Genomic DNA, 59086 nt, shown 5'->3' on the forward strand with positions numbered 1-59086 from the left:
CGGCCTTTTATCATCCCAATTCCCTAACACCATTAAATGTCAGAAAAGAAAAGGAATAACCAAGTAGTTGCAATCAGGTCCTTAATAAAAAAATTGTTGGTGTATGGGAAAAAGGGGAAACAAGAGAAGGAAAACTCAACCGAGGAATAAGAAAAGCGGAGTGAAGAGGCTTCAAGCAGTCAAGTGAGTGAAGAAGAATCTTTTGGGGAAGAGTTAGAAGCAACCATACAAATGGCTGAATGTATATATGATCTAGATGGGCCAGATGATTTGCCCGAGAATCTAGAGTTGGTTGAGTTTTTGTGTGCAAAGCCTGACAAACCGGCCCTAGAAGTACAAGACCCTTTGGAAACCATTAATTTAGGGATTGAGGAGGATCCAAGACTTATATAGATCAGTGGTTTATTGGAAACCAAGGATCGGGCAAGGATTGTCGATCTTCTGTGTGAATATAAAGAATGTTTTACTTGGCATTACACCGAGATGCCAGGTTTAGATTCAACCTTTGTAGAACACAAAATGCCTATTAAGGAGGGATTTAAACCTGTCAAGCAACCACCACAGAGGATGTCAAAAGAAATTGAAGAAAATGTCAAAAAAGAAATCGAAAGGCTGGTGAAGGCCGGATTTATTAGGCCTGCCAAATATGTTGAGTGGTTAGCCAACATTGTACCTTTTTTAAAAGCTTTAACTAAAGCGGTTAAATGTTGTGTTGACTATAGAAACATTAATAGAGCCACGCCTAAAGATGAATACCTCATGCCTATGGCTGACCTATCCATAGATGAGGTTACTAAATACAAAGTTCTATTTTTCATGGATGGGAATGGTGGTTACAATCAGATAAAAATGGCTAAAGAAGATATACATAAAACATATTTTAGATGTCTGGGTCATATAGGAGCATATGAGTAATTGGTATCTTGTCGATTCAATCGATTGGGATCCAAAGAATTAGGATCGGTCTGGGTTTCTTCAGTCGATTTGCTCGGAAAACTGACATAATTATTTTCTTGAATTTCCCAATGCAAGAGCTCATGACGAGTATCAATTTCATCTAGCCACTCGAGAATGTTGGCGAAAGCAGCCTAAATTGCATCAGACTCTATGGCTTTCTTCATCGATGCTCTAGTCATATACACAGAGAAGGGAAGATCAGGAGGGTCGAACGATGGCGTGATACCAATGTTAAAATGTGAAATCCGGTATTTTAAATATTATATATATATGTGTGTGTAAATAGTTATAGAGAGAGAAATATAAGGAGTTAGCTAGGATTTGATACTTCGGGATCAGTATTTAGTTGTCTTGCCAAGGTTCTGATAATCAAGGTGAGTAGTTTATATAATGTGTTTCAAAATATTCTTATTTTCTGATAAATTAAAATCATGAGATTATTGTGAGTTTTGAGCTATTTTCAAATATCTATCTATTTTAAGTCAAACATGTTGGATTTTGTGTAAACATTTTATGATGGGATATATATTGTATGTGAAATTACTTGAGATGTTTATGGAACATGAGAACTTTGGTGTTGCATTAGTTTGAGGGATAAATGTAAACTACACAAGGGGACATTAGGGTAGGAAGGCCATTTGGGGTCACATGTTGAGTTACAATTTATCAAGGATATAATGAACACATAAATGGATGATGTGATATGGAATTATGTGGCTAAGCTTTGATATTACTCTCATATTTTCTAGCGTGTGTAAAACGGCATCGCTTGACTGCCATATTACATATTCTACTCACTGAGTGGCAGTGGTTGTTGCTGACCCCTCACCTTTATATTTTTCAAATGAGTTATTTAGCAAGACAAGTACTAGACGAGTTGAGGTTGTGATTGAGGAGACATTTCAGGATTTTAATTTATTTTGTACACCCTGTAAAGATGTTAGGAGTTTTTTTTTATAAAGAGAAGTTTGTTTTTCATTTTATTTTTATTCTTACTTGTGCTCGAGTGCGAAGTTGAATTTTCCATCGACCCCGGGTCCATGGCATGACATAAAACCCAAGCATTCAACCTTGACTCATGCAAGAGATATTAACAACGGAACTTTCTTATCCACAACTAACTTTTACAATAAAATACATTTCCAGCTATATAGCTAAAATATCTCCTTAAAGTTGATGTCAGTAATTAACAAAACAAATATCACATCTAACAACTTGTTAATTAGTGGGTGACCACTAACAGAATGACACTTGTACAACCCAGTTTCCTAATAGGATAACTCGAGACTGGTTGCAAAGAGTTAAAGGAGATTAATAAAAGGAAAATTGGGATGACTAAGTTACAGGGTTAATTTGTATAATTGAGCAATCAGATCACCACTGCAGAGGTAAAATGTATTGTATGAGACATACAAGTCTGCTTATTATTATAGGAATTAATGGGTTGGACAAATGACGTCAAGTTGCATTGCATTCATGCATTGTTACTGATAACGATTTCATACTTGATTTTATGATGCCATGACACTTAATTAGTATTATCAATTTACGGTGGTAAGGTTATGTCCCTAATAAGCTTTTGAAGCTCACCCCTCATTGGTTATGCAGGTTTATGAATTAAACAATCAAGAGGGTAAGTGGAATGAAATCGGATTAGATATGTGAGGTTAAAAGTGGTGTTTAATTATTTTAGCCTTATAAAAAAAATTCTTGATTATATGTACAAAAGGAATTTATTTCTCATCTCGTTCCAATTTCTATTCTTTTTGTTTATTTTTAATTTTTAGCTCACCTTTCAGATTCGACTTTTTTTACCAACCCTAAGTTGGGTGCATCACAAAGGTAGTCCCTTGCTTCCTTAATTGTAGCAAATAGTGAGTCACAGAATTTGCCCCCTTGATAATCTGACGATCTACTTTCATTGGGAAAATAGAAGTTCGACGCATAGTAGAGAGTTGACCACTAAAGAGTTGGCCACTAAAAAGCTAACCACTAGAGTCGATCACTAGAAAGCTGATCACCTGGAAGAGGTAGTCTGTCACGTACCAAAAGGTTTCTCATTCAACGGTGACCCAATTACTGATCAACTAGTCTTCCAACGAACGGTGATCTAGTTCCTGGTCAAAGAGTCTTTTCTCAAGATAATGACAGTGAGATTTGGTCGAACAAGGATCTGCGTTAACAAAAACAATTTCTCACGAAATGGAGAAGCAGCTAAGCGATATTAGTACATCAAATATCAAAGAGTAGCTACCATATATAATATATTTGTCACTCGAAAGGCTTGAAAGTTGGAAAATTATGGCATTATTCATCAATATGTAACTCGTTACATTCCCCAATCAGGGCCTTTTTTTTTTTTTCTTCCATCAATGTTGTAGTAAACGCAGCCCTTGCATCAAATGTCACATCCCGGCCCGGGTGGGACCACTTCTCTGGCCCGCTCCACCACCGTAGCACGATATTGTCCGCTTTGGGCCCCGACCACGCCCTCACGGTTTTGTTTTTGGGAACTCACGAGCAACTTCCCAGTGGGTCACCCATCATGGGATTGCTCTAGCTCCCTTCTCGCTTAACTTCGGAGTTCCTACGGAACTCGAAGCCAGTGAGCTCCCAAAAGGCCTCGTGCTAGGTAGGATGGGAATATACATTTAAAGATCACTCCCCTGGGCGATGTGGGATGTCACAATCCACCCCCCTTAGGGGCCCGACGTCCTCGTCGGCACACCACGACCAGGGTTAGGCTCTGATACCAAATGTCACATCCCGGCCCGGGTGGGACCACTTCCCAGGCCCGCTCCACTAGGTAGGATGGGAATATACATTTAAAGATCACTCCCCTGGGCGATGTGGGATGTCACAATCCACCCCCCTTAGGGGCCCGACGTCCTCGTCGGCACACCACGACCAGGGTTAGGCTCTAATACCAAATTGTCACATCCCGGCCCGGGGCGAATCACTTCCCGGGCCCGCTCCACCACCGTAGCACGATATTGTCCGCTTTGGGCCCCGACCACGCCCTCACGGTTTTGTTTTTGGGAACTCACGAGCAACTTCCCAATGGGTCACCCATCATGGGATTGCTCTAGCTCCCTTCTCGCTTAACTTCGGAGTTCCTACGGAACTCGAAGCCAGTGAACTCCCAAAAGGCCTCGTGCTAGGTAGGATGGGAATATACATTTAAAGATCACTCCCCTGGGCGATGTGGGATGTCACATCAAAGTTTACCCATGGCGCCCGCGCACTTTTCAAATTACAAAAATATACGAAAACCCAAAACTGACAAAAAAAAAAAAAAAAACAGTGGAAACAATACATATGTGAACTAGAAGCATATAAATAAATGGGGTTTTTGAACTTTAATCCTTGAAGAAGCTTAAAATTTAATAAAAATCTGTTGTTTGATTAAATATTTATTTTAATATTTTAATGTGTACTTAATTCAAATTCATATTATATTTTTGTTTTAATATTTAATAGATATCTAATTTAATGTCATTACATTAAATTTTAAATTTATTATATACATTTTAATTCATTAATTTTATTTGACTTCTTCTAATTAGTGTACCTAAACATCTGTATCATAATATATTTTACTAAATTAGTGTACCAAAATATCCGCACCTAAATATATTGTAGTACCTAAATACATTGTAGTGAATTAGTGGCATATAAGAAAATATGCAAAAACATAAGTGTACTGAAAATTCTGTACCTAAATATACGATACTAAATTTGACACACCCCGACCGAGATCAGGGCATGTTGGCCGCCATGTGAAAGTGACATAACCATGTGCACAGTGCAAAAGCTAAAAAATAATAAAAGTACGAATAAAAACAAACCTAGCTATACACAAAGTAAATAACATACATGTGCAAGCGTAAGTGTGAAAAAAAACAAAGTTCAGAACACGGAAGACCTAGTGCAGTCCGGGAGAAACAACACTAAATAAACACACCCAAAGGCGGTCCTACATTGGTGATAATCTGTCAGATAAGCCGGGAAATCCTCTAGGGAGCCACCAAAAGCGCTAGACAACTAGAACCTGGAGGGGCGCAAAACAGAAAACCTGAGTGGGTAAAAACAAAGTTTTTCAAAAATCATTTCATAAACAAAGTTCTAACCCCTTGCCGTAAAACCTATATACTTCCCAGAAAAATATAATATATACATATATATAAATCATGCTCAGAAATATGCCATGCCAAATGCCTCTAAATAAGATGCAAGTATTCAGGTAATGCCAATCCATGCCATATAATCTGTCAACCGGAGTCATCTAACGTGACCTGTACGGCTGAAACTAGAGCTCAAATCTCCAACTCACTAACTACACCTGCACACGAGTCGGAACCACCTAAAGTGGTCTGTACGACAGGACTGGGTGTAAAATAAGTACGCTCAAGTGCTACGATCACGTGAAGACTAGGCGAATAATCGTTGGTCACCTACGAGTCGAAACCACCTAAAGTGGTCTGTACGATAAGACTGTGCACCTAACTTGGATCCAAGATGAACGTGTGGTAAGGGAGGTGAACATCACGTGAAGGACAGTGCCCAACTCTAGGCGGGAGCACTAACACCGGGGGTGCAGGTTATGAGCTCTATATGCATCTCAAATCACTACTAAACATAAACATAAACCATAACTTACCTGGCACTTACCTGTGCATCCGCAGCACCAAACATATGTATATATGCAACTAATAATGCATAATTAAACGGCAAACATAATGCATGGCATAAAAACGTATAAACGTTTCATTTCACTTTCTGGGAAAAACACAAGTATATAGGTATATACAGAAAACCAAAAGCCCACTCACTAGTATGTAGAAGGGTCGTAACCCCCTTACCTCGAGTGACCGCGCTCGTCCTCGGGATATGTCTCACCTATATGCGAAACAACTATAAAAACGTAAATTTTAAAGCACATAACCAACATTACAAAATAACTTCTCATACAATGCTCAAATAGGGTGTATGAATACACCAACGTGATCTACCCAACCTCACGAACATCCCCATATTTTTAAAATAATTTTCTGACACTACACGCGCCCCCACGCGTCGACCAAGGCACGGCCACACGCACCGCCCACGCGCAGGCACATGCCTGGTACACTAACGACGTCAGTTAACGCCGTTAGGAATATTCCATTAAATCTAACTGATTCCGTTAATGTCGTTAGGAATATTCTGTCCAAACTGACGGAATATTCCATCATCTTCTCTGGCCAACCTCTGGTGCCGGAAAACCGGGAAAAATTCAAAACTTGATATCTCACTCGTTTTTCATCCAAATGTCACAAAATTGGTAACAAAATGAAGCTTACAACAAGAGTAACAAATCTTTACCACTTTCAAGCATTGAAACCAACGAAATCTCGTCGAAAAAACACCACCAACTCTGACCAAACCTGTAACTCACGATCCTGACATCCAAAACCTTTAAACGAACCACCCCGAGCCTCCTAAGGACCTCACCAAGCTTCCTACAAGCTTGAAATTCCCAAAAACACAAGAATTAACGTGTGCATGAACAACGACCAAATCGGGGATCCCGAGTTTGACGTGAAAACAAAGGTATCTTTACCTGAAATGGGTATGGTTGAACTTCTAAGGACCTCATGATCACAAATATGTAGTTTGTTTCCACGATCCATGAAGTTTCCAACTTGTTTTGGTGTTGTCAGTACGTATGGAGATAGGAAAAGGAAAGCAAGAGAGGGACAGGGATACGGGACAGGAAAGGGATGAGAGTGAGTGTGGGGGTGTGTGTGTGGTCCAAAATCAACCAACAAAAACCCCAAAATGACCACACAACGAAACAAACATACTAGGGGCAAAACCGTCATTTCACCCATACGATACGAAAAGTCCGGGACGGGCTGTCACAAAATTAATGTACCGAAAATTCAGTACTGGTTTGGTACTGAGGTGTTTTTGAAAAAAACGAGTATAAAAAAAAGCTAGTAAACTTTCAACTTCAACTTTTTTTCACAATTTTGAGTTAAAAAAAGCCAAAAAACATAAGCAACAAAAGCTAGCTTTGAAAAACCGGCTTTTTTTGCTTCCATAGCTTCTACGCAAACCTAATTTGCAAGAGGCATTAAGTCCCTTAATGAAACTTTCAAATACCCAAAATGGCCTTAAACAATTAAATAAAGTACACATAATACCAACTGGAAGATGTCATCGACTTCAATTGGGAGATCATCCTCGTCGACTCCGCCACAACGCCGTTCACTCTTAACTTCAACAATCACCGTTATTGACCTTGGATTTCATACCCTACGGCATCATTTCTGTCTCTGTCCTTTCACCCATCTCTCGTTTGTCCTTTTTCACTCCCACGCTGATAAAATCGTGCCGAGAAACACCACCATTTTTTCGGCAATAACCAGACTTGAATTCAGATTCAATTTTGGCATCGCGGACTTGCCCAGATATGCCAAATTGCACCGCTTATAGGAGATTGATCTTCGTATTTCTACAAATTAAGAGAGCCCGGATTGCCCAAACAGAGAAAATGAGGAAGAAAAATGCAGTGAGACAGGTGAGAGAGATTGAGGAACAACCCATCAAATATGGCATAGTCACGGCGTTGGCGCCTTTGGAATCCAAGGAGATGAAAAAAAAAAAAAAAAGAAGACGGACAGAGAAAATTGAGGTAGTGGGGGAGACTTCTAGAGAGATTTTTTTGGTTTTTGGAAAAGTCTAGTTGGTGCAGATGGACAAAATAAAGGGGGAAGACTCTAGAGAGAGTATTAATAAATAAAATAATGAATAAAATTATTATTCTTTGTTTTTTATCAAATATAAATAAAATTATTCTTATTTTATATTTAATATCATACTCATTTTTGTCATTTGACATAGTCAGAGCAGCTTTATATAAAAGTTTATCAAACACCCTTACACATAAAAGCATTTTTATAAAATAAAAAAGTTTACCAAGCACTCAACTGCTTTATTTTACAGCTTTTTATTCTTATAGCACAGTAGAAGCAGTTTTTTTAAAAAGCACAACAATACCAAACTAGCTCTGATACTAGTGTCTTCAAGCAGCCACGCTGTGAAGCACAACGGTCTCCACCGTGAGGCCAGGCCCAAATCCGAATAGCACACCCCATTCCAGTCCTTCTCCAGTTGTCTTTAGTCCTTTCTCTGCTGACTTCTTCCTCACCTCGTCCAAAATAAACAAGACACACCCACTCGTCATGTTGCCGTAATCTGACAGCACTTGCCTTGTCGCTTCTAGTTTCTCTGGCTTCAATGCCAACTTGGCCTCTATTTGGTCCAGAATAGCACGGCCACCTGGGTGTGCAATCCAAAAGAGCGAGTTCCAATCCGAAATGCCTATAGGCTTGAAGGCCTCGTTAAGGCTCTTTTCGATGTTCTTCGAAATAAGCTCGGGAACGTCCTTCTGAAGGTGAAATGTGAGCCCTACTTCACGAAGATGTAGGTTCATAGCCCCATCACTGTCGGGGATAATAGTTTGTGCCGCCGAGACCAATTCAAACAAGGGCTTCTCGACTTCAGGCATTGGGTCGGCACCAATAATGACGGCCGCTGCACCGTCACCAAACAAGGCTTGACCCACAAGATTGTCAAAGGCAGTGTCACTAGGCCCGCGAAAGATGATCGCGGTGATCTCAGAGCACACAACAAGAACACGTGCACCCTTGTTGTTTTCGGCCAAGTCCTTGGCCAAACGGAGAACCGTGCCTCCAGCGAAACAACCTTGTTGGTACATCATGAGGCGCTTGACGGAGGGGCATAGACCCAATAGTTTGGTGAGCTGGTAGTCAGCGCCGGGCATGTCAACACCGCTGGTGGTGCAAAAGACCAAGTGGGTGATTTTGGACTTAGGCTGTCCCCATTCATTAATGGCCTTGGTGGCAGCCTCTTTACCAAGCCTTGGGACTTCAACAACCACCATGTCCTGCCGAGCATCAAGTGAGGGCGCCATGTACTCACACACACTTGGGTTCTCCTTTAGAATTTCCTCAGTCAAGTACATGTAACGCTTCTTGATCATAGATTTGTCACCTGAAAATTTAACATATTATTCAAGATTAACTGTTTGAAAAGAAAAAAAAAATCAAGATCCAGTTTTCTAGACTTTTTAGTAAATTTATTGAATGCGTGGAAAATAAATAAAATTATTAGGTTTCCCGGTAAGTTCTTTTGTGTAGGGTTGTATTTTTACTCACCACAGTCACGTGGTGATAAATAAAGTGGTGAGTAAAAATATTTCTTTTTTGCAAGACAGCGTGGAGTTTTGTCCCTGTTTAATTGGTGGTTTCCTTTTCGAGTTACTAGGTTCTTCATGCTGCTACTAATTTCACCAGAAAATACTATTAATTTCATTAAAGAGATTTTAATGAACAGTAATATAAGCATAACTTTTGAAAAAAAATAAATAATTAAAGAGACTTAACTACCAACGAATACAATATCTAAACTACTTATTAACAAAATATTATTTGTCAATTAAAATATGATGAAAATACAATTTGGTTTTATATTACAAAATAAAATCGTGGCCACTAATGTAAATTTTCCCTAACCAAATTTTACTATTTTTTTTTCTTCATTCACCCGCATGTTATTAGAACATATCTCTAATTTTTAATTTAAAATAAAATATTGAAACATCTTCCCCATTTTCTCTCACCCTCTCTCTTTCATATTTCTCTCAAACTTCTCTCTTTCATATATTGTTTTACTTTTTAAATTTTTTATATTTACATACACCCAGTGTGTGGTACTTCATCTAATAACAATTAAAATTTAAAATTTAAGCCAACTGAGATTGCAAATATTAAGTTTTCTAAGGAAGAAAAAAAAAATTCTTTCAAAATATTGTAAAAATTTTCTGTTTAAGAAAATTCATGTATTGTGTTTTGTACTTTTTTTTTTTTTAATGAGTAATGATATTCCTACTATGTTCTTATGCCACATTTTTATATCACCTTAGGTGGCATCTGATATGGACAGCCACATCATTTGAAAAATTTGTAAAACCCAAGAAAAGGAAGGAGAAAGACTCCTCGTATACTACAATCATCATTTAATTAACTAGTTTTTCTTAATTATTAGTTTATTAAATAATGAACTAAATTTAAAAATTTGATTAATTCAAATGATGTGATTATCCCTATCAAATACCACCTAAGATGATATGAAAATATGATAAAAAACATAATATGAATAGCATTACTCATATCAAGACAGTGTTTCGTGCTTATATTAACACAGTTGGCCACCCTTTAGATAGAAGTAGTTTACAGTGACAGAAAAGCCCTGAGCATTATTTTCAAATTTTTTTTTCTGTGTGGCTATATTCGTGGTTCTTCATTATTTACAAATACGATGATGTCATGAATAAACGTTAAGCTATATCCTATGCAAGATAAAGAGAGAATGTTTATCAAACACCTTCCAAAAATACATAGCGAAAGCATATATAGCAGATATGCAAAATTCATGCGTGGCTAGGCGCTAAGCGGTGAAAGATGATGAACAAATCAAATAATTATCAATATTCTAAAAATTGATCTAGGTGGCGCCTAGGCGCTAAGTGGTGAAGGCTTGCCTCGATTTTGGGCAAATCATTTCGAAAAATTGGTCTAGAATTAGACGGCCGTCTAGGCGGTCCTACGAGGTATTTTTTTAATATTTTTTTATTAATTGTGTGTTTTTTTCTTTTTTGGTTTCATGGTTGTATACTTATGGAAATGATGTACCTAATTTGCAAATGATGGATATACTACAAGTTCATCCAATAGTGAAATGAATTGGAGCACTTTTGAAGGGATACATACAAGTTGTATCATACAACAAAGTTAAATAATTTATTCTATGTCCAATCCAATGCAAGGATCATAAACAAGAAGAATTTAGTCTATCATCCAATTCTTCCTCATTATGATTATATGCTTACTGTTTTTAAAATATTGAATTTTTTGGGTGTAATAATTTGTATTCTTCTACTTCTATTTTTGCATTTTGTCATTCTTTTATTATCTATACAATTATGGCTTTTTTAAGTGTAAATAGGCACTTATTTACAAGATATATGATAAATTTACATAAATCCACCTAGTAGCCTAGACGTTAGGCCCCTGCCTGCCGTTCGACTAGCGTCTAGCGATTTTTAAAACCTTGATAATTATTCGAAGAGAAATAAGAACAAAAAAAAAATATATGGTACATACACATGCGCTGGAATTTTTCTTTGAGTTCGGCTTTGTGCTCACTCTTGGTGATACGAAAGTAATAATCAGGGTATGTGGCTTGATCCACACAATTGAGAGGAGTTGCTGTCCCAATGGCGAATACCGTGGCCGGACCCTCAGCCCGTTGAGCCTTACGAACTTCCTCGACGGTCACCATATTTATCAGGTCGTCAAGAAAGATAAAGAGAGACTAAGGAGCTAGTTGTGATGAGGAGTTACAGATGTTGCAAATTGCAATGGTAAGTAAGATAGCGGGAAAGGTGTGACAAAATGTGAAGAGAAGCTGTTAAATATATAACACCGAAAAGAGGAGAGGGCAGTGGAGGATCACGTGCCTGATCAATTCCTTGTCGGCAGTGGGCTTGCTGGCATGTGCATTTTGTGTGGTGTGCATTGCCTACGGACGTATCATGATTTGGAAGGTTTTTTAGTTAAAAGGATGTTTCACATTTGCATAATTTTTCATTTTGATTTTTGAGATTTGAAATCAATGAAAATGGTCCTTGAATTTGTCTACTATTAATTATTTTGGTCATTTCTTAAAAAATCTCTATTAAATAAAAATAAAATAATAAAAACACCCTCAATTTTTGTCAAATCATTTTGGTTTATTGTTTATTAAGTTGAGGATGTTTTTATCATTTGGTCCTTCATTTTTTAAGAAATGATCAAAATGATTGATAATGGATAAACTCAGGAATCACTTTTATTGATTTCAAATATCAAATATCAAAATGATTAATTATACAAATCTCAAAAATCATTTTGGTTAACAGATTTGGAATGTGTCTGTTCTCTCATCTTACCTACCGGACCAAGAGCAGGAAAAAATTCACATATTTCCTTTGAAATTTAATTTTGTGTACCTTCAGGTATCGTTTGGTATGCAGACGGGACGGGACATGACGGGACAGGACGGAACGGAACGGAACAAAGCGGGAGCAAAGATGCCCTCGGATGGAAACAAGGAGGAAGAAGAAGGAGACGGAGAGGTTATAATTTTGTGTTCCACGGATGTGGAACGACTCGTTCCAGGGGGTGAGGTGGAACGAAAATTCACCCAAAACTCGTCCCGTGGAATAGCTCGTTCCACCCATTTTAGGCGCACCAAACATAGGATGGAACGCCTTATCCCATTCTATTCCGTCCCGTCCCATATACCAAACGGTACCTCAATGAAGGGCAGTGATAAATGGGTGTTGCGCATGCATGCTGGAAACTCAACACTTACTGATTGTATTTTTTCTCTTGCGTTGTTTTTCTATCGTACGGATATCGTTTTGACAAAAGAGTGTCACCAATAATTTGGAAGTGGGAAATGTACGTAATAACAATTTTGGGGCGGTACCCTACGTGGTGGGCAGAGTGACACAGAATAGCTGATTAGTTGGATGACTCAAGTTAGAAGGATAAAAATATTTATGGTTATTAAAAATTAAATCCTGAAGATCACATTAATTCTTTACTAAAACTGAGCGGATTTGTACTGTTCATAAACAGTGCGTGAATTATGCCCTTTCTTATTTCTGGTGCCGCGTGTTGGCCATCTTGACGATTTGACATCATCTAAAACTCAGCAGAAAAAGCATTATTCATCTTGAAAGCGGACACTGTTCATCAACATGCCCAGCCTGCCTTCTCCATCAACTGGGGTTCTTTGGGACGCTGTTCATCGACATCTACTAAAACTCAGCAGAAAAACCACCATTCATCTTGAAAGCGGACACTGTTCATCAACATGCGCAGCCTGCCTTCTCCATCAACTGTGGTTCTTTGGGACACTGTTCATCGACATCTACCAAAACTCAGCAGAAAAACCACCATTCATCTTGAAAGCGGACACTGTTCATCAACATGCGCAGCCTGCCTTCTCCATCAACTGTGGTTCTTTGGTTTTCAAAACTCAACCACATTTTTTAATCATTTTTTCCCTAAAAAAACTTTTTTTATAACTTTTTTATCTTTTTTGGCGCCACAAACCATGTGGCTGGGGTTCTTCAATAAAAAAAAAAAAAAAAACCATGTGGCTGGGTTTAACTTCTGACAACTTGATTGTTTTTTTTTTTTGTCCTGTCGAAAAACCAAAGTCTTTATCCACGGGGCAAAACATTTGGTGATTGTTTTGTTTATTATATATGATTGTTTTTCTCATGAACTGTGTCTGGCTATTGCAACTTCTCGGATTTGGATCTTTCCGGATCCCTTTTTTGGGGATTCCGGGAATCAAGACATAAGGACCATTCATCAAAGATCGTATGGTCATAATTAAATATTTTTTACACAAAAAGAGATTGCTTTATTTTTAAAAATATAAAAAGTATTTAATTATGACCGTACGATCTTTGATGAACGGTCATTGTGCCTTGATCCCCGAGATCCCAAGGGAGGGGATCCAGAGAGGATCCAAATCCCAACTTCTCTATCTGAAAGTGGTTTTCTTTCCTTTGTATCTTATTATTTTATTAGGTAAAGTACAAAAAACTACCTCAACTATTGGTGTCACGACACTTTCATACCTCATCTTAAGAATTTGTGTCAATGTTATACCTTCCGTTAGCTTGGCCGTTTATTTCTCAGTTAAATACTGATGTGTCTTGATCTGGGATCCATTTTTTATTAAAAAATTATTAAAAACTAAAAAAAATCATTTAATATTTTTTAAATATTAAAATAATAAAGAAAAGTTATTTAAAAAAAAAAAAAACCAACATCACAACATCAGTTCGTCCCCTTCCCCCTTCTCTCTCTTCTCCCCATCTTCATCTTCTTCCCCCTTTCTGCAACTGCAACCCAGAAAAAAAAAAAAAAAAAAAACAATTTGTTTTCCCTGCTCCCCACCCTCTCTTCTCCCCGTACCCACTCTCTGCACCCAACCTCCCCACCTCCGCACCCACCCTCTGCACCCAACCTCACACCCATTACCTGCAACCCAAAAAAAAAAAAAAAATCCAGATCCCATTAAGGTGGAATCGGGAAACCTTCGCCAGGCCGATTTCGAAGATTGAGAACCTGGGCGCTGAAAATGGGGGGGGGGGGGGAATGGGTGTGGAGGGAAGAGGGTGGGTGCGGGGAAAGGACAGATAAACTGGGTTTTTTTTTTCCTTCCTTCTCTCTTCTTCTTCTTGTTTTTTTTTTAGTATTTTTTCCTTCTTCTTCTTCTTCTTCTTCCTCTTCTTCTTCCAGCTTCGAGTTGGGTTGGGGTTGGTTTTTTTTTTTTATTTTTTTTTTACTTCTTCTTCCTCTTCCTTCTTTCTAGGTTACAGGGGGTTGGGTTTGTGGTGGGGGGAGGGGGGACAAACTGGGTTTGGTTTGGGGTTTTTTTTTTCTTTTTTTTTTCTCTTCTTCTTCTTCCTCTTCTTCCTCTTCTTCCTCTTCTTCTTACTCCTTCTTTTTCTTTCTGGGTTGCAAGAAGATGGGGAAGAGAGAGAGGAGGGAGGGACGAAAGGAGAGGTTTATTTTTTATTTTTTATGTACTTTTTTTATTATTTTAATATTTAAATAATATTAAATGATTTTTTTTATTTTTAATAATATTTTATTAATTTTTTTTAATAAAAAATGGGTCCCGGATCAAACCACGTCAGCATTTAACTTAGAAATAAACGGCCAAACTAACAGAAGGTATAACATTGACACAATTTCTAAAGATGAGGTATGACATTGTCAATTTTAAAAATGAGGTATGAAAGTGTCGTGACACCAATAGTTAAGGTAATTTTTTGTGCTTTACCCTATTTTATTTCTCTCTCCCTGGATCTTTATATCTATGGAATTAATAAAAAATCATTTGAAAATTTTGAGTTCTATCGATAAAAATAAAATAAATAGTATCAGAATTAACTTTTTAGTATAAAAATATGGTTTTTCATTAAAATGAACAGTACCGAGAGTTTTTCGTTAAAGTCCCCTTATATATACCTATTTGGGTTAATATTTGAATATTGGGCTGCAAATGTGTGGAAGCCCAAAGATACCAATTAAAGGGAGACTTGCTCAAAACCCAGAATCAAGCTCAGAGACAAATTGGCACCTTCTCATTAATGCATAGGTCATGTGCCTATGATTTAAATGTCAAGTAATGGGGACTAACTCACAATTAGCCAAAAAGCATTTTTTTAGTGGCAATACAAGTAAAAAAAATGATGACTCACTACCCTCCAAGTGTTTTCGAGCAAGAGCAAAGGCACTGCAGTCGAGTTAATCTGCCTATAAAAGGAGGAAGAGGCCCCAGAGACAAGAACATTCAACCAATCAAACAAACAAATAAACATACAAACTCTGCTCTCAAGCCAAATTTACATCTAAAAGCTGTAATCAGCCTAAATCTCAGTCCTTTTCAGGATATCTCCCTCACAAAAGCTATCTTTTGTCTTGTTTAGAAGCTCTGTTGTCACCCCTAGTGGCATAGTATTGATTCCCTTATGTAAACTGGTTTACCATCCATCCCTTTTTAGCATAGAAACCTCTATAAACTCAAAGAGAAATGATTGCAAGAAGTTCAACCTTACCCGACGAGGTGAAATCTTGCTCAAAGTTTTTTGACAAGAAGTTCAACCTTACCCGACAAGGTGAAATCTACTGCTTAATGTATTCTCCAGAATGTATTCAAGTCATATCCATCTGTTTTCCTACTTTAAGAGTCTCATTTGCATCTGGATTTGGTCAGCTTAATGGATGTGCTTTCATTTAAAACCAATCAAGAACCAAACAAATGATTTAAGGGATCTGGACTCCCCTCATTCGAATATACAAGACTATGAACTGAAAGTCCTTGGTCACAAGGCAAGAAAAAGAATTTAGTGTGGACTTAACTCATCCAAGAGAATCCTTTGATAACATTGATGACATCGTGGACTATAGAAACATTAATAGAGCCACACCTAAAGATGAATATCTCATGCCCGTGGCTGACTTATCCATAGATGCAGTTGCCAAACACAAAGTCCTATCTTTCATGGATTGGAATGCCGGTTATAATCAAATAAAAATGGCTAATGAAGATATACATAAAACAGCTTTTAGGTGTCCAGACCATGTGGGAGCATATGAATACTTAGTCATGCCATTCGGGCTCAAAAATGCTGGTGCAACCTATCAAAGAGCAATGAATGCCATTTTTCATGACTTGATCGACCATAGCGTGGAAGTATACATTAATGCATTGTGGTGAAGTCTAAAACTGAAGAACAGCACTTGGTAGACCTCAGACAAGCTTTAACAAGAATGAGAATCCATAAGCTGAAAATTAATCCAAAGAAATGTGCTTTCGGGGTAAGGTCAGACAACTTTTTGGGATTCCTTGTTCATCGAAAAGGTGTAGAGGTTGACAAAAACAAAGCTTCGGGAATATTGGAATCACCTCATTCCACAAATAAAGTATAATTGTAGAAGCTACTAAGAAAGATCAACTTCTTGAGGAGATTCATTGCTAAATATCTTACCAAAGGCGATTCCACTGCTGCTCAATATCTTCAACAAATTGAGGCAATTGTTGATGCCCTAGCCAATGCTGGCTCTCTGGTTGAAGACTCTGATCTGATCTCCGTCACTCTTCATGGTCTTCACCCTAATTATGATTCGTTTGTTGATGTCATTCAATTTCGCCTTGGATCTACCACCATTGATGAGCTACATTGTATGCTTCTCAGCAAAGAGATACAGTTAGCTAATCGCAAGAAAAGCACCACTGAATCATTATCTTTTCAGGCACTCAACACTTCTATCAGCATTCTTCCGCTCCATGCACCAAACCCTAACTCTTAGGTGTTTGTTGCTCAGTCTCCTTCTACTTTTACCAATCAAGGTCGTGGAATAGATCGAACTTACAACCATGGCAATCTTAATTGAGGTAATTACAGATCCTATCATAATTCGAGATCAAGCAATTACAATTGCCAAAACACCAACAATCAGCGTGATAATTGTAGAGGTCGAAATAATTTTGCTTCATACAACAAGAAGAATTCTTGCCATATCTGTCATCAGTTTGATCATAAGGCTTGTGATTGCCTTCATCACATGAATCCGGCATATGGTGGAAAATCCTCTGATTCAACAATGGTTGTTAACACTTTATCCTTAACTTGTACTTGGATTGTTGACTCTAGAGCAACATCACACATGACCAACTCCTATGCCACTTTGCAAAATCCTGAGGTGTACACTGGTTCAAAACAAGTATACAACGGTGATGGCAAAGGTTTGCCCATCACTCACTCTGGTTCTACTATTTTGAATACTTCTACTAGTGATTTTAAACTCAATAAAGTACTGTATGTGTCTGCCTTGAAGCATAATCTTCTCTCTGCAAATCAATTTCTTATTGATAATCAATGTTCTCTGCATCTTTATCCCTCTTACTTCACTGTGAAGAATTTTTCTTCGAGGATGATGCATTTTAAAAGACCTGTTCAGCAAGGCTTCTATCCTTTTTATTTCTCTTCTGCAAATGGTCATCATAAGGCACTCACTGCATCTGTCAAGGCTTCAAATGATGTCTAGCACCACCAAATGGGTCAACCTTCTATCAAGATTCTAAATAAACTTGCATCTCAATTTTGTATTTCAATTCTAGCTCATACAAATAAATCTTTTTGCTCAAATTGTGCATTAGGAAAAAGTTCTAAGCTTTCTTTTGTATCTGCAACTTGTACAATTAGCAAGCCTCTAGAGCTTATTCACACAGATGTTTGGGGACCATTAGCTATAGCTTCTTCTTAAGGTTTCAGGTATTATGTCATCTTTGTAGATGATCGTACTCGAGATTGCTGGTTTCATCCTTTGAAATGCAAGTCTGATGTATTGTCAACTTTTATGCAATACAAGTCTTTGGTTGAAAACTCTCTGTGTACAAAGATTATTGCTTTTAATGTCTGATTCTGGTGGAGAATACTTGAGTACTCAGTTTTCAACTTTCTTGGCAACAAATGGTATTCAACATAAACTTACTTGCCCTCACACCCCTGAGCAAAATGGGTGTGTAGAGCACAAGCATCACCATTTAGTTGAAACTGCTCAACACTCTTTTAGCAGCTTCTAAAGTACCTCACATCTATTAGGTTGAAGCTTTTCAAACAATAATCTATCTTATTAACAGATTGCCCACTGCATCAAGACCATCTCCTTGAGAATCTCTGTATCTTCAAGCACCAAATTACAATTTTTTGAAAGTCTTTGGTTGTGCCTGTTTCCCATGGTTAAAGCCTTATACGTCATCCAAGTTGGATCCCAAAAGTAAGGCATGTGTCTTTCGTAGATACAGTTTGAATCATAAGGGTTACAAGGGCCTTAATCCTGCCACCAACCGCATGTATATTTCAAGGAACGTTTTATTCAATGAATCCAGTTTCCCCTTTCACTCTATATCAGCTTCCTCACCATCACCTACATACTAGCTCCGGATCCACTATTCCATCAACCCTTACCTTTACATTCCCTATTCATACCATTTCCCCTTCACCTAATTTGTCTTCCTCACTTCAACCTACCATTTCCCAAATCAACCATCCTACTCCACCCTCAAATTCTACTATGACAACTCCAAAACCTACTCCCACCAATCCCATACAACCTATGAACATTCATCCTATGCAAACAAGGTCTAAATTTGGCATCTTTAAACCTAAAACCCTCACTGCCACTAAACACCCTTTACCATTTCATCTCTTAATGGACTATATACCCAAAACATACCTTCAAGCCTTAAAGTTTCCTCATAGGCGCCAAGGAATGCAAGAAGAAGTAAATGCCCTTATCAACATAAGCATATGGTCTCTTGTCCCTAAGTCTTCATCACAAAATATTGTAGGCTGCAAGTAGGTTTTCTAAATCAAGAGAAAGCCCGATGGCACTATAAACATGTACAAAGTCCAGCTTGTTGAAAATGGTTTCAATCACCATGAAGGTTTAGATTACACTGAAACCTTCAGTCCCGCAGCTAAATCGGTTACTATTAGACTTCTACACACTCTTGCAACTCAATATGTTTGGTTTTTAAACCAACTCGATGTTAGCAATGCCTTCTTACATAAGACTCTCACTAAATCGATTTTCATGCAACAGCCACCAAGGTTTGAAGATTCCACCAAGCTCTCTCATGTTTCGTCACTTGCACAAATCCTTGTATGGTCTAAAACATGCTCTGAGAGCTTGGTATGAAAAGCTTCATGGTGTTGTCCAATCTCTTGGTTTTGTAGGTTCTAATAGTGATCATTCTCTGTTAATCAAAAAGGTTCCAAATGTGGTTCTCATCTTAATCTATGTTGATGACATTTTGGTTATGGTCCAAACTTTGCAGCTTGTCGAAATGTAATTCATCAACTTAGCTTCATGTTTCTAATCAAGGATCTTGGCCCTCTACATTATTTTCTTGGCCTTGAAGTTAAGAGATCCTCATCAGGCATATTCATATCTCAGACCAAATACATCTTGGATCTGTTATCCAAAGCCAACATGACTGGTGCCAAACCTTGCAGTACACCACTCAGCACATCTAAACATGATCATGACTCTCCAGTGTTTGAAAATGTCTTTGAGTATCGTTCATTAGTTGGTGCTCTCCAATACCTTATATGGACAAGACCAGATCTCAGTTTTGCAGTCAATCTTGTCTGTCAATACATGCATAATCCCAGAATTTCCCACTTTTAGGCAGTTAAGATAATCCTAAGGTATCTTAAGGGTTATATCGATCTTGGTTTGTGGTTTTCAAAGTGCTCCACCACTCCCACCATCACTGCCTTCTCAAATGCCGATTGGGCTGGATGTGCTATAGATCGAAGATCAGTTGGAGGCTAATGTGTTTTTCTGGGCAATTTATTGCTTAGTTGAAGTGCTAAGAAGCAACCAACTATTGCACGATCTTCCACAGAGGCAGAGGACATATCTCTTGCCAACACTGCCTCTAAGATCACTTGGATATGCCAACTATTGGTTGATATTGGTTATTGCTTGCCTTGTTCTCCCCAACTCTGGTGTGACAACATTTCTGCCATTTCTCTTGCCAAGAACCCTATTTTTCATGCTTGGACAAAGCATGTAGAAATAGACTATCATTACATTCAGAAGAAAGTCTTAGCAAAACAAATTTATGTGCATTTTGTTTATAATCAAGATCAGGTGGCTGATATTTGCACAAAGTCTCTGTCCAAGTCCAAATTTCTGTTTCTTTGTGACGAAGTTCTGTTTCTTTGTGACAAACTCAACTTCGAATTCCTCAGTTTCATTTGAGAGGGGATATAAAGGGCAATATTGTAACTATACCATCTAGAGATATTACTTAGTGGTTAAGAAATCTGTTAGTTTGTTTGTTAGTCTGTTGTATTTGCTTCCCTTAGTGGGTCTAACATACTTGTATATATATACTAAAGGTGTAACATTATTGAGGTATGAAATGAAGTCATTTTTACCAAATAGGTTTACTTTGATGCTACTAGGCCGGATCACCGGGTGAAATTTTCATTTCGAGATGTATATATATGATCCCGACCATTTTATACGTAGGCAGAAATTTGAGTTTAAGCATTACAACTTAATGTCCATGGACAAATGATACAGATGGGACACGAATGTCAACTTTAAAAATGGCATGAGTTAAGGTTCAATTATACAGTCAAATGTTTTCTTTGGTAATTGTTTGTATTTTTTTCTTAAACTTAGTTGTTAAGAAAATTTGATGAGGACAGGAAGCGCTGAGAGCTTTATGGTACGCCACATTTCCTGGACAAGAGCTTAATGGTTTATATCTGATCGATGGAAAGAGATGGGATGGCAAGGAAGAGATCCGTATACCGATTTCAGGTTTTGTTTACATTTATTTGTCTATTGTTCCGCAACTTTCGGGTTAATTTCTTCTGTCAATTTGTGTTGTCATTCTCTTACTTGCTTAGCTAGAAAGTTTGAAACATCAAGAAATAGGTTTCGCATACTCTCCCAACATAACAAAAAACTACGGAGCTTGATATGCATGTGTTTTGTATGTATATTGGAGGGCTAATGCACTCCACTGGTATAAACTTAATGTTCCAACCATTTTAACTTATGCTGTCTAAATATGTTTATTTATGTTGTTGCAGGCATCTTTACAGTGTCTATTGAAAAAGCAGAGAGGAAAGCGAGCTGCTTGGGAATATCCTTTCGCTGTTGCTGGTGTCAACATCACGTTTATGATCATGCAAATGCTTGACCTTGAAGCCAGTAAGTGTCAAAGGAGCTCCTTTTGTTCCAAGTTTCGAACTTAGGATATAAAATGTTGTCAGTTTTTCAAATGACAGGTTTTCAATTTCTCTAGCACAAGCTTTGGACAGATAACTCATGCTTGTTTATGTGGCAGGAAAACCCAGGACTTTCATAAGAACAGTTTCCTTACAAATGTTGTTAGGTAAGATAACATCCGAGTTTAAATCTTACTGCACAACAGCACCACAAAAAGGTTGATGGTTGCCTAACAGAGACCTTGTCATTCTCTAATGTTACTGCAGAAAATGAATGGACCTTCGACTTGCTGTACTGCGTTGTGTTCATGGTTATGGACAAACAGTGACTCGAGAGAAATGCTACATACATGGAGTTCAATGTGAGAATATCCTTGATCTGCATACCATTCATACTCCCCAAGATTATACATATACGTACCACGCAGGGCTACATATGTTGGAGTTCAAACTTCATAGGGTTTTGATTCAATTTGAATGTGTTGCAGGATGTTTTGAAATCGACGCGAGCTCAACCGGAGAGGGAGCTGCTAATGGATGATGTGTTGCGGATTGAAGACATGCCTTCTTACAGCCTTCTTTGTTGATGGGAACCAACCTAGAAGCTCCGCAAGCGCATACTCTTTCGTTCCTTTTAAAATCCATGACTAACCGAAAAATTGTACAATTTCTACCTCCCTCACTCGGAGCAAGCAACATCAATAGGGACAGTTGCGACAGTTTCACTGCATACTTGCTCGTATACAAAATTGTATGTCGACTGAAATTATTTTGTCTTGAAGGGTCCAGGAAAGGAAATTAACTGCTTGTTTCGTTATATTATTCGGAAGTGAAAGCTTAGATGTATTCGAAAGGACAATACAGCAGATTACTTGTAAACGTAGAAAGTTGTAACAAGGAATCACAGGACTCACAACCAGTATTCATAGAGGTGAAGGCGTAAAGCAAGGCGTTCGATGTCTCACAAATCTTGAGGCATTGAGGCGTAAGCCTTGAGGCGATAGGCTTTCGGCAGGCCGATATAAATTTGATGTAAAGCTGTGAGATATATAAATTGTCCCTTTGCAGCTGACATGCATAATTTGGCTGCTTTGATTCTTTGAAAAATGAAAAGATTAGTGCAATGTTTACCTTTATGGTTGTTTCCCCATTTTCTCCTTGCATAGCTAAAAATGAATACCATCTTGAATAATAGCTCCATTCTCAATATTTAAGATGGATACCTATTTCCGAATTTTCTTTTGTTAAACGTATAATAGCGGGGAAGTTTTGGGTGTGATCGGGAATATATCAGTTTACGTGATCAGTGAGATACTCAAATGATAATATAATCAAACAACAGCCCCATATACACCACAACAAAATGGTGTTGCCGAACGAAAAATAGGACTTTTAAAGACATGATCAACTCCATGTTGAATAGCTCTGGGCTTCCACATAATTTGTGGGGTGAAGCCTTACTTACTGCAAATAAAATTAGGAAAACCAATGAAAATGGCTTGAAAACTTTGAGTTTTAATGATAAGGACAAAATAAAGGGTAAAGTAAATAATACCAAGATTGACTTTTTAGTGTAAAAATGTGGTTTTTCGTTAAAGTGAACAATACCGTGGGCTTTTCGTTAAAACTCCCAATAAAATTTTGAATCGAATTCCACCTAAAACAAGAAAGAAGTCACCATATGAATTATGGAAAGGAAGAACCCCCAACGTTTAAATTGTTTAAAGTGTGGGGTTGCCTGGCAAAAGTACAAGTCTCATTGCCAAAGAGAACAAAATTAGGGCCTAAAACTATAGATTGTGTTTTTATTGGTTTTGCATCTAATAGTTCAGCTTATAGATTCCTAGTTTTTTATTCCGAAGTAAGTGATATACATGTCAATACTATTATAGAATCTATAAATGCAATATATTTTTAGGATATATTTCCATACAGAATGGGCAAGTCTAATTTCTTGAAAAAGAGATTATATGATGATGTATCTGAGGTTAATGACGAACCTAGAGAACATGATGATGGTTTATCCTCGTCTAGAGTTCGAGAAGAAGAAGAACTTAAACCTAGAATGAGTAAAAGGACAAAAATTCGAAAGGACTTTGGGCCTGATTTTGTGACTTTATTAACTGAGACAGAACCTCAATTATTTAAGGAGGTCATGTCCACTTCTGAAGCTCCATTTTGGAAGGATGCAGTTAACAATGAAGTAGATTCCATTATGCAAAATTATACATGGGAATTAGTTGAATTGCCTTTTGGCAATAAGCCAATTGGGTACAATTGGATCTTTAAGAAGAAATTAAAACCAAATGGTACAATTGACAAATATAAGGCTCGTTTGGTAACTAAGGGATACCGTCAAAAACATGGTTTGGATTTCTTTGATACATACTCGCTTGTAACAAGAATTACTTCAATAAGATTGTTGATTGCTATAGATGCATTCCATAACATGGAAATACATCAAATGGATGTAAAGACTGCGTTCTTAAATGAAGACTTAGGTGTTAATTGTCTAATTTCAAATGATTGAATGAGTTAACTTATCAAAAAAAATGGTTAATAAAGTTAATTTCAATTAGGTAATAGTTCAAGAGTTAAACGGCAATTTACTCCGCTTGCAATCTCCATTTCTGTACACAATGACCCTTTGTCTTTTAAAACTATCAGTAAATTTTTTTTAAAAGGGCAAGTGTTTGTTAACCTTTCAATGCCACCGAGGACAGGAATAGGACCATGGTTTCGCTAGTAGAACAAATCCGCCGGTGTCACGTACGACTCTACTAACGCCGCACGTGGTGGGTTCTTCATGAAAATGCTCCTGCACTACTCAATACAGATATAGAGCAAATTAGAATTAACAATTTCTTGCTAATAATACAAGAATACGTTAAAAAATTAAAAATATATTTTTGTATTATTAGCACAAAATGCTATCATAACAATGCATTGTACTATACAAGTCTTCTACGTGCATAGAGAGGAGTCTGGAATTATTATTTTATTTCCTTTTTGGAATATTTTGTATTTTAATTTTCGGACAAAGATGATGATGAATGGTGGTGAAAATGCACCTGGTTGGTTTTTTTTTTTTTTTTGGGGAGAGGGGGGGTGTTCCACAAGCAAATTATACATCCCAACTAAAAATATGCATGCAAATAATCTGCATTTATATGCTAACGGCGTAACCAGATGAATACTCAGATTAAGTAGTTCCATTAAATTATCTAACTTCCTCAATAATATATTCAAGTTGCAATGGTCCCTATTAACAGAGTAAAGTAAACTTGGAGAATAGTCTCGAAGAGAAGATGGATGGATTAATCCCTATCTTACATATTAGTAAAATTTTCTTTGTAAACTAAAAGATGATAAAAAGACAATGTACTTTTGTATAAATCAATTTTATTTTTTTTCACTCTCTTACCCACATGTCATCATACCGTGTCTCGAATTCTAAAATATAAAAAGTATAAACATAAACCTCTCCCCATTTTCACAGTTTCTCTCCTCTCCAATTCTAATAAACTAGTAAAAAATTGCTTCACACACGAAGAGTGTGAGGTTAGGCTAGCATAAATTAACCTATATGCAACGGTATATTTATACACGACTTTCAACCGTCATTCTCTACCAGCCGTATATTTTTCAAAAATAAATAAATAAGACAAAAAACTACACGCACATGCAAAGACTGTGAGCCTTAAATGTGAAACAGTCCAACCAGCAACAACTTCAAATAAAAGGACAGAATTTTAATTATAAGGGGAATACAGATGATATACCACGTATTTTTATGTAAATAATGAAAAATTTTAATTTTTAAGTTATTAATCTTTTAACACACATAACCTATCATTTATATAAAAATACATAATGTATCATCTCGTGTGACGATCATATTGAAAAATTTCTCTAAATAAAGAATTGAGGCCCAATCCACCCTCCGGCACGCTCTTCTCTTTTTTGGCCAAGCTGCCACCTACGCCTTTCCTCTCCCAAAATCCCAATATAAAATGCACAACGCACCCACCTGCTCCTTTGTTGTTCACTCAGCCATGTCAGAGTCAGAAGCCAAACCAGAGAGGAGAATACTCAAAAACCCAGCACTTCTCAAGGTACACTCTCGTTTTCCTTTTCTTAATGTAACCCCATGCTTCACCTGATCAAATCAGATGCGCTTTTTATGAGAGTGACTCACATGAAAAGAAAATGTTAACAAAATTGTTTCAGATTTATCCCGCATTTTAACTTGTTTTACATAGTGTTTCATGATTAGTTTGCAACACTACCATCTTTACCTTCTGTTTCATATAAATCATTCTCTCTTCCTAGTTCTTTCTCGTTTTTCAGCTTTGGATTGGAGTTTTCACCATTTTCATTCTATGTTTTTTTAATAAAAAAAATTTCGTATTGCCCTTTTTTTTAAAAAAAAAAATCGACATTTTAAATGTTATTTCTTTTCAGATCAGGTACTTTATTATTATTAATTTTTTCAACGAGGAAATCAGATTCTTCTTTATTTCGAAAGTATGAGATGGTCGTATATAATGATGCACAAGTGTCATGCATCATGCATGATGTACAACTGTCTCTGTAGTATACATGTTCACTTACAACTTTGAAGCTGCATGATGCACAAGTGTCTATGTTCTGCATAAAATATTTCCTTTTTCACTTTATTTTATTTTAGAAAAAAAAATTAATTCAAAAATGACAAGTTCGCAATTAATTTATTCTTTTAGGGTAGATATATGGTTGTACTTGTATCACAAGTTCAAAACATGTTGAAAGTCAGGTTTACATGTCCACATTTTGTTGTTGAAGTAGTTGCAAACTAAAGAAACACAGCGTGCTAATTATATTTTGCGTTAATTAACAGCCTTAATTTCTCGTAATACAGTACATCTTCGAAACAAGCTGCTTTCCAAGAGAACATGAGCAACTGAAGCAACTAAGGGAGGCCACTGTCGAGAAATATCCCTTCTGGTAGGGTTTCGATATTTTAGTACTTTTTTTCCTTCGATCGTACGTGGCTTAAATCCCCTATCGGAGTACTATTTTGATTGTCTAATACATTTCTTTGAGATAGCAGTTACTTGACCCTGAAGGATTACATTTCGTCGATTTTGAACACGAACAGGAGTCTTATGAATGTGCCCGTCGACGAAAGCCTGCTTCTCTCGATGCTTCTGAAGGTGATGAATGCGAAGAAGACGTTGGAGCTCGGTGTCTTCACTGGTTATTCTCTTCTCACTACTGCTCTTGCACTACCTGCTGATGGCAAAGTATGTAATACTCGTATATTTATTTCTGATTTTAATTTTTAATTTTCCTTGAAATAATTATAGACTTCTCATATTTTATATCTATTTGCTAGCGAGCTGTACTAATATTTCAATTTTCAGATAACGGCAACCGATGTAGACAAAGAAGCCTATGAGGTTGGATTGCCATTTATTCAGAAGGCTGGGGTGGAAAATAAGATTAACTTCTGCCAGTCAGATGCCTTCACGGTCCTAAATGATCTCATTACCAAAGTAAGTTAATGTTTGTGATTTAACGTAATCAATCATGTTAAATATCAGACTTAAAGTAGGTTAGGCCATAATAATACACGGTGGCCCATTGGAAGTTGTACTTGTGTGGGGTTGTAAGGAATCCATATACAATGGAGCTGTTTCCCTTGTTAGAGTACATCGCCATTAAGCTGATATCTAAGTTTTTCTCTAAATTTAGAGTGAAAAATGCAAAATTAGGGAATATGAATTGCAGTTGTCTTAAAAACAAAGGGAAAGTTATATGGTGATTGCGAATGTTATTCACACTCTCAAATTGTCATGTCGCACTTCTTTTGCGACAATTTAATAAATGTTGATTCGAGTACTTAATGGCGAATTGGGAAGGTAAGAAGAATTATATATCATCTAGATATTTAGCTTAAGTAATAAGTATCCAATATCCTAGTAGACAGAATGTTGAGTTTCTACCCACACATTCCAAATTCAAAACTTCCTCTCCTCTAAATTAATGTAACAGTTTAGAACTCTCCTCCTCCCTTTAATAATTGTAATTTTTTTTTTTTTTTTTGAGAAGAAGTACTATTAATTGATATACTATTTGATTTGGAGAATTAAACATGGAATTAATTGAGCAGGGAAAGGAAGAAGGGAGCTTTGATTTCGCATTTGTGGATGCCGACAAGGACTCCTACATGGAATATCACAAGTTGCTGATGAAGCTTGTGAAGGTTGGAGGAATCATAGCTTATGATAACACATTGTGGTTTGGGACAGTGGCGGAGCCTGAGGAGAATGTGGAAAAATTTGCAAAGCAAAGCAGAAAACATTTGCTGGAACTCAACAGCTTTCTCGCCGCGGATGACCGTGTCGAGCTAGCCGTTGTTTCAATCGGAGATGGACTCACCCTCTGCAGGCGTCTCTCTTAGCTTGCCCGCATGAAACAACTCCCATGTTGAAGTTGTCTAAGAATAAATAAGACAGTTTTATCTGTGATTTAAACCGTTTAATGTTGGGAGATTTTCTATTCCAATATTTAAAGATAAATTAAGATGGATTTTATTTTATTTTGATTTTTGAGAAAGTTTTTGTTTTTGTTTATTTTTTTTTTTAAACAAGAAAGTCTGTGTTAATTAAACTTGGGAAATGCTTGTGATTTGCTGATGGCCTGTGACCTTAACACGAGGTTATAATAAATTTAGGAGTTTTTTAATTTTAATTCTTTAAGAAGCTTGAAATTTAAAATAAACTTGGTGTAAGATTATATATTGATTATAATTCCTTGATGTGTCCTTGATTCAAAATAATTAATGTGTATTTTATTTAATGTGTCCCATTAAATATTTACATGTATTAACATACAAATTTTATTTTGTTTTTGACCAAAAAAGAGTTTTTTAATTTATTAATTTTATTTAACATTCTTCAAACTTGAAATACTCAATTAATGTACCTAAATGTTAATACAGAAATGTATTATATTGAACTAATGTATTTAAATGTTAGTACCGAAATATATGCACTGAAATGTATTATATTAAATTAATGTACCTAAATGTGTGTATCGAAATGAAGGCACCGAAATGTTAGTACCGAATTGTATTATATTGAATTAATGTACCTAAATGTTTGTATCAAAATGTATGCACTTAAATGTGTGTACCTAAATGTATGCATCGAAATATATTATAATATGGTAAATTACACAATACTCTCTTAGATTTGAAGTCTATTACAACCTCATACAATATCTTTAAAACATTTCACTTTCATACCTCACGTACTATTTTATTTCAAAATAATACCTCTGTTACATTTTTCATCCATTGATCCGTTAAGCGCTGACGTGGCTGCCACATTTGTGCGCAAAAAAATAATTTTTTATTTTTTATTTTTTAAACCTGAATCTTCTTTAAATAAAATAAAATAAAATAACTTAGAAAACGCAGAACCTACCCCCGCAACCTCTCCTCACCCCTTTTCTCCCTCCCAAGCCTCACAACCACATCCCTCTCCTCCACTATCTTTATGTCACATCTCGGCCTGGGCCCTCACCACATTCCGGGCTCAACTTCACCGTAGCACGATATTATCCGTTTTAGGCCCCTACCACACCCTCACGGTTTTGTTTCTGAGAACTCACACGAGAACTTCCTAGGATGGGTCAAATTGTCACATCCCTGCCCGGGCCCCCACCACATCCCGGACTCGACTCCACCGTAGCACGATATTATCCGTTTTGAGCCCCTACCACACCCTCACAGTTTTGTTTCTAGAAACTTACACGAGAACTTCCCAGTGAGTCACCCATCCTAAGAATGCTCTCGTGCGCTACTCGCTTAACTTCGAAATTCCTATGAACTCCGAAGCAGTGAGTTCCCAAAAAGCCTCGTGCTAGGTAGAGATGGGAATATACATATAAGGCTTACAAGATCCACTCCCCTAGGCGATGTGGGATGTAACAATCCACCCCCTTAGGGGCCCGACGTCCTCGTCTGCACACTTCTAGCCAGGGATTGGCTCTGATACCAAATTATCACATCCCGGCCCTGGCCCCCACCACATCCCAGGCTCGACTCTACCGTAGCACGATATTATCCATTTTAGGCCCCTACCACACCCTCACGATTTTGTTTTTGGGAACTCACACGACAATTTCCCAGTGGGTCACTCATCATGGGAATGCTTTCGCGCGCTACTCGCTTAACTTCGGAGTTCCGATGAACTCCGAAGCCAGTAAGCTCCCAAAAGGCCTCGTATTAGGTAGAGATGAGAATATATATATATATAAGGCTTACAAGATCCACTTCCCTGGGCGATGTGGGATATAACACTTCACCTCCTCTTTTATCCAAAACCCCACCCGACCCCCACCTTCCCCGAGCCCTTTCTCCTCTTCACCCCCACCCACTTTCCCCCCGCACCCACTGTAACATCCCACATCGTCCAGGGGAGTGGATCCTATAAGCCTTATATGTATATTCTCATCTCTACCTAGCACGAGGCCTTTTGGAAGCTCACTGGCTTCGGGTTCCATCGAAACTTTGAAGTTAAGCAAGTTGCGCGAGAGAGCACTCCCATAATGGGTAACGCCTTTTGGGAGCTCACTGGCTTCGGGTTCCATCGAAACTTTAAAGTTAAGCGAGTTCACGCGAGAGCAATCCCATGATAGGTGACCTATTGGGAAGTTCTCGTGTGAGTTCCCAGAAACAAAACCGTGAGAGCGTGGTTGGGGCCTAAAGCGAACAATATCGTGCTACGGTGGAGTCGAGCCTAAGATATGGTGGGGGCCCGGGCCAAGATGTGACAATTTGGTATCAGAGCCAATCCCTGGCTGGATGTGTGCCGACGAGGACGTCGGGCCCCTAAAGGGGTGGATTGTAACATCCCACGTCGCCTGAGGGAATGGATCATGTAAGCCTTATGTGTATATTCTCATCTCCATATAGCATGAGGCATTTTGGGAGTTCACTGGCTTCGAGTTCCATCGGAACTCCGAAGTTAAGCGAGTTCACGCGAGAGTAATCCCATGATAAGTGACCCATTAGAAAGTTCTCGTGTGAGTTCCCAGAAACAAAACCGTAAGGGCGTAGTCTGGATCCAAAGCAGACAATATCGTGCTACGGTGGTAGAGCGGGCCCAGGATGTGGTAGGCCCCGGGTTGAAATGTGACACCTACCCTCCTTCCGCACCCACCATTTTCCCTCCTCTACACACCCCAGTCATTAAATCCACACCCATTCCTCCCATTTTCACCCCCACAAACCTGGTGATCGCAGCGTAGACGGGATCTGGGGTTTTTTTTTTTTTCTAGGTTGAAGGTAGGGGTTGAGGGAAAAAGATGAAGATGGGGGAGAAGATTGGGGTGGAAGAGAAACTGAAGGTTTTTTTTTTTTTTTCTTGGGTTGCAGGGAAAAGAAGATAAAGATGGGGAAGAACAGATGAGGAGGAAGAGGGTGAAGCCGAACTGAAGGGCTTTTTTTTTTCCTGGGTTGCAGGGGGACGAAGATGGGGGAGAAGAGAGGATGAGGAAGGGGGAAGGAGGTGCGTCTGCGTGGGTCGTGGAGGGATAAGGTTTCTGGGTTTAGGGGGTTGCGGGGAGGTGTGTTTCAGCTTTTGTTTTTTTTTTTTTTTTGTTTTTTTTTTAATTTAGAAGATTCAGGTTTTTTTAAAAAAAAAATTAAAAAAATAAATAAATAAATTTGCCACGTGGCACACATTTGGGAGCCAGATTGCACAAATGTGGCAGCCACGTCAGCACTTAACGAATCAATGGATGTAAAATGAACAGATGTATTATTTTGAAATAAAATAGTACATGAGGTATGAAAGTGAAATATTTTAAAGATGTTGTATGGGGCTGTAATAGACCTCAAATTTGAGTGAGTATTATGTAATTTACCCATTCTAATAAATTTAATGTACCTAAATGAAAAAGACAAAGTAAATCGAAATATATTGTATGATATATTATGATAAATGAAATAAAAATGAAAATTATAATGAAATAAAATTAATACATTAAAAATTAGGAAGAAAGAGAAATAATTAAAAAATCAAAATATAATTAATATGTCACATCTCGGCCCGGGGGACCACTTTCCGGACCCGCTCCACCACCATCACACGATATTGTCCGCTTTGGGGCCCGACCACGCCCTCACGGTTTTGTTTCTGGGAACTCACACGAGAACTTCCTAATGGGTCACCCATCCTAGGAGTGCTCTTGTGCGCTACTCGCTTAACTTCAGAGTTCCCATGGAACCCGAAGCTAATGAGCTCCCAAAAGGCCTCATACTAGGTAGGGATGGGAATATACATATAAAGATCACTCCCCTAGGTGATGTGGGATGTCACAATTCACCCCCCTTAGGGGCCCGACGTCCTCGTCGGCACACACGCGACCAGGATTAGGCTCTGATACCAAATTGTCACATCCCGGCCAGGGGGGACCACTTCCCAGGCCCACTCCACCACCGTCGCACGATATTGTCCGATTTGGGCCCCGACCACGCTCTCACGATTTTGTTTCTGAGAACTCACACGAGAACTTCCCAATGGGTCACCCATCCTGGGAGTGCTCTCGTGTGCTACTCACTTAACTTCGGAGTTCACATGGAACCCGAAGCCAGTGAGCTCCTAAAAGGCCTCAGCCCAGGACGGATCACTTCCTGAACCCGCTCCATCACCATAGCACGATATTGTCCGCTTTGGGTTTACCATTCCCTCACGGTTTTATTTTTGGGAACTCACGAGCAACTTCCCAGTGAGTCACCCATCATAGGATTGCTCTAGCCCCTTTCTTGTTTAACTTCGGAGTTCCTACGGAACCCAAAGCCAGTGAGCTCCTAAAATGCCTCGTACTAGGTAGCGATGGGAATATACATATAAGGATCACTCCCCTAGGCGATGTGGGATGTCACATAATAAATGAAGTTATTAATGTATCAAGTGACTAAAATTAGATTTTAATCTTACTCATGGTTTTAATTTAAAAGTCATCTTTGTCAAGGATTAAAGTGAAATTTTCTAATAAATTTATCACTCCTTTAATTTATTTTTCATATAGTCAATTAGTTGTTTAGTTACAAGCTTATTTACAAGGATCAACAATTTTTTTTAAATATATTAAAATGTGGGTTGACTCGAAATACAAACTGTTTATTAATTGTGTTGAATCAACCGACACGATTATTACTAGACTACAATTATGAACAACTTGAACTCATTTAATTTTTATCACTTTTGAGTCGGATAATCGTGTCGTGCCAAAATTATTATTGATTATGGGATGGTTTGAGGTTGTGATGCTTCTTAAAAAAACAATTTATTAAAAAAATTGTAACACCAAATGTGTTTGGTAAAAAAATAAATAAATAAAGTTTTTTCTTAAAACTGCTATCAATGTCAATAGAATAGCAGAAGCAAGGTGTACCATATATACTTCTAACAAAACGTTTTTTTTTTCATATTTAATGAAAATTTATAATGATAAGTATACCTCTGCATATTTTGCAAAATTACAATTTTTATCCCTTCATTATTCTCTTTGGAATTATTGTATTACGTTCAATACCTTATTCTTTTTAATCATTTAACATATTCACATCGATTTATATATAAGTTTACCAAACACTGAGATATATATATTTTTTTTTGTAAAAAGCACTTTTACAAAAAAAAATAATAATAAAATTAAATTACCAAACACTCACATATTTTCACAACACAGCAAAATCAGTTTTTTTTTTTTTAAACACAAAATTACCAAACTAGTCTTATAAATAGTTGTAGTTTTTATATCCAGTAAATTGTAGAAATGGTCCCTCAACTTTAATCAAATTAAGCAATGGTCCTTTAACTAAAAATATGTTATCATTGGTCCCTTAACTCATCAAAATGTGTAGCTATGGTCATTTTCGTCAACTTCATTAAAATTTTGTCAAAATAAGTTATGTTGAAAGGACCATTACTACAATTGGGGTCCCTCAACTCATCAAAACGTGTAGCTATGGTCATTTTCGTCAACTTCGTTGGATTATGTTGGAATGACCATTGCTAGAATTGTGTTAAAGTTGAATGACCGTTTCTCCAGTTGGGTTAAAGTTGAGGGACCAATGGTAATAGATTTTTAGTTAAGAGACCATAGCTGCACATTTTGATGAGTTAAGAGACCAATGGTAATGGATTTTTAGTTGAGGACCATTGCTCCAATTGAATTAAAGTTAAGGGACTATTGTTACAATTTACTCTTTTATATCCAAGTGTTGAAGCTAGCATGGGTGACAATCTAGAGAGATTTTTCGGTGTGATCGAAACAAGAGATGGTACACCACATGTCACTCTATAAATGGTGGATATATGTGTTAAAAAGTTAATAACTTAAAAAATAAAAAATTTCATCACCTATATAAAAATATGTATTGTATTAACCGTGTCCCGATCATAATAAAAAAATTATCGATGATCTAGATTCTTCTTGTTGGCAAGTGGGCAACAACCATCCGACTGTATATAACATTTGTCATCGAGGGGTTCTCAGATTCCACCGCTTTTTGTAGTGTAATTTTTGTCAGTCCTTTTAACCTAATTGGACAGCCTGCCATGTGGTTTCACTCAACTTGGACTTTTGAGTCTTTGACCGTCCTTCTCCTACTCTCTCTATATATAAAGATTACCTAATTAAAACTGGCTTCGGATTGGAATCTCCGAAGATCGAGATGATGAGAGTGCTTAGGAGTACCAGTAGCCCTCAAACTCTCTCTCCTCCCCATAATTCCTCCTCATCCTCTACCATCTCCCGCTGCGCTCCTCCCACACACACTTCTGCTTCCATTTCTCCAGGTTGTTATCTATCTTTTTTCTAGCACCCTTACTTAAACTTCTTCAATATATATGCTGCTAAATTTGATTCATTTCCCAGAAAAATTGTTCATTAATTTAGCAATGTGTTTTCTTGTTTTGTGCACCAAAAAGATAAGTAGCAAATCACAGTTTAATATATGTACGGAAATATCTAATTAAGAATTACTTACGTGCCTAATTATGAGTCGTGATTGACATGTATCTGATTCTTATCTAGTATTTTCTGGCAAGTAATGTATATGCGTACTATACATGCCAATATAGAATAGTCTTACGACATATGTAGAAAAAGAATCCAAGGTCCATATACGATACGCATTCCGACCATATTGGATCAAGTACTCTCACATGGCCAGCATATGTCTCCCACGTGGTAGGATGCTGTTTAATGTCGCAGAGCGGCGCGTGATAGTAGGTTTGCCGGGCTTAACACAACAGCACATACTCCGAATATAGAATACAAACTTAGTACAAGCGCTCGAGGCATCTTTCGCAAAAATATAAGATATTAGTAGTTTCATCAATCTTATAGGTTGTGAGTATTCAGATTCTGCATTAAGAGAAATGCTAAGGAGATGCGCTTAAAAGTGCATCTTATATTTTTTGCACAATATTTTATAATATGACACGTGAGTTTACGTTAAACTGTGAGATAACAAAGAATTCATAATGAGTCACACTTTAACAGCACTCTTGTATTAAAGTTTGTTTATTCCGACAGTCTTATCGAATATGTCTCGTCAATTCACTACATAAACTGTCTACTTCACTACATGACACTGCACATACATAAAAGAAATGCATCCAGAGACAACTATTATTATAATTTGGAGTGTCAGATTGACTCAAACTTGGTAGATGGGGGTGTTTGGATGATAAGCATTTCAAAAAATCTCCGCGTTCTTTTCTGTTTGTTTCAATCATGACACAATAATGGTGTTTGGCTATATTACGATGATCTTGATTGTTTGGAAATTAATTCGGAAGAAGCAAAAATCTGTGGAAATCCACTGCAACATTTGTCGTTATGAAATGCTTTCTTGTGGATCGTGTGCTACTGCCTCCAGGTTGCTAAGATTTTGTCTGCTGTACTTTCTTTGTGTTTCTGGCAGAAATTAACGACGTTGTGTAATCGATCATGTTCCATTAGTACACTGTTTTCATCGGGCAATTCTCTTGGTTTTTTTGGTTGTATGCAGATGATGATGCTTGTGGTTCGCCTAAATGGATCGGTAAGGGTCTCACTTGCGTTTGCTTCAAGCGAAAGGGAAATTATCAGCGGATTTGTATGAACTTGACACCCCTTCAGGTAAGTATTTAAGTTAATTAAACCACCAATCATTCGTTAAGAGCTGATGACAAAGACAGAGAGAATGCCGGATTGCCAATTAGAATCATGTTTTTGGTAACTGAGTAGAGTATGAAGTCGAGTTTGTTTTTCTGTTTCTTTAGTTCTTGCCATGATGATCTATCATTTTACTCCTTCACTCTATTTTACAGATTTGTTCGAAAACTTGCAGGAAGAAAGAATGGGGCGGTTGAAGCAAAGAATGAAGGTTTACTTTGATGCTACTAGGCCGGATCACCAGGTGAAATTTTCATTTCGAGATGTATATATATGTTCCCGACCTTTTTATACGTAGGCAGAAATTTGAGTTTAAGCATTACAACTTAATGTCCATGGACACATGATACAGATGGGACACGAATGTCAACTTTAAAAATGGCATGAGTTAAGGTTCAATTATACAGTCAAATGTTTTCTTTGGTAATTGTTTGTCTTTTTTTCTTAAACTTAGTTGTTACGAAAATTTGATGAGGACAGGAAGCGCTGAGAGCTTTATGGTACGCTACATTTCCTGGACAAGAGCTTAATGGTTTGATATCTGATCAATGGAAGGAGATGGGATGGCAAGGAAGAGATCCGTCTACCGATTTCAGGTCTTGTTTACATTTATTTGTCTATTGTTCTGCAACTTTCGGGTTAATTTCTTCTGTCAATTTGTGTTGTCATTCTCTTACTTGCTTAGCTTGGATTACCTGACAGAGGAGCTGGATTCATTTCTTTGGAGAACCTGCTGTTCTTTGCAAAGACATTTTCGGTAAGATTCCAACCTCGATATGTAACTAGAAAGTTTGAAACATCAAGAAATAGGTTTCGCATACTCCCAACATAACAAAAAACTACGGAGCTTGATATGCATGTGTTATGATTGTATATTGAAGGGCTATGCGCTCGACTGGTATATACTTAATGTTCCAACCATGTTAACTTATGCTGTCTAAATATGTTTATTTATGTTGTTGCAGGCATCTTTCCAGTGTCTATTGAAAAAGCAGAGAGGAAAGCGAGCTGCTTGGGAATATCCTTTCGCTGTTGCTGGTGTCAACATCACGTTTATGATCATGCAAATGCTTGACCTTGAAGCCAGTAAGTGTCAAAGGAACTCCTTTTGTTCCAAGTTTCGAACTTGGGATATAAAATGTTGTCAGTTTTTCAAATGACAGGTTTTCGATTTCTCTAGCGCAAGCTTTGGACAGATAACTCATGCTTGTTTATGTGGCAGGAAAACCCAGGACTTTCATAAGAACAGTTTTCTTACAAATGTTGTTAGGTAAGATAACATCCGAGTTTAAATCTTACTGCACAACAGCACCAAAAAAGGTTGACAGTTGCCTAACAGAGAGACCTTGTCATTGTCTAATGTTACTGCAGAAAATGAATGGACCTTCGACTTGCTGTACTGCGTTGCGTTCATGGTTATGGACAAACAGTGGCTCGAGAGAAATGCTACATACATGGAGTTCAATGTGAGAATATCCTTGATCTGCATACCATTCATACTCCCCAAGATTATGCATATACGTATCACACAGGGCTACATATGTTGGAGTTCAAACTTCATAGGGTTTTGATTCAATTTGAATGTGTTGCAGGATGTTTTGAAATCGACGCGAGCTCAACTGGAGAGGGAGCTGCTAATGGATGATGTTTTGCGGATTGAAGACATGCCTTCTTACAGCCTTCTTTGTTGATGGGAACCAACCTAGAATCTCTGCAAGCGCATACTCTTTCGTTCCTTTTAAAATCCATGACTAACCGAAAAATTGTACAATTTCTACCTCCCTCACTCGGAGTAAGCAATATCAATAGGGACAGTGGCGACAGTTTCACTGCATACTTGCTCGTATACAAAATTGTATGTTGACTGAAATTATTTTGTCTTGAAGGGTCCAGGAAGGCAAATTAACTGCTTGTTTCGTTATATTATTCAGATGTGAAAGCTTAGATGTATTCAAAAGGACAATACAGCAGATTACTTGTAAACGTTGAAAGTTGTAACAAGGAATCACAGGACTCACAACCAGTGTTTATAAAGGTGAAGGCGTAAAGCAAGGCGTTCAATGTCTCACAAATCTTGAGGCATTGAGGCGTAAGCCTTGCGTTAGGCTTTCGGAAATCCGATATAAATTTGCTGTAAAGTTGTGAGATATATAAGTTGTCCCGTTGCAACTGACATGCATAATTTGGCTGCTTTGATTCTTTGAAAAATGATAAGATGTTGAGTGCAATGTTTACCTTTATGGTTGTTTCCCATTTGGGCTTTTTGCTTTTGCCCTGTTTTCTAATGATCATTTTCTCTGGATACCTATATCTCAATTTTCTTTTGCTAAACGTATACTAGCGGGGACATTTTGGGTGTGATTGGGAACATATCCACTTACGTGATCAGTGAGACACTCAAATGATGATATAATTCCAATAATACGGTAATATCTATCTAAAATAGGACGAAGAGAGTTATAAGGAACATGTTTATCATCATCAACGAGTCTCGAATCACTAATACAAGGTCATATGTAAGACTCTTTCAACATAACCTTATAAAAATGGTCCAAAACGTCACAATAACTGTGAACTTGTTTCATGTAACTTCTTTTCCAAAATAGAGATGAAGTACTATTTTGTAGGGTTTTTCCCTCTACTTATCCACCATAAAAGAAAACTAAATTTCAAGTGGAGTAGAACAAAATACTCCTCAAATTTAATTTCCCATGCTCTCTAGGCTGAAAGCTGACAAGTCCACTTTGCGTAATATGAAGAGAGATTGGGTTGCTTTTGTAAAGATTAGTGTGACTATCAATGACTTGTCAATTAAATCACTTGATTCTCGAATAACTTATTATCCAAGTGACTTGATATTTGAGTGATATTACAGCCCAATATAACTAGAATAATATAGTCTTGACTCTGATTTAGGGTTTAAGGTTAGGGTTTGGAATTCAAGAGATAAGTTTTTTTTTTTTTTTCATTTGATTTATTCAATCTGTAATCCTAATGTCTTGTTGTTGTGTTTTTCAGAATATGTCTTACGGATCTACTTTTCTCCTTTTTTTTCTTTGACCAGATCTTGAATTAGCTTTAGTGCAAAACTCAGTTTCAATTTCAACTTTGTCTCCTTCGGAAAGAGCCACTTCAGGTATCTTATCCTCTTTACAAGCCAAAAGATTGTTAGACTGGTTTTGCTAATTAGCTGTAGGTCCGGTGCTGATCATCCTATTAAGAATTAAATCTCACACCTAATGCAGGTTAGTGAAATTATATTTTCTCATCCAAATTAGAGAGACAAATGTTACCTACTCATTTGTCTCTAGTCGTATTGACGATGAGTTACCAAATCAAAATCCCACAATTGATCGAAGATTAGTGTATGATTAATAATGAATCAATCACTACCAACTAGACCTATTTGGGAATGGCAAAGCGCTTTCAAATAATAAAAAACACATGTGATAACATTTTGCAAAAAATAAAAAATAATAATAATAATTTCTTGTTCTAAGACTTTGGAGTGCCTTCTTAGTGAAGTACGGGCACTTTTGAGTTTTAATAAACTTTTTAATGCACTTCTAATGGAAATATGTTTTACTGAAAGTGTTTATGAGTATAAGTGATTTTTTTATGAGCTTTTTTAATTGGATCTTAAAGTTTGTTGAGATGGTATTTAGAAGGGCCAAATGACACTTTCCAATGAATAAAGACACTTATTACGTAGAAATAATACAAAAATATATATAGAGAAATTAAAACCAAGTCAAGATGATACGGGTCAACTCCTTCTTGCGACAAAGATCTTGCCATTTCCAAAGAATATGGATAAGCATTTTAAATGAGTTTTGTGGTACCTTCTCTCAAATGTCAGGAAAATGTATGAAGTTCGAATTACCTTCTCGTTAACAAAAAAATATAACTAAAGATCAATCAAAACATTTGCTGTTGATCAAATGTTCCTAATACAAAGTATAGAATCTAAATAAAGCTGGAAAACAGGCTAAAACAGTGAAAGGGCAAAACCATATTCTTCTTCCCCAATCCACATGGATTTGATATTGCTTAGGAATTAAGTCAAAGCTTGGTCAGTGCGGTGCAAGAACAGGCGTGCACATCTTTGAATAAGAAACCCTAACTGCAACAATTTCTCCTCAAGTTTAAATTCAAATAATCAAAGAGGGAAAAAAAAAGAAAAGAAACAGCAAAAGCCACAAAAGCTGAAGAAAGTGCTGATCCTTGAACTCAAAGCTTGGAAATTACCTACCTTTTTCCACACTTGTCTTTTAAGCAAAACTCACACCCAAGAGGTCCACCATATCACACTCTGCCTTATCAAGGAACTTCCAACTTTCTTTCGGTTTCCACACCGCCCTTAACTTGGCTTTGTTCTGATCACTGGAGAACACAGAGAAGAAAAACATTCAGATGGGTTCGTTTCAGACGCCGATTGGAATGCGAAGCTCCACGCTTTTGGAAACTTCGTGCGGATACTTGCTTCAGGAATTGCAGGCAAGATTTCGTTCTACATTTATCGGATAACTAATCCATTTGAATGATTCTCGTTCTGAAACTTTTGCTTTTCTGAATTTACATGAAACAGAAGATTTGGAATGAAGTTGGACAAGATCAGTTTGAAAGGGAGAAGGTGCTGCTGGATTTAGAGCAGGAGTGTCTGGAGGTTTATAGGAAGAAGGTTGATACTGCAAATACCTCGAGAGCTCGACTGCACCAGGAGTTGGCTGAAGCTGAGGCTGAATTTACCCATCTTCTTCTGTCCCTTGGCGAACGGTCTCTCCCTGGACGGGTACATTATCTATCAATCCCTGTTAACTCAGTAAATTAATATGGCTATTAATAATTGCATGCATGTTAATATAGGATCGGAATACAAATGTGAATACTGAGAAAATACAAGAACTCTTACTTTCTTGGGCTGATTTTTTTATTACCTCATCAGCCAGAAAAAATGGTGGGAACACTGAAGGAACAGTTGGATTCACTCACGCCGGCATTGAGGGAGATGAGATTGAGGAAAGAAGATAGGATGAATAAGTTCCGAGCAGTACAAGGGCAAATTCAGAAAATTTCTGCCGAAATAGCAGGTCAGTCAGAGTACGAAGACTCATCATCGAATGTCACGGTGAATGAGAATGATCTTTCACTAAAGAAACTAGAGGAGTATCAAACAGAGCTACAAAGACTCCACAACGAGAAGGTACCATAATGTAGTTCAGAAACTGTTTCGTGGACAACAAAAGAATATGTACTTCTAATGAAAATACAAATCTCCTTTTAAGTTCTATGTTTGTCTTGCAGAATGAAAGGCTCATGAGGGTCGAAAAATATATAGATGCAGTCCACAATTTGTCTTCAATATTAGGAACAGACGCCTCAATGGTTATCACCAAGGTTCATCCAAGCTTGAATGAATTATGTGGGATAGCCAAAAATATAAGCAACAGTATTTTGGCTAAACTTAGCAGCACAGTGGAATCCCTTGAGGAAGAAAAGCAAAAGCGACTCGAAAAGGTGACAATTACTTGTGCAGTTGTATCAGTTCTCACTAACGATTCTTTAGTTATACACTGGGATACAATTACAGAAAGAATGACTAAGTAGCCTAAATTATGGTAACTAAATTCTATGGTTTTGGTATTATTTCGATTTATCTCTTTAAATTTTTTTTTCCCCTAGTTTCTTTGTTTTCCATTTTCAACATACAAATCTACTCTTCTAGGAAAGATGCAAACTCACTGGTTACGTAAAGCATCAGTATGATTATTTCTGCATATACATTTTCAGCTTCACCATCTTGGCAAAGCATTGACAAACTTGTGGGATCTCATGGACACACCCTACAAAGATCGCCAATCGTTTTCCCATGTTACTGGCTTATTATCACTTTCATCAGCAGAAGTATCAGATCCAGGAAGCCTAACCCTAAATATAATACAACAGGCAAGTACAAAATTTTGATGGCAATTCAATGTATCGGAATTCGGAAAAGAAAAATAACATCATTCAAATTCATTTTAAAGGCTGAGGCTGAAGTCAAGAGACTGGATCAATTAAAAGCAAGCAAGATGAAAGAACTATTTTTCAAGAAACAGAATGAGCTCAAGGAGATACGCAATAAATCACACATGGAGATTCCTTTGCAATCAGAGATTGATAATCTAATTAACCTCATCAACTCGGGTGCGATTCAGTGATTTTCATTTTTTTCATAAAAAATACTGTCTTAATTTGTTTGTCTATGGATAAAGTAGACAGTTAACCGACCTAGATGTACAACAGGGGAGATCGACCATGCAGATCTCCTAACGAGCATGGATCAACAGATATCAAGAGCAAAAGAAGAAGCTTCTAGCAGAATGACTATCATGGAAAAGGTGGAGAAGTGGATGCTAGCACGTGATGAGGAGCGTTGGTTGGAAGAATATAGTAGAGTCAGTATATGGATCTACATTTGTAGTAGGCTCGTACCTTTTACACACATAGGCTTCACTTTTACTAATCAAACATGTCTTTTAGGACGAGAACCGGTACTCAGTCAGCAGAGGTGCACACAAGAACCTGAAACGTGCAGAACGTGCCCGAGTATTAGTCAACAAAATCCCAGGTAAAATCAAGAACTATTTTCTTAGCTACACGCATTCACACACAACAGAAGCGGGATTGTCATATATACGAGGTCCACAGCTCATAGTGTACATACAATCAGTAAACTTTGCTGCAATATGCAATGATAATAAAATAATAAGAATATCATTAGCTGGATGAGTTTCAGTATTCTTCCAAAACACCAAACAAAGGAAAACAAAAAACTTTAATGTATGTGCTATGCTTTTGCATCATACCGTTAATGGCATCCAATAAAGATAAGTTTTCTCACAATGTCACAACATGCAGCTTTGGTGGATTTGCTAATAGCAAATACTAAGAGTTGGGAAGAAGAAAGAAAGAAAACTTTCCTGTATGATGAGGTACGTAACATACAGCTCTACAATATTATAAAACAATCTTCTCCTATTTAATTCTGAATCCCTGATTTGTGAATAGCATCCGAGTCCTGACCGATACAATTTAATACACTATGTTATACTGTATTGAAACTAGAGTAGAGAAGTTCAAGTTCAACAAATTTCCATAATCAAAGAAAAATCACTCAGAAGAAGGAATAATTGGAATTTCAGAATCTGAATCCAAAGACTGGTGTTTTTGGAAGACCTTTTTCCACTCAAACATTATATATTTTTCTCAATTTTTGGACTAGTGGGACCTCATTAGATGAATGCACATACAAATGTTAAATGCCACCTCTTGTTTCATAACTATTATCTTTAAAAAGCAACCACTGATCGATGTGATAAGAAGATAACAAAAGCTGGAAATATATGGATTAAGGATGACAACGAATTATGAAACTATTGTTCCAGGATTCTATGAATGTCTCACAGTTTTGTACTTCAACGGAATATCACGGTATCTACCTTCTTTACACTGTATTGATGGGTGTCTTAAAAAATATTCCATGCTCTCTCTCTGGTAGACTGGTAGTGCAGTCAAATACAGTTCATAAAAAACATGTCATGCAGGTACCTCTCCTAGCAATGTTGGAAGAGTATAATGTGCTAAGGCAAGAAAAGGAGGAGGACAAGCAAAGACAACGGGTTAGTTTTATTTTACAATACAATGAAAGGTTCACGAAAGTGTTGTGTCTTCATTCATATGTTTGTAGTTTTCCAGTAAGACATCTAGTCGCATGTAACCCGAAATAACAATTTCTCATTCCACAATGGTCCTCTGGCCTGTGTTTTTGGAATTTCTTACCAACATGATGAGGCAAGCTTTCCCTCACAGGAAATGAAGAAGGTCCAAAGCCAAGTAGTAGTCGAGCAAGAAAATTTGGTCATAACCAGGCCAAGCACCAGTACCAGGCGAACTTCAATCAGGAGTGTGAACGGAGGTTTTAGCAACGCCATGCCTCTAAACAGAAGGCTTTCACTGGGCCTTCAGCAATTGGGGCCACACAGCATAAACTCAGCTACTCAAGGCATCTCCTTTATAAAGGAAGGTAAAAAGGCACATAGACAAAAGTTGTTCGCTCGACCTGGCCTTGTTTCTCACCTTAGAGATGAAACAGCTTCGGTGGTATCAACATTTTCTGGCCCACAATCTCCCTGATTATTGTGTCTGAGTTGTCAATCGTCTTGTCCTACGGGAGGACAAAGAGCAGAAGAGTGCAAGAGCTAGTAGCGCGGAAATACCTAACAGATCGTGCAGAAAAATAAGTTCAGTTTAGCATTTCAGCAAGAGCCTGTATTTAAAAATTACCCCTGCACCAGCAGAAATGTCTAGAGCTTTTAGACATCTGTAATTGCAAATGCAAATAAATAAGTTCTAAGATTGTTTTCTTATTACTACCATGTACTGCAGTTAGAAAAAGTAAAATATTAAGCATGTTTTCTGTAACCTTCCATATTGAAAATGAAAAGAAAAGAGAAAGCAAGTCAAGCTATATGAACACAAGCCAGAAAGTAAAGAATTCTGTTTTGAACTACACACAAACATACATGGGAGCAGAATGGTAGAGTTTTTCCCCATCCCCACTGAACAGCATTGATAGTTCTCATAACTTACGAGTCTATTGCGAAATATGTGAGCAATGTAGGGCATGCCTTGTGCTTTTCTCGTCTGTTTGACAGTCTTCAACAAAGGTTTGTCCCTGTTGCTCATGCACTAAATTAATCTAATCTATTTGCTCTGTTTTCGATATCGTATACATAGAGAAACAAGAAGAAACTCAACCATTTCTCATGAACAAAACTAACAGACGAAATATCTCCTTCCAGTTTCGATACCCCACTTCTCATCGACAATGATGACAAGAAGCAAACCGATTCAAATATCATATAAGACTGATAGAAAAACTTGCATACAGCACATTGTAATCAATATCCACCAAGATCAAAATATCAAATGCATTGGATAATTAGATAAATAATTACAAAAATTGGAATCAGACTCCCTGTTTCCATGGATTTCTCACCATTACACAACCTGACCAAACAAAATGTTTCATTTTTCGACCAACAAAGACCTGAGATTATGACTCGTGGATCTCAATTGGGGCTCCGTTGGTCTCAATTAGGGGTTCTTCGTTCTCCATTGAAGCTTCGTCACTCTCAATTGCGGCATCATCGACCTCAATTGGGACATCGTCGCTCTCAATTGGGGCATCGTCGCTCTCGATTAGTGCTTCGTCGTTCTCGATTGGGGCATCGTCGCTCTCGTTTGGTGCTTCGTCGATCTCAATTGGGGCATCGTCGCTCTCGATTGGTGCTTCGTCGATCTCAATTGGGGTTTCTTCTGTCTGAATCGGGGCTTTTTTTGTCAGCTTGTGAAAGAAACCATCGATCCGACGAGTGCCGGCTGGAGCTGGTCTAGCGGCAGCGGTGCGGCTCCGGTCTCGTTTAGCTGGAGCTGAACTACTGGCGACAGTGTGACCTTGACTCCGGTCGATTGCCGGATGATCGAACGGCTGAGAGGGCACGGGAAGTTCATCGATTAGGAAATCGCATGTCGGGCGGTGCCTCTTGACCGCGACTCGCATGTGCTCGAGCTTCACGACCTTGCGCTTCCTCTCCGTCGCGACCTCCGCTGACCGCTCCGCCAAGAATTCGAGGAAAAGCTGGGCGGAGTACGAGACGAGGAGTAAGGCTTCCGAGTTGATCTTGTTGATGTCCCTGTCCAGCTTCATTATCCTCTTGACCCGACCGTTTGGGAATTCGGGTCGGATCCGATTCCCGTTCCCTTCTTCTGCTCCTACCTTCCCTTTTCCCTTTGCCGCCTTCTCTTTTTCTCGTACTGGGTTCTCTTCTTCTTCTTCTTGTGCTGGGTTCTCTTCTTCTTCTTGTGCTGGGTTCTCTTCTTCTTCTTGTACTGGGCTTTCTTCTTCTCCTGCTAGATTTTCTTCTTCTACGGCTGGGTTCCCTTCTTCGACTGCTGGATTCTCTTCTTCGTCTGCTGGGTTCTCTTCTTCGTCTCCTGCTGGGTTCTCTTCTTCGTCTGCCGGGTTCTCTTCTTCGTCTGCCGCGTTGTCTTCTTCTTCTTGTGCTGGGTTCTCTTCTTCTCCTGCTGGGTTCTCTTCTTCTCGTGTTGCGATCTCTTCTTCTGCCATTGGTGGCGGCGACGCTCTGGTGGGGATTCGGGAATGTGTATTCGAAAGGGAGAAAATGATGTTTTAGGGTTTTGAATTGGCGGGAAATATTCAGTTTATCATATTTGATAGACGATATTGCACTTGCGTTTAAGGTAATGGTACTTTTTGTCCACTGTGCCGTGACCGGTTCATAGTTCTTTGGAACTTCAATCGATGGTCAATTGGGTATAACGTTTTTTACCCGCCATGTGAAATATCATTTCCGCCAAAAGTTTGTTTTTGTTGTTTTTTCATGAAATCGTAATAATAAACAATTAACTAGTTTTGGTGCCTTGTGATTCGTGAAGCTTAGCTTACTTTAGCAGCCACGTGATAATTCAAGCTCGTGGCAGGCATATGGGTTGAATGAGGCGGTAGCGAAGCCCAAATAATGATGCAAGTGCATGGTGAGCGTAGTAATCCCCTCTGACATGTTCTTTGTATAACCAAACAAAGAGTTAATAAGGACCGGAATATAGAAAAAATGTATTTTAGATGGATGAAATACTCATTAACAAAATTAATCTTTCTTTTTTTTTGGTCGAAACAAAATTAATTAATTTTTAGTCCCCAAATATATATGACAGGACAAAAAAAAAGGATTAATTTTGTTAGTCCCCATGTAATATGACAGGATGTTGTCATTAGGACGAAAAGTTTCAATTAAGGATGAAGTTGATTTATTTAATTAAATAAAAAATTATTTGATTAAATCCAATCGGGTGTGAATCAAGTCCAAATCAAGTCTTTATCCTTTCGTCAATTAATCGTCCAAAATCAATTTCAAATAAAGCTCAATCAAGACATGGAAGGGCCTATAACGAGGCTCTAAGGCAAACAAGGACCTCTCACATCCACACACCCTTACACGCTCAAACGCCAAAACACTCGTGTTCTTCATCAAACTTGTGAAGAATCAACAAGCACAATAAATGCAAATGTCGATTCATCAACACCAAACCCCATTTCCTTCTTCATCGAGAGAAAGAGAAGACAGAATACTAGTTAAGATAATGGCCCTGGAAGGCGCTAGAGTAACTCGCGAGAAAATGATGGAGAAAGAGCTAGGTAATGAAAGGAAATGAACTAATTTAAACTAGGGGTGGGTTGGACAGGTTGGAAGGTCAACCCAATCATAACCCAACTTTTACAATTCAGGTTCGGGTTCGGGTTCGGGTTAGGTTTCATTTGGGCTTGGGTTTAATTGGGTTGGGTTCAAAATGTCCAACTTTTTCAAGTTTAATCTTGTAACAACTTAGTTTCAAAAAATTCCTAAAAAATTAAACCAAGTAGCATCAAATCTAGCTCACTTTAATTTCATAAATCCATTTACTATAAAGCTTCAGGATTTAGAGATTACAAATATGGATTGGCTAATCAAAGCCTCCTATTCCCTAAAAGCTTAAGTAATTGTAAAGGGTAATTTATTCAAAAAAAAATATTAGAAAGCGTGTTGGTTTTTGGACTTGGCTCACTTGGGTGTAGTATGAGCACTAATTGATATGGGTTACAATCTGATTAGATTGAGTTTGGTTAGTCAAGTTAGGTTGGGTTAGGGATGAACGGGCAAATGATTAACCCAACTCAATGTTTGGATTTAAAGTTGGGTTGGACATGGGTGGGTTTGGATTGACCCAACCCAAGTTGCACCCCTAATTCAAACATTGCATTGGTAAATAAAGGAAATGAAAAGGCAATGCTTTAAACCAATAAATAATAAATAAAAAAACATTTCATAATTAATTAAAATTTATTTGAAGCTGTTGTCAAATTTGACAGCAACCATCTTTACTGCCATTTCATGTCATGCCACATACAAATTGACATCTTGGTTGGAAAATACTTGTGTTATGTTTTTACTGTTATTGCTAATGTGGATTTTTTTACATCTCCTTAAAAGATACTTTGATTCGACATGCTAAACGAAGTCGTGTATATATGTAGAGTTAGACAAGTTTCAAAAAATTTCAGATATGATTCAAAACATTTAAATTCGTTTTGGAATTTTTTTTTTTAATTTTAACATTTCGATTTCAAATTTAAAAGAAGTAATATTTCAGAACTTTTCGAATCAAAATTGAGATCAAATCTTATGCGCCTAAAATGGGTGTGACCGCCATGTGACCCTAATAAGTGTCTAATATGTGTTTATTATTTTAAATTTTGTTGTCATAAATTTAATAGGCGTCAAACACTTATTAAGGCCACAAAAAAACCACACTTATTTTGGGTGCAGGAGATTTGATGTCATCCTTAATGATATATCTCACGGATTTGGATCACATATGGATCCAAATTGTGGGGATCCTAGGGATCCTCACATCTTAGCCATTCATTATGCATCGTGCGATCATAAATCATTTCACCTTTTTTTATATAAAATTAAACACAAATAGTACCTGACAAAAACTGGCCGCACGATGTACGATGAACGAGTAGGATGTGTGGATTCCTAGGATCCCTACAAAGTGGATCTGAAGAGGATCCTTTTCCATATCTCACGTTGAATGGCTAGTTTAGGGTTGCTGTGCTGTGAAAAAAAAAAGTGTTGTTTTTAGAAGCAGAAGTAGAGCTGCTTTTGCTTTCTGCTGTTTTGGACCCATGATTTTGACAAAAAGCATTTTTTTTTATTTTACTAAGGGTTTTCTTAATAACACCTCACAAATTGTTGAATACACCCCACTTAATATCTAGTGTTAAATGACTTGTATAAAATGACTATTTAAACCCTATTTTTCTCAAAAAAACCTAAAATTTAAAAATAAAGATATAAAAAAAAAAACAATTATTTTCTTCATACACCCCAAATCATGAAAAATAAAATCCTAAAACTACCCGTAAGTTTATTTATAATTTTGTACACACCTACACTCACAATGTCTTGTCATTATGTTTTTTTTTTAATTAAATGTTAAGTATTCTGCAACATAACAGACAAAGATATATTCCGAAATATTCAATGAATCAAATCTTCTTTAAGATAGTGTAGTATTGTTTTTTTTTTCTTTTGCTAATTTTTTTTAAGCATGCTTGGTGTTTATTTCTTAAGATGGGTAGGGGTGCAATATCATTCAAACATGATTGCAGAACCGAATTTTTAACCTGGGAACAGCAGGGGTGCAATATCATTCATGGCTAAATTGGTATTTAAACGAAGCAAGTGAATACCACATAGAAGCAAAGGAGAAAGTCAAAGTAGCAAAGCTACCTGTTGCACAAAAAGAAGGAAACGGAAGATCATTCCATGGAAAATATTGAAAACCACATGAGCAAGAATATAAGCTCAGATCAATTTTTTATAATGTTTTATTTAAGGTAACAGATGCATCGACTAACGGAACTTTAATATAATAAAATTTAATGAATATGGGGTGCATGTGAAAATGTAAGTTGTACGTTGAGAATATGGAGTGTGAGTTATTATAAAAAAGTAAGTCCGTTGTATTAAGATAATTTTTAGTTGAAAAAATAAATGTGAAGGTGTATTAAGTATGTGAGGTTTATTTAACAATATGTGAAGTGTCAATATAATAAGTCTTTTACTAAACACAATTTTAACCCTAATTTTTTTTATAAAAACTGCTTTTAAAATAATTTCAACAATGTGAAATCAGCCGAAATGAATCGAGTTTCCTAACTTGGAAGGAGAACGGTCACGTGATCCGCGCGGCCGAGTGACAGATTACACACGTGTCAACCGCGAAATCCTGCCGTGGTGTGTCGCTCGAACTCAGAGTTCTCAACTTTTCTTCATCCCCCTTCAAAAAAAAAAAAGCGCACGAACCCTAACTCCCTCCTCTGAGCCAGAGAGTGAGTCACGGTAACCTATTTCGCACCAAAAATCGCCGTCATCCACCTGAATCAGTCGCCATGCAGTTCTCTCAGGAAGACTTCGATCGCCTCTTGCTATTCGAACACGCCCGCAAAACCGCCGAAGTTAACTACGCTAAGAACCCTCTCGACGCCGATGTTCGTACTCTCTCTCCCCTCTCTGTCTCTGTCTCTGTCAAATTTTCACCTGGTGTGCATTAACCGTGTCGTTTTTTACTGCAGAATTTGACGAAATGGGGAGGAGCGCTCCTCGAACTGTCGCAGTTTCAGAGCATTGCGGATTCGAAGAGCATGATTACTGGTAATTTTTTATTATTTTGCGTTCATAAACCCTAATTAGTAGTTGTGTTGGTGTTTTTTTCAATTGGAATTTGTGTTCTGTAATGAGTGTTCACTTGAACGTAAAATTTTGATTAGATTGCATTTCGAAGCTGGAGGAGGCTTTGCAGATAAATCCCACGAAGCATGATGCGCTGTGGTGCCTAGGAAATGCCCACACCTCTTTTGCATTTCTCACCCCTGATCTCGACGAGGCAAGGCCTTATTTAGATAAGGCCACTGGGTTTTTCCAGAGGGCGGTGGATGAGGTTATATTATTGCATATCCGAATTTTCAAATTGTATTATACTTGAGTATTCTAAAATCCAAGAGAGGATTGACAGTGGGTTTGATTTTGTAGGACCCGGGTAATGAGCTTTATCAGAAGTCCTTAGAAGTCACATCTAAGGTATTGCTACTGTTATTCCACTTGCAGGCTGTTCTGTTGGTGATATTATAGTATTGTATTGTGAAACATTTGTTGATTAACCTTGAAGATTTATTGGCTACCTTAGATATTTAGTAGGTAATATAGTGGAAAGAGGAATTTAGGAGGTAATATAGTGGAAAGAGGAATTTAGTAGGTACTAAAGTTAAAAGGTGGGGGCTTTGTAGACTTACGATAATTCAAACTTGAAAACAATTCAGAAATGATCTGCTTTGGGCTATGACAACCTTCAGATTAAGGGTCAAAGATGCTAAATTGCAGCCAGACATGGATATATCTAAGTGGTTATGGGTATGAGTGAGCAGAAGAAGTTTTATTTCACTTTGTATAAATATGATTTGGTATATTGTGGCCAAAGGCCTAAAAAACCAAAAAAGAACAAACAGACCTGGGACCTGAGTTAAGTCATCCCATATGAAGGGATAATAGTTGGGAAGGATTTTCTCATGTTATAGATATAGTTAGGTACCATGCACAACTACTGTTGGCGGGCGGATATGAGGCGGCGGTTAACTAACTATAGCATAGGTATCAGGGCGAGTGTTTTGAAGGTCAATATCATTTATCAGGAAATGTCTTGTGTCTTTATGTTTATAGTAAGAAGCAATCGTGTTCTGTAAATTGGATAATTTTAGGACCTACTATCGAGTTCAGTACCAACAAATTATTTTAAGAGGTTGTTATCATAGTTAGTTTAATACCCTTTTTATGTAATTGCATTAATTTGAATCTACATTGCAAGTGCAACGGAGGTAATTGTTGGTCATGTATTCATAGGCACCAGAATTGCATATGGAGATCCATAAGCATGGGCTTGGACCGTTGGGTCAACAAACTTTGGGTGGGGGACCTGCTCCTTCTTCATCCAGTACAAAGGTTAGAATATCAAATTAATACTTTATTCTAAGTGCATTCTGTTCCAACATGTTTGTTTGTCACAAATGTTTCTGTGTTTGGTTGTCAGCTGGCTGTATTTGATGTTGGTATTCAATTACTTTGTTTGTCACAAATGCTTTTCAGTGTATAGATGCAAGAAAACTTCATTTGTTTTCATTGAACTTCTAATAAAATTGTTATTTATTCCAGAGTTCCAAGACCAAGAAGAGCAGTGATCTGAAGTATGACATATTGGGATGGGTTATCCTTGCTGTTGGCATTGTTGCATGGGTTGGAATGGCAAAATCCCACATGCCACCGCCACCCCAAAGATAAACTTTATATATCGTAAGAATGAAGTAACCCTGCCAGTGCATTTGGTTGAAGGTTAATATTTTCTTTAAGATATTCATCTGGTTGAGTTGTGCTAATTCAAGTAAATCATGTAATATGCTGATACATGTTGATTTTGGCCATAACTTTTTCTATGCTGCTATGATAATTAGGAACATCATTTTTTATATGAATTATTGTTTTCTCCTGAAAATATTGGATAGTCTATGTTGGTTTGTTTCATATGATCCCATTGAGTTACTTGCTTTGCCTTGCTCTTTGGTACTCTCTAGAGGTTTTCTCAGGATTTCTCTGTTTTTTGGTTGTATGATATATCTGTATCCTAAGAGGTCTAGTCTAGAATTCTCTCTTTTATTTTTAGTTCTAAATTAGCCAGCCTTATAAAGGATGTAACTCTAGCCAACTTCACTGAAACAAAATACCCTTAATCTGATAAATCACCATCTCTCTTAAGTCATAACCTATACACACAAACAAGACAAAAGAAAATTGCCTGTGTCTTTGGATGTGTGCTCTAAACCCTCCACAGACAATCTCTGCCCAAAATTTGAGATGATTTTTTATGAAAAAAATTGGCAGCATGACCACTTTTCCGCAACCAACTACTGTCTCTCCCTCCCTCCATTGTCTTATGTTTTTGCCATTAGTGTAGCGGTGACTGTATTAGTGGAAACCTCCTTAAAGAGAACCATTTGAGAAATAATTCTATGGTTTATCTTGTCTTATTACCCCCAGGGTTAACCACGGAAGAAATCTTTATTGTTCAAACTATTGTTTGAAGCTTCCAGTCCTCTTCTTCGGTTACCGCAACATAAAAGCTGAGCGAAAACATGTATCCGTATTCCAAATTTCCAGTTGAATTTTCTGCTGCTAATATAGTTTTACCAACGTGGCTCTAGCAATCTGGTGTTGGACATTTTGGATTTCCACTAATCTATAATTATTAACTAATTGTTAATGTATCATCCATGTTAAGTGCCCAAAGCATATAAATTGGTAAATACTTTGTTACTTCCTTATGATGAGCTTGACCCAATCATGATAGACCTAAGTCAGATTTTTTAAAAGAAGTTGGAACTAATGGGAATCATGTTTTTATTTTTTCAAATATGCTTTATTCATGGAAAATAATGCACTTTAAAATATTCATTATAATCTTTCACAATGAAATGTTCCTCTGCATGAGTCTTAGATGTTCTCTTACAAAAGACAAATCAACATGTTAAAACACACGCAGGGAGGTTGACACTTACAAGTGGTGAATAGAAAGGGATTCAGTTAAACGTCTTTAATGAGGTGAAGTATAATATTGGTCAGTTATTATCTCAAGCCATTATTTTGGTCTGAAACTCTTCCTATAGGCTAAGAGTACGCCTCCCATGTTTAACATGGTAAACTCTGTGGGCACATACTATAATGTTCACTTTGATCATTGTACCTAGAGGTGGCAAATCAACCCATTGGGTTAATGGGTACCTGTTAAGACCCGTTTAATTTGGCACCCCCATAATATAGAGGTGAGATTGGTAGTGGTGATGATGGTGTAAGGTGAAATCAAACTAAATGGGTCTTAATGGATACTTGTTAACCTAGGGTTGATTTGCCACCTCTATGGAAATAAAGTTCTTATGCTTTTCTTACCAGTTATTTGGTTCATTGTGTGGAAGACCAAGCCCTGGGAGCTAAAATTACAGGTAGAAATATTTTGTGTGCTTGAAAACTTAAGTTAGCTTCATAATCAGTTCTTTTACTTGCAAATCTCAATCATTTCTGAGCTATAAATCTATTGTCACTCAAGTATCCTTAACAATTGAGTTGACTGCACTCTGGACTGAATTAATAATAACTCCCTACTCGAGATAAGAATTATTAGGGCTTATCTGGTACAGGAAGCGATGTCTAAGAAAAGTAGTGATGCAAATTCCTTAGAAATAAAACACTGGATAATCTGTTGAGACCTACTTTATTTCTGGTGCTCTTTCTTTTGGCTCATGGTTTGGTCACTGTAGGAACAAATTTGTTGGGAATGCAGCTTCTTTCCTTTTTTAGTAAATATTCTATATTAAACATTCAGTCTTTTATATTAACAATCATTGACCTTCAAAGTAATGATTCTCTTAGTCTAAATTATAATTAGAACATTTTGAGCCCCACTCTTTGTGAACATTCATGTTCTTGTCCTCATAAGTTTGCAGTTGTAGTACTATGTTCTAGGCTCGGGAAATTTTAACTTATTGTTAGGCCGATTATAAAACTCTCTGTAAACCTAACACTGTTCTTTTTTCTTTTCTTTTTCCTGGTTCGCCTTCTTTGGCATGTATTTTGTGGCCTTAAAGTTGTTTAATCATCTAATATTTTGATGGCCATTTGCTTGCAGTTGTGATGATAGAGATGAAGTTGTTTTCCTTTTTGGGTGAGAAAAATTAACTAGAATCAAACTCTCTGAACCAAACATATTAGCATAGAGTAGATTATTCTTTTAGCTCACTCGAAAGATCCGCATACCAAATAGGAGTCATGTTCGGAAGCTTAATAGATTGACTGGTAAAAAGCCTTGGAAAAAACTGGGTTGAGTGATTGAAGCGGGGTGCCAATAGGCAAGGTTCTAAAAGATGCTAGGCTCTAGTAGTGCGGCAGGCTGGGGCCTGGGCAGATTTCACTAAATTTATTGTATATTTTTTAAATAAGCACCTATTTATACTTAAAAAAACACATAATTGTGTTGGAATACATAAATTGCATAATAAAATGACATATAGATTATAAAGTATTAGAGCATATTGAAAACATGGGGAACAAGCATATAATGAGCGTTCATCCAAGTATTCAACAAGTCTTTTACATTTTATTGAAAAAATAAAATGTAAAATGAAATTTATCGATTTTTTGTCTAAGTGGGAGTCGCGAGCCTAGGTGGACGCTTAAGCGGGTCTAGGCGGCCTTTTTCAAATGTCTAAGTGGGAGTTGCCAGCCTCTTATTGCCTGGGCGGGGATTTTTAGAACAGTGCCAATAGGGATGATTTGCAGAATCTAGGATGCATCATCGTGTTTAATTATTAAAAAACTTCATCCCTGGTCGGCCGCCACTTTCTCTTATTGGTGTGAAGTAGTGGGTAAGGTGGCATTTTCGCGTTGGCCGCCTTGCCATTAGCGGAAGCAAAAGATGCTCTCAAGACCATAATATGCTATTAGTCCCTAATTTATCCAGGCTGGTTGTTGGGTGGATGCTAGGAAAATACTTTGATAATGTTAAAAGCAGCAATAGTTAGCTAGGCATTCCACTTTGGTTGCCTTTTTTTAGGGTTTGTTTATTCTTTCGATCCTCCCAGAAGGGTCTGCTAGTACTGGGGAGAGCCTGTTGCAAAGACTCCCTACTTTTTGTGCATGTGTGTTTTTTGCTTTAAAATAGGGTCCTCTTTGGTCGATCCCCGTTGGTTGAACACCAATTGGTGGTCTCTGTCTGAGATTTAATTCTTTTTAAACACTCCTTATAGGCCATTATAATGGCTCTTTTTCACCAATAAGGAGATATTAGGTTGCAAAAGTTGATTTGTTTAGCATCTGCCTTTCATGCTTTGTGCAAAGTAGAGTCCTCATGATCTTTAATAATTTCAAAGTTTAATGAGACTTTGCAGGAGGACAGGCGCCATGCTTCTTCCTTCAGCGTTGTGGGATTTCAATTTGGTTTACTTTATGGTCATTTGCTTTGCCTCCTTTATAGTTTATAGTTTGATGTGCAGCATTGGTGATAGGCTCCAATGATATCGGGTGCTTTAGGATTGAGAGCAACCTCCAAATTGATTGATAGATCAAGTATTGGATGCTTGCGTCGGCTACATCCTCTCGAAAACTGGTTTGGTTAGTACATGTTTGTATATTATTTTGATAGCAAATGCATTATATTCTCTCTGTTTTTGGTTGGCAAAGGGAGGGCAAAGTTTTTGGCTTTGGATATTAAAGTCTAATGATGGTTTTACTTTGTTAATTAGTTTAATTAGTATGTGGTTTCGTGGGGTCCGCTACGTATGACGGAACTAGAGTGTGTGACGGAGTCATAGTTGATATTATACTTGACAGTGGATCTTTGCGTATTAGCCATCTTGCTGGATAGGTTGGTTATTATATTTGGATTTGGAAGCCTTTATATTGCGCATTGATGAACTTGGGGAATTAAAGGGAGGGAGGGATGGATATCTCTTGTAGTCTTTTCTGTCTACTGTGTGTCTCTTTCAACAAAATGATCTATGAAAACTTGCTTTTTCTGCACCTGTATTTTACGGGAACGGGAACTATCATGCTTGTACCCAATGGTTTGGCTGCAGTGGAATTGAAATTGCATCAATTTGTTGCGAGAATATGCAAACTTTTTAATCGCACGTACTTTTTTGCGTGGGTTTTGAGACTTGATCTGAATCACTGATCATACGAGCTGTTCCTCTAAGGGCGAGATTTATAGATTAATAGTCTTTACATCGTAATATGTTTTGGAGAAACAATGTTAGATGCTTGATTGTCAAAAGATAAATAGCGACATGATCATGGTTTGGATAATTGGATTGGTCATCCGGCAGGCCTTTAAGGGAGGAGGAACCTCTTTTTTTTTTTTTTTTTTAAATAATAAAAATGAGATTAGTTGTGGAGCGCACATCACATCGAACTTTAATGACCTGAACTGTTTATTTTTCAAGTTGCACCTCAAAGATCATTCTTCAAAATATTAGCTAAATTGGAAATATTCGAGGCATACAATGAAGTTTAAAAAAATTGACGAACAAAGTGTTGAAAGAGAAACCTTGAAATTTTTATCGTGATTATTAAATAGGTAAATGATTTTTTATTGAATTGATTTTTACAAGGATGATCGAGACTTACAATGCATGTAGTTCAGATCATTGAAGTTCCATGTGAAATGAGTTCCATAACCAATTTTCATTTTTTGAATAAAATAAAAATTTATTCCTTTAAAGGGCCTGAGGTCATCCTTATCAGGTTAAATGCTGGGCTCATATCAAGAAGGGGTTGAAATTCTACTTGAATTACCAATCCAGGTCCCTACCATCTTTCACTGCCCACAATTTTACTTTTGGCCCAGAACATAGTTTTGGTATCAACTAGGGTCTTGTGCTGCTATGGTGGGATATAGGAGAGAGAATTTGGCAGAGCTGCCCCTCTTATCGAATGGGATTAAAATAAAAATACTTCGCAAGAGGGGTCATCTCCCAGTTCTGAAAATTCCTAGCTAGAGCCGTCTAGGTCTCACTTAGGCAGTAGACGGTTGGGTACTGTGTTAATTAATCTATAAGTGTTTGAAATTTAAGAATTGATGTTTAGACATGCTAAACACCTGTCTAGGTTGCAACTCTCAATTAAATAGAAAATAGATCTTGATTTTAATTTTTCAATAAATTGGAAGAAACGTATTGAATACTTGGATGAACACTCAATATTTGTTTGCTCCCATTATTTCAATATGTTCCAATTCTAATACTTTATTATATGTTATTTTATTTTACAATTTACGTATCTGAATACAATTATATATTTTTTTAAGTATAACTAGATATTTATTGATATATTCTCTATTAAATTATCACAAAAATTGTCTAAACCCCTCTTATGTCCCACCTAGCTACCGAGGCGCCAGCATCTTTTAGAATTTTTATGGAGTTTTATGTCAAGAAATGCACGGAAACGAGTCGGTGGTGGCACGTGCACTGAGACGTAGAGAAACATAAGGCCTCTGTGTTCCGCAAATATGTTGGCCGATTTGGAGTCCAGGTGTAAAACTTCAGATATGGTCTCAGAATCCGCCGGAAAAACAAGGGTACTTTGGAGGTTTCCTAACTATTCTAATCTGAACTGGCAGATTTAACGTATTACGAAAAGCAGATCATGGGCTGAGGCTCACCAAACAACGTTAAAGAAACCCAGATTTATAAAATTATTGTGTTTTTTGTATAATTAAAAATGTATTTTGTGTAGGCGAAAAATGTAGCGGCGAACCTCCCGAGTCCCAGCGGGCAAGCACACAACCACAAACACAGCCGTCGAATCAAGGGTTGAAATTTGAAGCGACTGATTTAATTTAATTTAGTTGGGTTTAAGTTTAAACAAATCAGAACAAATTGTTACCCACGAATTTGTTTGAGATTGTGGATGATAGTTGTATAATTAGACATGTTGGAGTTGATGCGTTCCAGCTGCTTTTGCCTACTCTATGGACTTTGGCTTTCATTTTCACATGGTAAATGAGTTCAACAATATTTTCCAATCTGACAACCGGCTGTTTCTTGGTGTGCATCGGTTTCACGACAAATTTTCTGTCTGACCGTGACATCACATGTTGCTAGTATTTGCGAAAATCGAAGGAGGCCATTGGGAGAACCTTGTTTGGTAAAAAGCCTCCAAACGAGGAAAAAAAGTACCACTTTCCTAACAACTACAAAATTTAGTTGATCATATGAGGTGTTTGCCGATTTCTCACAACAAGGGAGAAAATTGGCGAATTATAAAAGTTTAAGGACGATAATTGGCTAGAGTTAACGTTCAACGAAAAAATTGACAACTCCTTGCAAGTTTGATGGAAAATCGACAAATACTAAATTAACATTATTTAGAAGCCACATATGAACATCTTCTGACCAGCAAAATAACCCTCTCGCTCACACTGTAAAGCAAGCAAAGCTATGTGCCACCAAGATATACACTCTTTTGGCATAAAACTAATGATATTTCCAATTAATGGCGGTTTACCGCAGTGGCGGAAAACAACCACACCTATGCATCCTGGTGCAAGTTCAATCCCTTCTAATTCTCCTCTTCTAACAAACCAACCATTTAATCCACTAACTTTATCGTTCTACTCAATGATATTTACAAAAGCCCTTAACAATATAATCTCGAATATCATATACCAATATACCAATGTAAAATTTCAATACAACCTTAAGCACATACAACTCCATCACAAATACTGATAATTACTCATCAGGCGCAAACGTATCGACACACCCATATTATAACACGAGATAAACAACATAATAATACCATATAATTGTCACATTTAAAACTTTATAATGTTTCATGAGAACAATAAATATTTTGTGTTGGAACAAATATATCTTCAAACACATGCTCGTTGCCCTGAATGCATACATTGAACAGAAAATGTATGGTCGTTGATGGGATCTTCTTGGATCTTCAAACGTCAAGTTGGTTCGGAAAATCAACAAAAACAAAAGGCTTGGATTCGTGATTGTGATTTTGATTTGGAGGTGGGATATGCTTCCAAGTGTGGGTTTCATTCTTGAACTGACATAAATTCATTTTTTATAATTTAACCTTTTCAATTTTTAGATTGTGTATGGCACAAAACCCTTATTATGTGCACTGAATAAATCATCAAATATTATTATTATTC

The 59086-nt window shown here is 37.3% G+C and overlaps 5 protein-coding genes, 1 long non-coding RNA gene and 1 pseudogene across 9 annotated transcripts; 6 read left to right on the top strand and 1 right to left on the bottom strand.

Moving 5' to 3' along the window:
• Positions 1-7881: 7881 nt before the first annotated feature.
• On the bottom strand, positions 7882-11479 carry LOC125471288 (polyketide synthase 1-like). Its single transcript, XM_048571539.1, has 2 exons — positions 11190-11479; positions 7882-9018 (listed from the first exon to the last, which is right to left on the bottom strand). Exons 1-2 carry the CDS (start codon positions 11365-11367, stop codon positions 8027-8029), a joined length of 1170 nt encoding a protein of 389 aa, XP_048427496.1. The 5' UTR covers positions 11368-11479; the 3' UTR covers positions 7882-8026.
• Positions 11480-19661: 8182 nt separating this feature from the next.
• LOC125471398 lies at positions 19662-22424 on the top strand (annotated as a pseudogene).
• Positions 22425-25379: 2955 nt separating this feature from the next.
• LOC125471623 (flavonoid 3',5'-methyltransferase-like) lies at positions 25380-28148 on the top strand. 2 transcript variants are annotated; one of them, XM_048572288.1, is made up of 5 exons: positions 25380-25536; positions 26322-26407; positions 26514-26706; positions 26827-26958; positions 27576-28148. In XM_048572288.1, the coding sequence occupies exons 1-5, from the start codon at positions 25435-25437 to the stop codon at positions 27864-27866; spliced, it is 804 nt and encodes a 267-aa protein (XP_048428245.1). In that variant the 5' UTR covers positions 25380-25434; the 3' UTR covers positions 27867-28148. The 2 variants fall into 2 exon arrangements, with proteins under 2 accessions (XP_048428245.1, XP_048428246.1); XM_048572289.1 differs by having other exon boundaries at positions 26562-26706.
• Positions 28149-34115: 5967 nt separating this feature from the next.
• LOC125471322 (ELMO domain-containing protein C) lies at positions 34116-37573 on the top strand. Of its 2 annotated transcripts, none has more exons than XM_048571629.1 (9): positions 34116-34281; positions 35502-35611; positions 35823-35891; positions 36128-36243; positions 36350-36404; positions 36613-36733; positions 36870-36917; positions 37019-37113; positions 37240-37573. In XM_048571629.1, the coding sequence occupies exons 1-9, from the start codon at positions 34158-34160 to the stop codon at positions 37336-37338; spliced, it is 837 nt and encodes a 278-aa protein (XP_048427586.1). In that variant the 5' UTR covers positions 34116-34157; the 3' UTR covers positions 37339-37573. The 2 variants fall into 2 exon arrangements, with proteins under 2 accessions (XP_048427586.1, XP_048427587.1); XM_048571630.1 differs by lacking the exon at positions 34116-34281 and adding an exon at positions 34988-35369.
• A 2062-nt stretch (positions 37574-39635) lies between these two features.
• LOC125471232 (65-kDa microtubule-associated protein 8-like) lies at positions 39636-44055 on the top strand. Its single transcript, XM_048571435.1, has 11 exons — positions 39636-40144; positions 40236-40439; positions 40593-40850; positions 40952-41164; positions 41438-41593; positions 41674-41833; positions 41933-42084; positions 42170-42257; positions 42548-42621; positions 43234-43308; positions 43499-44055. Exons 1-11 carry the CDS (start codon positions 40061-40063, stop codon positions 43820-43822), a joined length of 1788 nt encoding a protein of 595 aa, XP_048427392.1. The 5' UTR covers positions 39636-40060; the 3' UTR covers positions 43823-44055.
• A 5495-nt stretch (positions 44056-49550) lies between these two features.
• LOC125471572 (mitochondrial import receptor subunit TOM20-like) lies at positions 49551-51839 on the top strand. Of its 2 annotated transcripts, none has more exons than XM_048572148.1 (6): positions 49551-49808; positions 49893-49971; positions 50088-50257; positions 50350-50397; positions 51179-51312; positions 51523-51839. In XM_048572148.1, the coding sequence occupies exons 1-6, from the start codon at positions 49710-49712 to the stop codon at positions 51551-51553; spliced, it is 561 nt and encodes a 186-aa protein (XP_048428105.1). In that variant the 5' UTR covers positions 49551-49709; the 3' UTR covers positions 51554-51839. The 2 variants fall into 2 exon arrangements, with proteins under 2 accessions (XP_048428105.1, XP_048428104.1); XM_048572147.1 differs by having other exon boundaries at positions 49557-49808; positions 51214-51312.
• Positions 51840-54749: 2910 nt separating this feature from the next.
• Positions 54750-57906, top strand: LOC125471573. The gene is made up of 2 exons (XR_007253703.1): positions 54750-55524; positions 57296-57906. It is a non-coding gene; the product is annotated as an uncharacterized LOC125471573 (long non-coding RNA).
• The last annotated feature ends 1180 nt before the right edge of the window (positions 57907-59086 follow it).

The sequence above is a fragment of a genome, unplaced genomic scaffold (genome assembly GCF_019419815.1).
Source record: "Pyrus x bretschneideri cultivar Hongxiangsu unplaced genomic scaffold, Pyrus_bretschneideri_v1 Contig6, whole genome shotgun sequence".
NCBI classification, from domain to species: Eukaryota; Viridiplantae; Streptophyta; class Magnoliopsida; order Rosales; family Rosaceae; genus Pyrus; species Pyrus x bretschneideri.

Bases quoted from the DNA above. Each gene is read 5' to 3' on its own strand.
- LOC125471232 (XM_048571435.1), top strand. From the start codon at position 40,061: ATGGGTTCGTTTCAGACGCCGATTGGAATGCGAAGCTCCACGCTTTTG. The intron at 40,440-40,592 runs GTACATTATCTA...TTACCTCATCAG, and splicing joins AACGGTCTCTCCCTGGACGG to CCAGAAAAAATGGTGGGAAC. The intron at 40,851-40,951 runs GTACCATAATGT...TTTGTCTTGCAG, and splicing joins AAAGACTCCACAACGAGAAG to AATGAAAGGCTCATGAGGGT.
- LOC125471322 (XM_048571629.1), top strand. From the start codon at position 34,158: ATGATGAGAGTGCTTAGGAGTACCAGTAGCCCTCAAACTCTCTCTCCT. The intron at 36,918-37,018 runs GTAAGATAACAT...ATGTTACTGCAG, and splicing joins TTTCTTACAAATGTTGTTAG to AAAATGAATGGACCTTCGAC. The intron at 37,114-37,239 runs GTGAGAATATCC...AATGTGTTGCAG, and splicing joins CTACATACATGGAGTTCAAT to GATGTTTTGAAATCGACGCG.
- LOC125471572 (XM_048572147.1), top strand. From the start codon at position 49,710: ATGCAGTTCTCTCAGGAAGACTTCGATCGCCTCTTGCTATTCGAACAC. The intron at 49,809-49,892 runs GTTCGTACTCTC...TTTTTACTGCAG, and splicing joins AGAACCCTCTCGACGCCGAT to AATTTGACGAAATGGGGAGG. The intron at 50,398-51,213 runs GTATTGCTACTG...ATGTATTCATAG, and splicing joins CCTTAGAAGTCACATCTAAG to GCACCAGAATTGCATATGGA.
- LOC125471288 (XM_048571539.1), bottom strand. From the start codon at position 11,367: ATGGTGACCGTCGAGGAAGTTCGTAAGGCTCAACGGGCTGAGGGTCCG. The intron at 9,019-11,189 runs GTATGTACCATA...TTAAATTTTCAG, and splicing joins AGAAAAATTCCAGCGCATGT to GTGACAAATCTATGATCAAG.
- LOC125471623 (XM_048572288.1), top strand. From the start codon at position 25,435: ATGCACAACGCACCCACCTGCTCCTTTGTTGTTCACTCAGCCATGTCA. The intron at 25,537-26,321 runs GTACACTCTCGT...CTCGTAATACAG, and splicing joins AAAACCCAGCACTTCTCAAG to TACATCTTCGAAACAAGCTG. The intron at 26,959-27,575 runs GTAAGTTAATGT...TTAATTGAGCAG, and splicing joins TAAATGATCTCATTACCAAA to GGAAAGGAAGAAGGGAGCTT.